This window comes from Xenopus tropicalis, chromosome 7 (genome assembly GCF_000004195.4).
Source record: "Xenopus tropicalis strain Nigerian chromosome 7, UCB_Xtro_10.0, whole genome shotgun sequence".
Lineage (NCBI taxonomy): Eukaryota > Metazoa > Chordata > Amphibia > Anura > Pipidae > Xenopus > Xenopus tropicalis.
Window position 1 is genome coordinate 29,308,388 of NC_030683.2, and position 72,089 is coordinate 29,380,476.

The following is a 72,089-nucleotide window of genomic DNA, read 5'->3' on the forward strand; positions in this document are numbered from 1 at the left end:
TATCCCACTGCTACTATAGGCACCATCTCTCCCTACTATACCTGCTATCCCACAGCCACAGTCCCTTCCCAGAGGCTATTATCCCCCCATTGCTACTATAGGCACCATCTCTCCCTACTACACCTGCTATCCCACAGCCACAGTCCCTTCCCAGAGGCTATTATCCCCCCACTGTTACTATAGGCACCATCTCTCCCTACTATACCTGCTATCCCACAGCCCCAGTCCCTTCCCAGAGGCTATTATCCCCCCACTGCTACTATAGGCACCATCTCTCCCTACTATACCTGCTATCCCACAGCCACAGTCCCTTCCCAGAGGCTATTATCCCCACTGCTACTATAGGCACCATCTCTCTCTACTACTCCGCAGTGCTCGGAGTCTAGAGCAGCAAGCCATGCTCGTTTGCAGCCCCAAAGACTCCGTGTTCCCAGCACATCCGGCATCTCCACACACTACCTGCCCCCACAATCCTAATTCCCGCCTCCCCCTTTCTCTGACAGACTGAGGATTGCGTATCACTACCACGTGACTATCCATTCTCCCTGGGTTGCACATGCGCAGAAGCGGATAGCGCCGGCCCGTCAGCTTCTGGAAGGAAGCCGCCATGGAGTCATACGATGTGATTGCAAACCAGCCCGTAGTGATTGACAATGTAAGTAACACGGCGTAGCTTGTGCATAACGAGTATTTATGTTATTCGCAGGCATTGCCTTGGTCTTGTGCCGAACGGTACTCCGTATCCTATTTTTCCCTTTGTCATAGCAACCGCACCCCTCTTGTCTGCTGCATTTTTCTGTCTCAGGGCAACATGCACCTCGTTGAGGCTGAGCTTGCGGGACTATTCAATAAACCCCCTATTCCACGACAAAATCATTATTTCTGTGATCTATTTTGAACATTTTGAATGTGTGGTGTCGGCTCAACCCAACCTGCTGTCGCGTCAGAGAATATTAGGGGATGAAAGGGTGTGGCAGATATTGCAATGAAGCATTCGGATTGGTGGAGATAGTTGTCGCTCAAACTAAGGGTGGCTGGCTGGTGTGAATGAGCTCAGCGGGCCGCTCCCTGCTCTGTGATTGGTACCCGGCGTGACGTGCACTTCATTTTCCAGTTGTGATTGGTGGAATTTTGTGGAGGGGTGGTACTTCATGGCCCGGGTGTGGAAGGATGGGGTTCACTATGATGTGCCTAAAGACTGCACGTTATGTATTTTATTTTAGCTTTCCTATTAACCCTTGATGGGATGATAGAAATAGTATTTTATAGCAGTGGCGTCAGTCAGATTCCTGGAGTAGTGCATCAGCAGTGCCAATGCTGAGCATTTCCTGTTTATAGGCCTGTGAGAGACGCTGCGGAGACTTCACATGAGCAAAGGACTGTAGGGTGTTTTTTTAAATTTACCTTTCTTATTCTGTGGGCCAGACTGCTGACACATTGTCCATTTAAAATAAAATTGCCCTGCAGATTAAATAGAAATTGTCATTTGATTGTCAAGCAGTCGATGCCCTGCTATTTGAAATGAGCTCATACACATTGAGATTCACTTGTTTGGTGAGGGCACCAAGGCAGATCTCTCCTGATGTGGTTACCCATGTGTTGGGCCAAATAGGGCTAATGAGAATATTGGGCCAAATAGGGCTAATGAGAATATTGGGCCAAATAGGGCTAATGAGAATATTGGGCCAAATAGGGCTAATGAGAATATTGGGCCAAATAGGGCTAATGAGAATATTGGGCCAGATAGGGCTAATGAGAATATTGGGCCAAATGGGGCTAATGAGAATATTGGGCCAAATAGGGCTAATGAGAATATTGGGCCAAATAGGGCTAATGAGAATATTGGGCCAAATAGGGCTAATAAGAATATTGGGCCAAATAGGGCTAATGAGAATATTGGGCCAAATGGGGCTAATGAGAATATTGGGCCAAATAGGGCTAATAAGAATATTGGCCCGTGGGTCATTGATCGTATGGTACAGGCCAGGCTACGGAGATACATCAGTAGAGTACCTCATCTTCGCACCAATGAAGTTGGCAGCTTCTATTGGCCTAACTGCTTGTCTTGTGCAAATAGTCCCTGCTTCAGAGACAGCCCCTGACAAAGGCAAATAAAACCCCACATGACGAGTAGTGGGCTGCTGAGCTGACATTGGCTTCATGGGCTACTGGGTAGTGTTGTGTAGTCATAACTAACTGTATGCCCTGCTTTAATGGCAAAATACAGTCAACACTTTAGTTATTTTGAGGGTCAGTACTGACACTGCAGCATTCTAATCAGTTGGCTGCTGGGTTGGTAACTGATGGAGTTCCGCATGTTGCTATTTCATGTTTTTGCTATAAACTATTTTTAAAGGGATTAGTAAATGCAACTGAAAGCAGGATTTGTTTATCCCTTTCTCTAGTTATGACTCCTAAACAACATAGCAGAAGTCAGTTCTTTTGCAGATTTGGCAGCTACATTTTTTCAGGAGGTGGTACCAGCAGTGCAGAGAATGTAAAATATCCAGACAGATACAGCATTTCATAGCATGTACATTTCCAAATGACTTTAGAAACATTTGGAACATTTCTAATAAATGGATGTCAGAAAATGCAGCTGCTTAGAATGATATTTTCATTCACTATGCAAGAAACAGTTGTGTGGTATAGGAATTAGTCAGTAAGTGAAACAGTGTACTTGTTTGGGTATAAATACATGTAGCTTGTTTGTGATTGTTGGAATTTATTTGCCAGCACAAGACCAACCCCCCTCCCTCACAGATCTTGAACAGTGTCAGTATAGTGGCCAGTTAGTAGACTCATCACCCTTGTTCCTTATAGCCTGTATAGTTTGTAGCCTTGTGTATGTACACTGTGTGGAGGGTATTCGAACACCTGCCTGTCCAACATCTCATTCCTAAACCAAGGGGATAAAGTTATGTTGGTCCTTGTTTTGCTGCTATACCCATCTCTGCTGAGACACATCGGAACATGGGTGAGCCTTGCTTCCAGTCAGCTATAAGAGTATCAGTGAGATTGGGCAGTGATGTTGGGGATCAGGCCTGGGACTCTGTTTCGCGTTTCATGCCACAGGTGTTCAGTTGGTTTTAGGTCAGGGTTCCGTGCAGGCCAATCAAATTGCTCCATTTTCATTTCAGGAAGCCCATTCTCTACAGACCTGGGCAAGGGGGCATTATTGTGCTGAAACGTGAAGCAACCTTCCCCAGACTATTACCACAATAAAGCATAGAATTGTCAAGAATATCATTGAATGCTATAGCTTTAAGTTTTGCTTCTACTGGAAACGGGCCCAAGCCATGCGAGACAACCCAGACCATGATTCTTCCTCCACTAAACTTTACCTGTGGTATTATGTGTTCATGCAAGAAGTGATCTCCTAGATCTGCCAAACCCATACTTTTCTGTCAGACTGCCAAAGGGTAAATGCAGTTTATCACTCCAGATGGCCAGCCTACTCTTGGCATTGCCCATGGTGACGTTAGGTGTGTTTGTCTATGATGGATCATAAAAACCCCACAATCCTTACAAATAGTTCTTGTGCTGATATTGTTTCCAGATACAGTAAGTAAGAGTGAGTATTCCAACTGATGTCATGTCATTTAGAAAGAGGGTGCATGTCATTTGCATAGCCTTTCGCTAAAATTAGTCTGGATACTATTGGCCATATAGTGTATATGGTCATGAAACTCCGTTTTAATATCTTATATGTTACATTTTTTTCAGCAAGGGGTTTGTTTTTTGCTCTAAGAGCCCCTAATTTTAATTTTTTTATTTTGTATACAGTTCTGTGCTTATATAGCAAAGTTACTCTGCCTGTCAGAACACAGTGCTGCCCGTTGGAACTATAAGGGCAGCGCCTATAAGAACCATGTCTTTGGATTGGAGTGCTACCTCATTGAGTAACTAAGGGAACTGGTTCATATACACAGACAGAGATAAAATAATGTGGTAGTAATAAAACTTACAGGTCAAAGGAACAGGCAGATAAAGACTGGCATTTTATCATGATTAAGCACAGTACATCATGCGTTGGAAAACCTCCTATTTGTTCTCCATGTGGTGCCCTAGATATTCTTGGAACTATTTCTGAATGTCTAATGCTCTGACTAAATGTTCTAACTAAAACTTGGACCTCTAAAGGGGGTTTGAACGAAAAAAGTCCAACAACTAAATTATATAGAATGGCTCAACTAAGTGTAACAGCATGGCAGCATACTGTACTGTTCTTGCTTGCGTGACTTTGTATGGGGTTTCCCCTTTGTATAACTGGTACTGTGGTCATATTTTATACAACAAATGTATTCTGTGTTATACATGTACCCTGGGGCCTTACTTAAATGTGCCGTTTTAATGGAATATATGAGACATTCTTTAATAACAAAACCTACTTCTATATAGGGGTCTGGAGTCATCAAAGCTGGTTTTGCAGGGGACCAAATCCCAAAGTATTGCTTTCCAAACTAGTGAGTATCCTATGCTGTTGGTGGTCTTTTTCTATTGCAAGGCCATTATGAAATAAATATAACCTTATTATGTTTTTTTGGTTTTTTTCAGTGTGGGAAGGCCCAAACATATCCGAGTCATGGCTGGTGCCCTGGAGGGAGATTTGTTTATCGGACCAAAGGCAGAGGTAAAGATTTAAGGTGGCCATACACTATAAGATCTCTCGTTTGGGGACACCGATATGCCCACGGTGCGCAATATTGGAGTAATCCAGCTGTTTTGCGCTCGGGCCAATCAAATTACAATGATGGGAATAGGACCTGTCAGAGCAAGGACCGCATCAGTGAGAAAATGCGGTTCCCGATCTGATGGGAAAATCAAATCTGCCCTATCGATATCTGCCCAATTTTAGGCCATATATAGCTAAGGTAGGGTGATGCCCATACACTTTCAGATAAACTGCAGAATCAATCTGAATCAGCAGCTTAAATCTGCCCATGTATGGCCACCTTTACTTGTGATCTCTTAAAACTTAGTAGTTTTATGTGGCACTCTGACTCTGTCGTAGGTAGGTAGCTGTCATATATTTATTTCATTATTTTATGCTCTTAGGAGCACAGGGGCCTTCTCTCAATCCGTTACCCCATGGAGCATGGAATAGTAAAGGACTGGAATGACATGGAACGTATCTGGCAATATGTCTATTCAAAAGACCAGCTGCAGACATTCTCTGAGGAGGTACAGTCTTGGATTCTAATATTCTTTCTGCCTGCCTTACTGTTGACATTAATTTAAGGATTAAGAGTTATTGGTTGGGGTGGTGATTCAAGGTGTGCAAGACCCAGGCTGCAGCATTCTCCCTGTATTCAGAATGCAGCTGGGGCCTGTGTTTAACAGGGTTTAGTTGTCTAGTTGAATCTACACATAAAGCATTTTAGCCATAAAAATACATTTCTGACAAGCATGTTCTTAATGTTGATGCTGTCATTAAGGTTGGGTAACAGTGGCCCAAAGTTCCTGATGCATATGTTTTTTGAAGGGATACTATACAGGTATGGGATCCATTATTTGGAAACTCATTATCCAGAAAGTTCCATATTATGGGAAGGCCATCTCCCATAGACTCCATTATTATAAGTACATCTAATTTTTCAAAATGATTTAATTTTTCTCTGCAATAATAAAACAGTACCTTGTACTTGATCCCAGCTAAGTTACAAACAATCCTTATTGGAGGCAAAACAATCTTATTGGGTTTGATGAATGTTTAAATGATCTTTTAAATAAGAGAAAGATCCCTTATCTTGGAAACCCCAGGTCCCAAGCATTCTGGATAACAGGTCCCATACCTCTACTCATCAGCTTAGTGTTTGAAAACAATAAATGTATGACTTTAAGCCTTTCCCTTTCTGACTGGTTCAGGGAAGCACACTTCCCATACCACAGAATAGAACCTTTATTCAGTGTAATGTATATCTTGTTTATGTAACTGCCCTCTCTGTACATTCCCTACAGCATCCTGTGCTACTGACAGAAGCTCCTTTGAACCCCCGTAAAAATCGCGAAAGAGCAGCAGAAGTTTTCTTTGAAACATTTAATGTTCCGGCACTGTTTATCTCCATGCAGGCTGTGCTGAGTCTGTGAGTACAAACTCTGTTTTAGAGTTATACCAATGTATATGTAACAGTTTCTCTTACCCTTGTTTTATGTTGCTGGATTTTAGCTACGCAACAGGGAGGACAACAGGGGTTGTTCTGGACTCTGGAGATGGCGTGACTCATGCAGTTCCCATTTATGAAGGATTTGCCATGCCTCATTCAATCATGAGGATCGACATTGCAGGCAGAGATGTTTCCCGTTTCCTGCGTCTTTACCTCCGGAAAGAAGGCTATGATTTCCACACCTCAGCGGAATTTGAAATTGTGAAAACCATCAAGGAGGTTCATAGTCTATATTTATATCAACATGTTATGACTTTTGTTATTCTCATGTGGTTTTATTACTGGCCCCAGCCTACAAAGCAATTGGCATCAGAAATCTAAACCAGGGCTCATTGGCTGAATTGTAGGGACACTGTATACCTATTTTTTTTTTTTTACCTTATTATGTGTCTAATGGTATATTAAGTTTAATTTGCTGTATTTTACCCTGCACTGGTATAAAAGTTTGGTACAGAGGCTTGAATATAGCCATGTTGGCAGCTATTCAAATTGAAATAGGGCACGTGTACATAGCAACATAACAATATATAAGCTCTGTGGAATACAAAGGTATTAGTACTTAACCACGGAGATAAACAGGGGTTAAACGGGTAGATTGCAATTTACTGTTAGTAGTGCATTTACTGTTAGTATGATGGAGGTTTTCATTTATTTAGCTTTTTGTTAAGAATCTCTAGAAATGCAGCAGCTAATTGCTAGAGTCCAACTGGTTTAAATTAAAGACTGGAATATAAATATAAGTGGGCCAAATAAAAAGATAAGTAATAAAAAGTAACAATAACAGTAACATTTTTGCCTTACAGAGCAATAGTATTTTGACTGCTGGGGTCTGTGGCCCCATTTGAATGCTGGAAATAGGCAGAAGAAGGCAAAAAATAAATACAAAAACATGGTTAAAAAAATTAAGATCAATTGAAAAGTTATTTAAAGTGTTATTCGTGGCTCTCTATAGAATTATAGAATAAATGGTCTCATTTAAGGAATTAAAACATATTTGTAGTTGCTGGTTGGACAGATACTAAACTTTGTACTTTATTGTTTCTTTAAGACAAGTATTTTGGGAGCATATTTGCACCATATATTGTAACTAAAAAGCTATTTTATAAAAACTAAATTATTTAAAATTGTTTCATTGTGATATATAAACAAGTTTCTCTTTTCCATTTCATATGCAGCGAGCATGTTACTTGTCAATAAATCCCCAGAAAGATGAGACACTGGAAACTGAAAAGGCTCAATACTACTTACCCGATGGCAGCACTATTGAGGTGGGTTTGCCTTTGTTATAACTGTGAGGCTGGCTGCTCTCTGCTAAAATTCATGCACTTTGTTTTATGAAAGACTTTTATACATTTATAAAAAAAAAAAAAAAAAAAAAAAAAAAAAAAGTATTTTTACCCTTGTTTCTTCATTAACATGACTTACACTGAAGTAAAAATGGGAGAGATGAATTTTAAAGTAAAGAAGGTAAAACATAACGCCCAATAGTATTTCATATTTGGCGGATACAGCTTTGGCAGCTTGTAGAGCTGTTATTAGCCGCTTGCATTGCTCTGGAGCAGCTTTGCATTATTATATTTTTTAGTATGATGTATTAAATAGCACATATCAGTTCTATAATGTTAAAAGGGAAAAGGCATAGAAATTGTAATGTTTCTTTAACTATTCATACTCATAAACGGCTCCATTTACAGTTATACTGCTGAATAAATTAGGCAAAGATTGTAGGGAATAGCTTAATACAGTCTGCTAATACTACTACTAAAAAAAAAAAACCATGTATTCTTTATTAGGGGGGTGCCATAGTGTTGGCTGTTAGTTTCAATATCAGCAGCTGCTGTCTCCCTTGTATTCATACTGTCTGCTTCACTTTCTTTTTCACCAACCAGATTGGCCCAGCCCGATTCAGAGCCCCAGAATTGCTTTTCCGACCAGATCTGATAGGGGAGGAGTGTGAGGGAATCCACGAGGTGTTAGTATTTGCCATTCAGAAATCGGACATGGACCTGAGGCGAACGCTGTTTTCCAACATAGTATTATCTGGCGGATCCACACTTTTTAAAGGTCTGTTATAGAAAATGGGTATTGTAATTGCTGGAAAATGTAAATTAAATATATCACCAAACTTGGCCAGTCTTAGGGGTATGTTCCTTATTTGGAGTCTGTTGAATACATCTGCCAAAACAAAGAAGCATGATAGCCTCTATAATGTATGGCTTTGCTGTAAAATATCAATGACTGTAAAATCACAAGACTTTGAATGGACTCTTTGTAATTAGAAGTGTAATGCTACACTTCCCACAGTTACATGTTACTCAGCAGATGGAACATTTTATAAAGAAGAGCTTCAGTTAGCTGGCCCTAATGATATAATGGTTAAATGGCAGATCAGAACATAGGAACATGTTCTGATATCCCCTTCACACTAAACCTGCCATTTCACCACTATATAAGTTTGTCACAAACTACTCCAGTACACAGACTATGAGCAGCACAGTATTTTCACATCTTGGTTAATAGCCCATTGGGGCAAAAATAAGAACTTCCATGTTGGTCTTTGGTAATTTATGCAAGTTAAAATATAGGACAACATATTAAATCTATGTATATTGCTGCTGACCCCTATAAATAAATATTTTTCTTTTCCAGGTTTTGGAGACAGACTTTTAAGTGAAGTGAAAAAATTAGCACCAAAAGATGTCAAAATAAGAGTAAGTGATTCCTCAAAGTCTCTCTGCCAGGCAGGATTTAAACCTTATTAAAGTCAAGGATCTGTTCCTTTTCTAGTACCCACAGCTCCCCTATACTGGGATCTTTGTTCTTTTACTTTGTTCTTATGGTCCTGAGAATTCCAGCTTGGGCTAGCTCTACCTGTCCAATTGGGAGGAGGTTCACATACACATGTAATGAAAGGCTGATCCTTACATGGTTTACTTGTTTTTCTTTTAGATATCAGCTCCTCAGGAGAGATTATATTCCACTTGGATTGGGTAAGTTTTCTTTACTTTAGTTTGTATCATTATACAGATGCATTAGACCTTAGTGTTATGATGTTTGGAGGCACTGCCCTAGACTGTTTACTCTTGCTCTGAATTGGCAGCCAGAATGCAGGCTCCCTAACGTGGGATTGCACCATTAAGGCCGTGACACATGGGGAGATTAGTCGCGCCGCAACAAATCTCCGTTGTCACAGGCGACTAATCTCCCCACAATGCCCTTGCCTGTGGGATGCATACATGGCGCCGCGATTTTCCGAAGTGCCGAGGTTTCCTCTCACGGCGACTTTGGCAAATCACGGCACCACGTATGCCATCCCACCGGCGATTTTCATTCTAGCCGGTGTGATGGCATTGCGAGGAGATTAGTCGCCCGCGACAACGGAGATTTGTCACAGCACGACTAATCTCCCCATGTATCCCTGCCCTTAGAGCAGGTCACAATTCACAATAAGCCCAGCATGTTGGCTTTAATTAGTGAGTCTGTATTTTTTAGGAAGTGTATAATGCAAATGGCAGTGTGCAGTACTGAGCCAGTTCCTTTTTATCATTTTCTCTTTCTAGTGGTTCTATTTTGGCATCACTGGATACCTTTAAGAAAATGTGGGTGTCAAAGAAGGAATATGAAGAAGACGGAGCCAGGGCGATCCATAGGAAAACCTTCTAACGTCCCGAAAGACCCAGTCTCTTTATCTGTCCACTAAGTTTAAAACTCGCTTTCCAGAGTATGAGAGTGTCCACGGGAGATGACTGTGGTGGGTGGGTGTGTATGTATGTGTCTGTATGCGCTCTCCAGCATGCCAAGAAATGGTCTCATGAGGGGGAAAAGATCTGATATTTATAAAGGCCAGCAGAGATCCAAGGAGAAGAAAGCCTTTATTCCATTCCTATTTATGTTTATTATGTTGCTGCAGGGTTTGTACTCTGCCTGTTGCATATTGGCGCAGCAGGGTGACATACCTGTAAGCTAGAACATGAAGGATCCCACTGTAGTCAGAGTATGCACAGTGGCTCGAGCCATGGTCACTTGCTGACCTGCACTTAAATCGCCTTCCTGGCTTCTAGATAATTAACATTGACTTGAGTCTACAAAGCAAAATTGTCCTGCCCAACTGGTTTGAGAAACACAATTTTAGGAAATATTTCTACTGCATGATAATAAATGAACGGAACAGTTCAATACTTAAAACTTGTTGTCTTGTTAACATGACCTCCAGGTACTGAATTCAAGGTTCTTTTCATCTTGGCCCTTCCCAGTCACAGGGGGTGATTTTATTTGTTATCACTTACTGGTATCTTCCATCACTTGTTCTCTTCCAGTTGTGCATATATCATTTAGAGCGTAGGTTTCTCAGTCAGTGTGTATGAATACCCTGGAAAGATTGGAGTGTAGATCACAAATCACAAAGCTGTGGCTCTCCAGCTTCTGTAGGATTCTGGGAACAACCTCTGGAAAGCCATGGGCTGGAGATCCATAATGTTGTAGAGACTATTGGCTTGTAGCTGCATATTAGCCCCCCCCTCACCTTGGCATGCATTCCCAGCATACCTCTTGGAAAGTCTGCGCTGGAGACATGTATATTTATTGTCAGCTTTACACTAACGTAACATTTATGAACTATAAGTGCTCTTGCCTTACATATCCAAAATAGATTTGGGCTTGTGGAGATTTGGTAGATTAGTACATCCATCCATTTGTAGACAGTGTTGTTTTATGACCCCCCTATCAATATATCGTATGTTGTAGGACGATAATGTATAAAGGGCCTTACTCGAAGAATGTGGGAATAGCAGCTATTTCCTTTGTGTACAGAAATCTATGGTAGAGAGTATGGGCCAAACTTCATCTTTGCCTGTGTGGCGTTTAATGTAAAAAGTCTAACTTTTCCTAAAATGAACCACCGAGATTTCCAAGACTGATTATTAAATACATAATGACTGAGGAACAAATCCTGAAATATTAAGTAAATCGTAGACTTTCTGCATGTAACCTTAAGCAGCAGCACCTCCACTTATTTATATATGTATATATTATCTAACCACTAAGCTAACGCTTATAACTGGCCATACCCACTGCTTGACTGAAGCCTACTGCAACAGGGGTGGCAGTTACCCTGGACTGCATGGACCACTTAATTATACTTAACCTTCTTGGTGGGCCAGCACATTTGTACAAGATAGGCCACGGCTTAGCACAACACCAGTATTCGTAAGCCGAATGTGATCTGCAGGCCATGTGTTAGGATTGGATAGCGCTATCAAATGGTTGCTGGCTAGTACAGCCGTAGATGATGTATGTGCCGCTGGCGTCAGTATTTATGCTCCTAGAAATGGTTAGGATTTTAATATATTACCCTTTTTAAATCACAATTTTATGAATCAGGTGCAGGGGAGAATAACATTCACCTCTAAGGCTTTGCTGCTGTTGGTAACGGCGGTTCCAGAGCAGTACGGACTGTGGGGATAATGGCCGCTGTGTTTGTATTGTTGCTTTGTACTGTCCACTTGTAATCTACATACCATGTGTATGACGATAAAAAAACTGGCATCCATTTTTACATTGCCCTTGATGATCTGTGCGTCGGATACCTTGGCTGGGAACATTGTGAGCAGCTTGTAAGCCCATGTACCAGGTTCTGACTTGTTTCTCTAGCCCTGTTCTGTGGCAGGAAAACTGGCATTTGTAGGTGCTGGGAAGGCTAGCACGGCTGGATTTCTTTTCTGAAAACCTTGCTCTTTAACAGATGTTAGTGCAGGATTGTAAGAGAGTCTTGGAGGCAATTGGTCACCTTTTGTGTTTTCCTTATACACAGTGCCAACATCTGCTGCTGCTTCTTGTGGTGCAACTTGTCAGAGAGGGGGAGCAGACTAAGTGATTAGCATCAGTCTGCCCTGCGGTACCCACCAAACAGCTGAAATATGGCCTCAATATGGTCCCTCTAGTTAAAGGGGTACTTCAACTTATAAATTGCCTACAAGCAACTTTCACTTGGTCTACATTTCTTTATATTACTAAATTATTTGGCTGAAGGTAGCCATACACAGAAAGATCCGCTCTTTTGCTGAGGTCGCCAAAAGAGAGGATCTTCCCCCAATATGAGAGTATAGCAGTCAAATCACATTGAGGGGATGTAGGCTATAGCATCATGAGCCAACAGCTCCTCACTTTGACAGGATTTTTAAACCTGTTTGATTGACATCTAGCCGATTTTCCGTCAGATATCAGCCCTGTAGGCCTGTCTGAGGGCCCCATAACATGGGCCGATAAGCTGCTGACTCTGTGGCCGTGTATGGCCACCCTTAGACATCTGCTGACAAGTTCTGCTTCTTATTTACATGTATTTATAAAGCACCAACATATTCTGCAGCGCTGTACAAAATAAGTGTTAAGAGGTAAAGAGGGCCCTGCCCAAAAGAGCTTACAGTCTTAAAGGCAAATGAATAATTTATCTTACTAATCAGACCCTCCCCTTATCATGTTTCCAGCCTGTCATTCAAACTGCTGCCTTGTTACTAGGATAAGTAAGACCCTAGAAACCAGACCCTATATACCTGGTGACATTTCAAACTAGAGCGCTACTAAGCATAAGCAAATTAACTTAATACAATTAAATAAAAAAAAAAAAACCTCAAAATGAAGACCAATTGCAAGCTGTCTTAGAATATAAATATTTAAAAGGTTATTTTAAAATGAATGACCCCTTTTAAGCCTCCTGCTGTACATTATCCCTGGGCATTTCAATTTCAGAGCTACAAATAAATGGGATTGAACCCACCAGTATTGGCCAGGAGGTGCGGAGCAGCAGTGGATCAGTGAGTCTCAGCTCCCAGCAGCATTGCTTATTGCCGACTAACTGCACTCACCTACCTCCCATATACAGTACCTGTACTTACCCCCCTTCCCCAGCATCCTATCTCTGATCTTGTTTGTGTATGTATTGGGCCGCAAGTGTCGCGTGGGTAAAGCAAGTCCCTAGAATTGTGTAATGGCAGCACTAGAACTAACACAGGCCTGACCTAGAATTGGCCAGAGTTTGTCCATCCAGATGTCTATTTCCAGGGTTTTTTTTTTTTATACTGTTAAGAAATGTATATGCAAAGTACTGGTAAAGAAGCTTCTGTAAGTACATGAAATGATAACGGGCCCTGCCTAAATATCTGCTAACCTGGGAAATATGTCATTATGGAACAAAATAAAAAGCTTAAATGTAGAATGGCTGCTTTATTTAATGGGATTTAATATGACCTCTGCCCTAAAGGAGTGTGCCGACTGCATGCTGTAGCCCTGGTTCTGCCGTTGTCTATCCAGTAGGGACGCCTATAAATGAGTATAATTGTAGCTCTAGTGGTTAGGGTGGCACCATGTACTGTTTGACTAACAGCCAGGCTCTCTGGTAGCCTCACACAAGCCTAGTTACAGAGATCATACCCTCTATATTTTACATTAATGCGGCTTTTATAAATAAGCTTGCCTGTACTGGAGGGTTATCCCTAAGCCGCTCAGGCACTAGAGATGAACTCTCGCGTGTTGGTGCTCTCAGTTCTAGAGTCGCCTTTGGAGAACACCCAGTAAGGGCTGTTACACGTATGTGCACCCAAAGCCATGCCCACGTGTACCCATGGGCATTTGGGTCTGCGCTTTTGTGTTTTAACAGCATTTGCCAATATCTGATTGCATGCAATAGACACACGTGTCTGTGAGCTCTACATAGTTACATAGTTACATAGTTACATAGGGTTGAAAAAAGACCTGTGTCCATCAAGTTCAACCCATCCAAGTAAACCCAGCACACCTAACCCACACCTACCAATCTATACTCACATACATAAACTATAAATACAACCACTAGTACTAACTGTAGATATTAGTATCACAATAGCCTTGGATATTCTGATTGATCAAGAACTCATCCAGGCCCCTCTTAAAGGCATTAACAGAATCTGCCATTACCACATCACTAGGAAGGGCATTCCATAACCTCACTGCCCTCACCGTGAAAAACCACCTACGCTGCTTCAAATGGAAGCTCCGTTCCTCTAATCTAAAGGGGTGACCTCTGGTGCGTTGATTGTTTTTATGGGAAAAAAGAACATCCCCCAACTGCCTATAATCCCCTCTAATGTACTTGTACAGAGTAATCATGTCCCCTCGCAAGCGCCTCTTTTCCAGAGAAAACAACCCCAACCTCGACAGTCTAACCTCATAGTTTAAATCTTCCATCCCCTTAACCAGTTTAGTTGCACGTCTCTGCACTCTCTCCAGCTCATTAATATCCTTCTTAAGGACTGGAGCCCAAAACTGCACTGCATACTCAAGGTGAGGCCTTACCAGGGACCTATAAAGGGGCAAAATTATGTTCTCATCCCTTGAGTCAATGCCCTTTTTTATACAAGACAGCACTTTATTTGCTTTAGTAGCCACAGAATGACACTGCCTGGAATTAGACAACTTGTTATCAACAAAAACCCCTAGATCCTTCTCCATTAAGGAAACCCCCAACACACTACCATTCAGTAGATAGTTTGCGTTTATATTATTTCTACCAAAGTGCATAACTTTGCACTTATCAACATTGAACCTCATTTTCCAGTTTGCTGCCCAGTTATCTAATTTTGTCAAATCGCTCTGCAAAGCGGCAGCATCCTGCATGGAACTTATAGTTTTGCACAATTTTGTGTCATCAGCAAAAATAGAAACAATACTGTCTATGCCCACCTCCAGGTCATTAATAAACAAGTTAAACAGCAAAGGCCCAAGGACTGACCCCTGCGGTACTCCACTAACCACACTGGTCCAATTAGAAAATGTTCCATTTACAACCACTCTTTGTACTCTATCCTTCAGCCAGTTCTCTATCCAATTACAAATATTATGTTCTAGGCCAATATTCCTTAATTTGATCATTAACCTTCTGTGAGGTACTGTATCAAACGCTTTAGCAAAGTCCAAGTAGATGACATCAACTGCCATTCCAGCATCAAGGTTCCTACTCACCTCCTCATAAAAGGCAACTAAATTAGTCTGGCAAGATCTGTTACGCATAAAACCATGCTGGCACAAACTAATAGTATTGTGAACTGCAATGTATTCAAGTACCCTATCCCTTATTACCCCTTCCAAAAGTTTTCCTACTACTGATGTCAGACTAACAGGCCTATAGTTTTCAGGCTGAGAACGGGATCCCTTTTTAAATAACGGCACCACATTAGCAATCCGCCAGTCTCTTGGCACCATGCCAGACCTCAATGAATCCTGAAAAATTAAGTGAAGAGGTTTGGCAATCACAGCGCTCAGCTCATTTAATACCCTGGGATGAATCCCATCCGGCCCTGGACCTTTGTTTACCTTTACATGTTCAAGTCTCTTTTGAATTTCCTCCTGAGTGACCCATGCGTCAGTAGCTAAATTACTAGAACTGGGCATATTACAAGGGAAGCCTTCATTATCTGGCTCCTCAGATGTATAGACAGATGAAAAATAAGAGTTCAAAATTTCAGCTTTTTCCCCGTTTTCATCAACCAACGTACCCCCCCGTGATAATAAAGTTCCCACCCCTTCTTGCTTCATTTTTTTACTATTCACATAATTAAAAAATAATTTTGGATTCTTTTTACTCCTAGCAGCAATATCCCTTTCCATCTCTATTTTAGCTTGCCTGATAGCTTTTTTGCATGCTTTATTTGCTTCCTTGTACCTGATGAAAGTTTCTGCTGTCCCAGCTAACTTGAATGCCCTAAAAGCACGTTTTTTCTTACCAACCTCGACAATAACACTTTTATTCAGCCATAAAGGTTTTGCTTTGCGATGCCTCTCCTTGCTTACTAGGGGGATATACTGTTGCGTATACCTACAAAGCAATGTTTTAAAGATGTTCCATTTTCCTTCTGTGTCTAACCCCATGAAAAGCCTTTCCCAGTTGACACATTGCAGAGATGCCCTTATACTGGCAAAGTCTGCACGTCTAAAATTGAGTGTTTTAGTTACTCCCTTATAGCGCTGTCTCTGCAGCATTATCTCAAAGGAGACCATGTTGTGATCACTGTTCCCCAAATGCTCACCCACACAAATGTTAGAGATAAGTTCATTATTATTAGAAATCACCAGGTCCAAAATAGCGTCATTCCTAGTGGGTTCTTGAACTGCCTGAAATAAAAAGTTGTCATTTAGCATATTTACAAACCTACTAGCTTTTTCTGACTTAGCCACCCCATTACTCCAGTCAATGTCCGGATAATTAAAGTCCCCCATAACAACAACTTGACCCAGTTTTGAAGCCTCCTCCATTTGCAACAATAGCTGGGCCTCATCCCCCTCATCTATACGGGGTGGTTTATAACATACACCAATGATCATTTTCTTTGTGACCTTCAGCCCTACTGAAATTTCTACCCAAAGAGATTCGACGTTTTCATTGGTAATGTCTTTATTACATGGCTTTAAGTCTGACTTTACGTAAAGACAAACCCCTCCACCCTTTTTAATCTCTCTGTCCCTCCTAAAAAGTGTATACCCATTTAAATTCACAGCCCAGTCGCATTTATCATCCCACCAGGTCTCAGTGATACCTATTAAATCATAATTTTCAATACATGCAATAGCTTGCAGCTCCCCTAATTTACCCGACAAGCTACGCGCATTAGCCAGCATGCAGCGGAGATTATTACTTCTCCCTCTGATGTTTACATTAGCTAAGGGAGAATTAGAGCTAAGGCAATTATGAGACTGCTTTCCTTGTAACGGAAGCTCCTTATCTGATAAACTATATGCCCCCCTCACTCCTCCCCCACAATCCTAGGCATTTATCTCCCTTTCTATATGAACTGAAGTACTGGGAAGGTCCCATGCACCCAGCAGGTTCTGTACTGATATGTTAAGTAAATGGAAGATCAGTTACACTGACTGACCTGCCAGTGGGCAGAACCCTAGGAAGGGCTTCAACTTCCAGTTCCCCCGATACCAGTGCAATTTTACTGGGCATTTTTGGCTTCCAAAATGAAACTCCGCCCCCGCATTTATTACAACTGATCTTCTCTGATTAATTATGAATTTCACATTACTGCAAGTCTTGCCCCCTTGTCTTTGCCATGTGTTTCCCTGTTAGGCCATTGTATGGAGAATCAGCTTAGCCATGCTTCTGGTCCCTTGTTTTGTATCTTGCACAAGCAAAAAGTGTTGCCTATGGTGCCCAGTCTACACTGAGACCCTTTAAATAAAAACTATTCATATACAAAACGCAGTGTGTGGCATTGTTTTATATTGCAATACCATTGTAATAAGGAACATTACTGTGAAAATGATAAGGGCAGTCAGTAGGGCCAGACCCACCTACTCCCAAACTGTGCCTGAGATAAAGGGAGGTTGTGACCCCCAATGTGTGGGAAGTCTTGATGCTCAGCACAAAGCAAGGTGCAGATATGCATGGAACCCATTGTGATATCAGCTCATATTGTATTCTAATGAAACCCTTCTGGCACTGCCCAGCAGCTTTATTAATAAGGAGCAATAAATAAAGCTCAGAAATATCATGTAGTACTTCAAAAATGAACTAAGCTAAAAATAAATACGATTAGAAATACTCTTTTATATTCTGAGCTTGCCCTTGGTTCAGCAGCCCTATAACAGTTATTATCAAAGTTGTGTACAGGTATGTGCCATATTGGCATTGCACATGCTCAGTGTGTTCTGGGCTAGGCTTAACATTAGCAGAAAGTGAGGTTACATCGTTTTCCAGACAGGGCTGTTTATTAATCATTTCTGAAGCAGAACTTGCTGGTTTCTGTTCTGTAATGTGAATCTGGATTAACTTTCCATCAGTCCCTAAAATCAGGTCACTAACAGCAGCACAGACTAACTGGCATGTTGTAGAAGTTAAATCTTTCTTAAGGGAATGGATGCAGAATAAAAGAACTAAAAAGACCTTAACATCCATTCATATAATGGGCAGACATTCCTATGAACTTCCAAAGCCTTGCACTACTGTACAGATAGGCAGTCTTGTAAAGTAAAGTAAATTCAGTGTATGGACCATGGGGTTTCTAAATCACAGAAGCCATATTATGAAGCCATTTAGAAAATAAAGTAGTTGACATGGGGAACTATTGGAAGGGCTCGCAGCAGTGACAAGAAGGGCTCAGCTGGAGGTGATCATTTGGGAGAACGCAAATTTGGTTTTCTGAAAGTCTAGCTTTGTTAGTGGTAGGGGTAAAACCTGTTGCCCTAGATATTCTTGGTGTTATATGGCTGATACCAGAACCAGACAAATTAGGCCCTGGCATTTTAAGTGCAGAGAGACCCAAAGAGCCCCCACCAGCCCAATAAAAAGTGACTATCTTACAGCAGCCCCTCTGGCATTTGCCGGAATCCACAGACTGCCAAAACATTTTATAACCACTGCCCTAGGGTTTCCAAAACACAGATGCATTAGTTAAAGAGTATTTGCTACCAATGTATATGTATTCCTTTGATTGACCATTAGATGGCAGTATTTTGCATGGCAAAGCAGACAGACACTGTGCTGCAACTCCCACTTATGCAAAGTCAAATGGAACTGAAAGGGGTTGGTTTACCTTGAGGGTAGCTTTAGTATGTTATAAAATGGTCTTGTTTTTTAGCAACTTTTGAATTAATATTGTACTTTTTATTACTTATCATTCTTCTTAGGCCTCTCCTATTCATTTTTCCAGTCTCTCTTTCAAATTAAATTGGTCCCTAGCACCCAGATATCTGCCAAAATCCCAAACTGAAGAGCTCCTGAACAATAAAGCTAAATAATTCAAAAACTGCAAATAAAAAATGAAGACCAACTGCAAACTGTATCAGAATAGCACTCTCTACATCATACTAAAAGTTAATTTCAATGTGAACAACCTGTTGAAGTTTTTGGGTCACACAATTTTTCCTAAACTTAACATAATGGGATTCTACCATGAAATGAAAGCATTATCACACAACAACAAGAGGCAAGACACAAGATATACAGTAAGATTTTTTATAGGTTCAGCACTGAAGCCCTACTAATTAGAAGAGCAGTGTAAACATTATTCCTATCAGACACAATACAGCTCTTAGGAAAACATCATGTTAAAGTGCTACTCACATTTTTACGATACAAAAGGTTAAAAATTGCACGCAATGGATTATCCTGGTTACAGACGGCAAAGCTCAGTTATGTACCAAATGTATATCTTTTATCAAATACATCTGTGTAATACAAATTAGGATGATTACAAACAAGGGACTGAAAACAGCATTTCCCCCTTACGTTAGCCTGCACTCTGCAGCAGAGGCCTCCCACAAGGTAACAATGCTGTAGTTCAACAAGAGAGAGAGCTGCACAGTGAAATACACAATGTATACAATAACAGTTTTAAGATGAAAAAAACTTTTAGAAAAAGTCATCCAACCACAAGCAAATATGGTTTTCATGTAAACAGGAAGGGGAGGGGGCAAAAGTTAGGCACCCCCAGTGCCCGATACCCCAGGCTGGTGCTCCTGTTAGCAGAAAGCTGCCCCACTTTTTGTACTTCCCAGTAAATTCAACCTTTCCTTCTCCTTTAAATAAAGGAGAACTCCTCCTTCCTTTTTTGCCATAAACTCACTGGGGATTTTGCTAATAAGGTGCATAAACTGAACTTGCAATATATATATATATAAATATATATATATTTTAATGACACATATATTCCTGATTCCTCAGTCTGATAGTCTGGCTCCCAGGGACCATTCCCCCCCTACCCCTTAAGCTGGAGAGTCATTATACCCCTCCCTTATCTTATTCCATGTTGAAAGTGATACATTCTGGGACTTAAAGTCCCTCTGCTTTCCAGAGAATCTGTGCTCTGCCAACCTTGGCAAGCAAATGGCCTTCACATCCCAGAATCCTTTACTTCAACATGGAGCAAGGTGAGGGAGGGTTTAAAGATCCCTAGGGAAATGTCCCTGAGTTTATCCGGAAACTCATTATCCAGAAAGTTCCGAATTACAGGAAGGCCGTCTCCCATAGACTCCATTTTAATAAAATAATTCACATTTTTAAAAATAATTTCATTTTTCTCTGTAATAATAAAACAGTACCTTGTACTTGACCCCAACTAAGATATAATTAATCCTTATTGGAGGCAAAACAATCCTATTGGGTTTAAATAATGTTTTTAGACTTTAGGTAGGAGATCCGAATTACAGAAAGACCCCTTATCCCAAAAACCCCAGGTCCCAAGCATTCTGGATAATGGGTCCCATACCTGTATTTCTTCCTCTGTAAAGGAGAAGGAATGGTCAAATTACCAGGGGTGCTAAAATGTTCACCACACCCCAGTGATTGTAATCACTTACCAGGCTGGGCCTGTTAGCAAAAAAACCACCCCAGTCTGGGGTACATGAAGACAAACCTGCCTGCCTGTACCCCGGGGTCTGGTGTGTTTCTGCCAATAGGAGCACCAGCCTCCTTTAAGGGCTATGGCACACCAGCTGTACTGATATAGTGGGCACTCCCTATTTACAATAATGGGAGCAGCAAGCCTAGACCTGTTATCATTCTAAACTAGTCGCAGGTCTGATTCCAGGCAACAAGTCCAGATCAGATCACATGCACTGCCAAAGCCCTCAATGTACATCACTTTTTCCCATAATGCTATGGGCTTTAAGACTAACATATCCCACCATCCTCCTAAATGTACATTACTTTTTCCCATAATGCTATGGGCTTTAAGACTAACATATCCCACCATCCTCCTAAATGTACATTACTTTTTCCCATAATGCTATGGGCTTTAGGACTAACGTGTCCCACCGTCCTCTCTTCGAGCTTAATAACAATTAAGACAAGTTGATGTGGAAATAATACAGCCCTGAATGATACAATTTTAGAAACATCTGAAGGCACCAATGAAAACTTTCTTTCCCGTCCTTTTTAGAGTGCACCAAATACTGAACCCTCTGCAAATAATTTGGTCCATTTACATAATACAAAAACAATAATCGTTTTCGGGTATTCCATGTTTTAAATTCACATCAATTTACAGGTTCAGATTCAGTCAAACCCGAATCCTGCAAACAGCGTTGAATAAAGCCTATTTCTGAGTTGGTGCATTACTAGTCCTGTTACAGAGCTCCACCCCACAGTCATGTGATTGCTTTACATTCAACAAAAAGCAGCCATAAATATTTACTGTGATGAAAAAAAAAAAAAAAGATAACATCCAGATTTCAGTTGCCATAACGTGAAGGGATCTCCGTGGCAATGGTTACAAGAGCCACTCACTGTCAGCACAGGAACAAGTCCCTATTGAGCAGCACAATGAGGGAATAGAAAGGACTTCCCTATGCACAATGTTGTTTCCAAGCGAATACTATTTGGGAAATACAATGCACAGTTGTTAAGCAGATACCATGTTCATGTTACAGGTGACTCTCATATGCCAACATACATAGGAATCCCAGCCATGCCTGCTGTCCCGGCAGCTACACAGGTACCCTGCTAGCAACCAGCCGCCAGTTGGGAGGTGGGAGTAGAAGGACATAAAACAGTAAGAAATCAGACTATGAAAGAAATCATTGAAAACCTCAAATAAGAATGCATCTGGAATTACACACACAAAAAAAAATACCATGTAATCTTCCCCAAATTAAACATCAGGGAAGGGCACCAGAGATACCCGCTCAGTTTCAGATATACAATTAGTTTCTGCAAAAAGGGTTATAAAAGCTATAATACAATTTACAATAAAGTACATTTATATATAATAGTTACATGTTAAAATTTTGCGTGTATGGGGGGGGGGGTTGGGGTTTGTTTATAGTAATAAAAAGGTGCAACATTCGCACCAGCTCTAGTAACCGATCAGAAGAACTCTATAAATAATGGGTTACCAGATCCAAAGCAAACATCTAATTGGTTGCTAGACACTATCCATTTGAATTTGCATTTCAGATGCAGCCTTTTGTGCTATACTTCAGTTAAGGAACAGTGACACCAAAAAATGAAAGTGTTTTAATGTTAATAAAATACAATGTACTGTTGTCCTGCACAGGTAAGCCTGGAGTCTGCTTCAGAAAGACCACTATTTTGCTAAACAAAGCTGCTTTGTATCCATGGGTGCAGCCATTTAAAGCTAAAAAAAAAAAAAAAAAAAAAAGTCACAGGTTACATAGCAGATTTACTCTGTATAATACAATGGAATTCTACAGAGCTTATCCGTTACCTGCTATTTAACCTGTGTCATTTAGGTTAAATGGCTACCCCCCATGGTAACACAGCAGCTTTACTGCAGGGTAACAGTACATTATCTTTTAATTACATTGAAACACTTACATTTTTTTGTGTTACTGTGCTTTTAAGGTTGCCACTTGGGAGCCAGTAAAAGCTGCCAAGTTGGTCCCTCAAGTTAAAACGGTCAGCATATTGGGCTGTGTATAGGGCCTCTGATGGCCTGCCTGACCAATAGCCGGACCATTATCAGGCATGATTTAAAATTCCAATGGATGGGGACCACAGTGGCACGCTGCTGTGGTCCTATCCCAACTGGTCTTCCTAGGCCTGATTGTTGGCCCAGGGGCCAAATGATTTCCTGATTTGGCCCTGAGCATTGGTGGCCTAACTAGGTAAACATCCAATTGGTTGACAACCTCACAGATCTTATGGTGTATGCCCAGCATACACTCTATCGGTATGTCACCAATCAGTATGTCATGTTCACTGTATGTGCTAATACATTATGATGATAATGAAAAAAGAATATATAAAACTGTTTTTGTTTCAGGCAACTGTGTTGCTGTATAAAACCTGAGTAGAAAAAGGTTGTCACATGACTGGGGAGGGGTGTCCTACACACCAATCATTGTACAGTATACTGAGGGTAGTAGTCAACTGTCCTAAACACTGTTACTTAATAGGGGTAGGAAACGAAAAGGTTCCTTGACACCTAAATACATGTGTCCGCATTTCATATATCAAAATTTCATTATTAAAAATATATTTTTAATTGTATACTATTTAGTACCGTGTCCTTTTTCATACAAGAGGAATGTACAGTATAATCAAGCCTATTGCTTTCCTATGTTGTGAGCCAATGCTCCCAGCATTCATAGCCAGTATTCTACTAGCCTTAAGGACAGTGAGAGATGTAATGCACAAGAGCTGGAGAACCATTTGTAGGCATTGCTACAGGAAGCGGAAGTGACATGGCAGTGTTCCAATAGCCCAGAGAATCAGAAGGGATCACAAGACCATTAGGTTAAGGTGGACAAAATGGACAGGATTCCAGTAGAACTCAGTCTGTACTGTTTGCTCTGCGTACAGCCTGGCCTTTGTGCCATAGGAGATACAGTGAGAGGAAAGATACAATGTGGTTTGTGTCTGTTCTGACACAAATACATGCTGGAGTTTATCTGTCAGGCAGGGATAGCAATTTTCAATTACTCTTAAATACTTTTTTTTTTTTTAAAGAACCGTAAAAAAATATACAAAAATACATCAAGGTCTGTTGTATATTCAGTACAAAAATGTTCATATAGCTTTGACATCTTGGGACGGTGTGTTGAGAGGCAAGGCCTGCCTGTAAGACTTGACGGCGAGCAGCCGCTTCCCTCGCAGAGTAAAATGAGACCAAGTGAAAAGCTGGAGCAGAGCACATGTGATTGGAACAAAGACAAGAAGATAAAAGCATCCCTGGCGCAGCGTTGCGGTCAGCACTGTGCTGGATTCCACCTGTGGTTCAGTGCTTATATTATTCATGGCGTCTCTCTGGAAGATGTCATACCCTAAGGGTAAGAGAAAGTCTGCAGTTACAAAATGTTACATTTAAAAGAGAATTTATACTCTTCTGAGCACTTTTGCAATGTATGTATTTTTTTAAAATTTTGTATTAGCGGTTTTACACTGCAATTATCATGAATGTGTAACCTGATCGCCTCCTGCTGTATAACCCCGCAAAGGCTAGTTAGAATGGCAAAAGCTTAATGTTCTGAAGCAGGAAGCATCTTCTTACACTTCCCAACTTAGTTCTCTCCTCTCACTGAGAAATCTAAATAAAGAAATCAACATATACCACAAATCTGTTCAGATGGGCACTCTGAGCAATTTTATATTAAAGGGGTTGCACATCTTTAAATACACTTTTACTATGATGTAGAGAGTGCTATTCTGAGACAATTTGCAATTGGTTTTCATTTTTACCCAATGGTTTAAAATGTATTGGTGAGCACAACCCCTCTTTTGCTATAGTTAATACAGGAGCCGTGGCCAGCTCCATGTTGTAGCTCCCATAATTCCCAGATACAGTCAGGTGATCCCAGTGGAGGCAATAAAAGGGCTTTTATTGGGGGTTTTAACCTTAAAAGCAAGCAAGCTGCAGGTAAACCTCTATCCCTTTGTTAAATGTATATTAAAGCAGCAGAATTCTTAATTAATCAGATGAAATTGAGTGTAGGACTGCCCAGTAGGGATGACCTTCATGGGGTGTAAGTATTATTTTCTTTTGTATTTTCATGTGTAAACACTAAAGTGAGCAGAAGTGTTAGAACCTCATTTTAGCCAATCATTTCCCTGAAAGTTTAACCAATAAAAACTGCACACATTTGTAACATCTAATCTATTTAGTTGTACATCACATCCACTGTGTCCCCTAACAAAGGCTTTGGGGCAATGTTATACAAAAGAAAAAAATAAAGAAAAAGTTAGCTTTTATAGAACATTTATAGGTCATGTATGTGGGTCATTATACTGCATGCATAATTGGCCATGGGTACTGTGGCATTACTCAAAGTTGGCACTTCCATGTTCTGGCTTTATAAGAATCATATGAATGTGTATTTTATATATTGCCATGGCTAGTGGTTTGTGTATATAAGCAATACTGTTGATATGCAGTATAGGGTGGGCATATTAAATGCAGAGTTAATAGAAGCCAGAGAATTCTGAGATGCTTTGCGGGATGCCAATTCAGCCTTCTCCTGCAACAAGCAGCTTGGCCCACTGCAATGGCCACTAGTATCTCAGATGACACTGGCAGCTTGAGGGGTCGGTGCCAAGTATTTTCAGTGTGTAACAGCTCTAAAACATCTGCAGATTATTTACCTGTGTAAACACAAAGCAACCAAGTGCCAATGAGAGGGGCGAAGGTCTGTCCGGGCTTAGTTACTAAAGCTACCATTCCAAACAAAAGGGCAGAGGCTGCATGCTTTCTGTGATTCAACACAAAATCTTCATCCACCAAGTCTGTGATAACCAAGTTCAGGAGTTTGCATGTCCCCTCTGTGAAAACACGATTGCTGGAACAAATGAAGAAAAGTTCACTATTTGGTGTTTTAATGTACAACGAGTTGTGATTATAGACCAGAGGGGGTACTGGTAAAGTTTTTCTACATTGCCACTCTCACTCCTCCAAAACTCGCCCCCCACCCTCCTCCCTGAGAGTTTTCAGCATAAATGGGACATGTGTGCCATTAGCTGTTACAGTAAGTTCTGAAGAACACTTCCAGCATGAATTAGAGGGCACTGACCTGGCAATAAATATACAAAGCAGTGAGATCTGGTCAGGTCCGGCGAGAAGCATCACCAAGCTGAGGAACAGCTTCAGTAGAAACAACCATCGAACAACACTGTAAACACCGTACTTTTGGCACAAGGATAGGAAATACATGTTGTTAAGATGTGGGGCTATATAAGAAATACCTGAGAAATTGGAGAAAACAGCTGTATTAGGAACTACTGTAAACTGGGAGATTTTCATAGAACATATTAAAGGCAAATAAATTTTGTGAAACATCAAAGTGGCATATCCTTAAGGTGGCCACACACAAATCAGAATGCACAGTATTCAACTGGAAGGGTTTCATTCCAGGGATTATACACAATATGGCTTCATGGTCCACAATTCATGGTCCATCAATTTTTGCCCAAAGATCAGTCGAGTAGGCCTATATCAGGGCCCCATACACGGGCCAATAAGCTGCCGACTTAGACAATTGCATCTATTAATGACCCATGTGTGGCCACAAGAGATCACCCTCATTTTTTTTTTTAAGCAAAGCTGTTATTTACTGTGGCTGTACATCAGAGAGATTATTCTCAAACATTCATGCACTGAGCACCTTTATACTTACCAAGGAGGAATGAACCTGTGGACAGTGAGATCCTATCAGAGAGTAAGTGCTCCAAGAAGAGGGGGAAGAAATTACTGTTGAAATGGCAGTGAAAAACCTGCAGGAACAAGAAAAAAAATAATGAAATTTGCAGCCCCCATTGCTACTAAGGAGATAGGATTGTGCTTACAAATGCTGTCTCTATACACAGACTTAATATAGTCTGCATGTACAGCTTGCTATGCACCTACTGATATAGTCTATGATACAGGAGTCTTTACAGATCATAAATCATTAAATGATATAATAAGCACCAAGGCAACCGCCACAGTCACTGACATCCAGATAGCTGGAATATGATATGGCTGTGACAGAAAGACACTGGGAGTTTCTCTGCCGGAGCAGGTTAGCCAAGTATGACCCAAGTCCTAAATAAATGGGAACTTAATGTGCAAAGCTCACAATATTAACAGCATAGCCTATCAGTGTAATAACAGCTGAATAGCCAGTGCTAAATAACACCCATGTGAGCCATTAACACACACTAAGCAGCAACCATATTTACTAGTAAGGACTTCTTTCAGTATGTGCAACCCCCAAGTAAGCAGTTGCATATTCTAATGCAGTGGTCATTGGACTTTAAGTTCTAGTCCTTTTACCTCATAGCTAAGGCATGTGTTGGCATCACCAAACCTACTTGCAACATTACAATTTGTGCAAATGCAGAAAACAAACAACTTCATGGCAAGATGTGGGAAACCCAAGAGCCCTCTGACAGGCAATGCAAATAACAGAGCTCACATACCTGTACCAAGTTCATGCTGACAAACCACAGAAAATTCCGGTGCTTAGACAGTTGTTTAAGGTATTCCATGAGAGTGATCCTCTTCTCTGGAGAAGCTGATGGTTCATCAACATATAGTCTAGGGGGAAAAAACCCAGCTTTGTAATAACATATTGGAATGTTAACTAAAGATGACAAACAACCGAAACTGTTATATTTTTCATTCTGCAGTTTGACGCAGACAAGCTTCATTATTTCCTTCCTTTTACAGTTCTATAGCAGGACAAATTTTCCTAAACCATAAAATAGTGATTGCCAGACTTTTTGTAGCTCAAGCCCCTTGTAGTTCAAGTTTTCTGTGTTTAAAATCCAGTTTTATATATTCATACACACATTTGTGCTTTATCATTTAAAAAATATTTTTTTTAAAAATCATTTTACCTTCTTTAGGACAAATGGGAAGAAAAAAATGACAGCATCACAAACAAACCTTTGCTTGGTTTCAATTTCAACTATTTGGGAAGAGTTGTTATGGAAATGAATGCAAACACAGCAAGACCAGGATTAACTTTGCTCTATAAACCTGTTGCTACATCTTTGATCTCTTACTGAAATCCACTCTATGGTCCATAGCTGTCTAAACAATATTACCCATGCACAACCTTCTCAAACAAGAAATATCACCAAGCATGAAGTGTCAAGTGTATGATCTACACCTCTGTATAGAATGCTCTGCTAGAAATATGAGCACTCCACACCATCACCTATGTGCTTTGCCACTCAACCATTATTATTTACTATCTATACCAAACAAAGGAGGTGAGTCTCTGTTTGACACTACAGGCAAGTAACAAAATGTATCCTTTTAGTTTGTACCCAGTGGATTAAGTTGGAAGCCTGATATGACCCAAGAGTGTGATGTTAGCAACATAAAAACATACATTGCACAACTGTTGTACACAACACACTCAGAGAGCGGTTTCAGATTTTCATAAGCGTATCTTTTATACAATGAGCTTTAGTATTTCTGGAACACGTACTCTTTCAAAATGGAATCCTGGTCAAGGCTGGCCCTCGTTCCAACCCTGAATCTTTGTCGGAGCAGCCATGTTGACACTGAAAATCCAACAGCAGAGATGGCTGCCAGGAGCACACAAAATATCCGAAAGGAGAAGAAATCTTCTTTGTTCCATACGGTGTAGGATGCAAACACTGAGAGGGATCCAATAGCGCTGAACAGTGAGCAGTGGAAGTTTAGGCTAGTCCTCTCTTTTGCAGACACAGCCAGGTCTGCTAGCAAGGCATTGTGATTGAGGTCCACCATGGTGAGGAAGCTGTCGTACAGGCACAGGCAGATAAGGAATTGTAAACCAGGATGAGCCCAGGCAACCCAAAAGGCCAAAAAGGAAAGAGCAAACAAGGGTCCATTTTGGCTCAAAGCCTTTAGTCTTTTTAGCACCACTTCTGGTGTGGAGATATCTACACTGGACCTGCAAAAAGAACAAATGGTACAAAGTTGGCTCCTTTGGTTTTCATAACCACGACGAAATGTGTGCAATAATCAGGCCATATAAAACAGGTCTCTGTTAGGATCTTTAATCTTAAAACTAGTGACGCACATGTTTCCTGCCTCAAATAATTATCTGCACTGCTGTGCTGCATATATTTTCTATTAATTATACTTGAAATCAAACCACAATAAAATATATTATGTATTATATTTTCCTTGATCTAAAGCTTTTTATCAGTACACATAATTAGACCATTCAATAATAAAGATGAACAATTTGTACATACTGTGCTCTTCACGTGTGCCATAATAAGACACTTAATTGCAGCAATAATAATGTGCACATAGTTCAGAAGGTATTTGTTTTTTTATTACCCTTTAGGGCTGTGACACACGGGGAGATTAGTCGCCGTGCGACAAATCACTCTAGACGCAGGCGACTAATCTCCCTGAAATGCCATCCCACTGGCTAGAATGTAAATCGCCCATGGGCCCATGGGCATACGCGGCGCCGCGATTTGCCAAAGTCACAGAAGTCTCCACCGGCAACTCATCTCCCCATTTGTCACAGCCCTTAGGACTTCCCAACTGGCAAAGGACTGAATTTAAGTATGGGCCTGAGACAGGGTTGCCCTGTCAGATTGCAGTCCACTGGACAAGCTGGGCTGTACTTATCTATGAGTAACTTTTGCCTGCCTAGCACAAGTAATGAGCATTGGTTTTCTGAAGTGAAATTTTCAAGCAAAACATAGTTTTATATTGTGAAAATTATTTAAACTAGAGTCTCTGTGACTTTGCTCTTCTAATAATCAAAGTAACTAGAACACAGCAGCCCTTGGGCTTTTGAGATAAAGTATTCTCCATCATCATCATCATCATTTATTTATATAGCACCAGGAAATTACACAGTGCTTCAAGTTTCCTATTCTATTATGTGTTGAAATGGCATGGTATCCTCACTATATGAAAATGCAGAAATGTAGGTCACAAACAGTAGGATACAGTGTCTTCAGCTTCCTGACACTCAACACAATAAAAACAAGCAATGACAGATTGTTTTTATGTGTGATCAGAAGACTTTTTTGTTTTCTCTGTCAATTCATTACGATTTGTTTCAGAATGTATGAGTTTAACTAACAATACCTAATTTATAAAACAGCCAAATGCAAATGTTTAAACATATACAAAATAGATATATCGGTTTTATTTCAGGGCAAAATAACTCACTTTTTTGTGTTGAGGAAGATACGATCACTAATCCATCCAAACAGAGGATCGTTTAGACTGTTCCAGATTAAAAAGATTGTCTGGAACGAAAAAAGGGAGTAAAACAGAATAACAACATTATAGGAAGGAAATTCATTAAATAGGGCAAAACCATGAGGGGCTGAGCTTAATAACATAAATATTAGGTTACACTACCCCTATGAAGGCATAATAACAGAGACAAACACTGCAAATCACCCCGTGTCAAATAATAATGAATTCATTAGTAAATAACCACTCAATTATGGTGGAGAGGCCATGGAGTTTATTCTGGGTTTAAGCATCAACATCCCATAAAGCATCAAACATAACTTTTATTCCAGCAACCAAGGTTGTATCACAGACCAACCCTTTCCTTGCAGTCCCTAACCAATGCTTTTGGCAACTTATAGGTTATAATTTTATCACCATATCCCAAGTGGCTGGGACAAATTAGCCAATGCTTGTACTGCTGTTAACCCCAGGGCTGGAATAACACAACATAAGTCCATTATCCCTAATGATATATCTGTTCAGGGAAAAAAATGTACCTACCTCCCCAATCCAGAAGGACAGTTTGTCAATTTTGTAAACGGATACAAAAGTGTCTACATAGTAAAGCAGGAAAACATTGTGCAGGACGGAAATAAAGAATGACAGTGAGCCGTAGAGAACAGCCGTGGAGAGGTGCAGAGCACCGCAACTTGGTCTTAAGCCCATGGTTCAGGTCTTGAGCATCACACAGGGGTCATCTCTGCATTTCCACGTTGCTTGTGGGTATACAGAGATCCAAGCCTCCATCCAGCTGCAATACAAAGTTAATGTAATTGAATACAACCCAAAAAAACAGATTATTCCATCTCATCAATATTTAAGTACAAAACATACTAGTAACATTGTGGGAATTAAAGTAATGTTAAATAGAGGGCCTTATTTTGTTCCATATTTGGATTTCTTCATATGGTTGGCTTTCTCATACTTCTCATTTTGCCAGTGTTCTTTCTCACACTGCCAATCTGTTCTAACCTTTAATATGGCCACCAGTAATGTCACACAAAGTCAAAAGGGGGGCAGGTCAGACCGGAGGATTACTAGACACAATAATTGCTGGGCAAAGGGATTCTATAATGGGTTTGCCTCCCATCTCCCCCCTCGCTGTGATTTATAAAGATATTAGAAGTCACCACAGTCCCCTTTACTATAATTTATAAAGTCATTAGATGTCACCTAGGAGTGTTTTATATGGTTATGGAGCTTATTGCCTTTAAATGGTTGCAGGACATTTGACATCCTAAATTTTTTAAAAAAGGGGGTTAAATATTTACTATATAACTATATCTCTTGATATATTTTAGGTGATGGTTCCATGCTCAGTTTGGTGTTGAAGGAAGAAAATGTAACAGGAGACATATAGACCTAAGGTGGAAACAAGAAAGGGTTCATGAAAACTGTCTAAGGCTTGGGACCACAGAGAGATGCATTAGAGCTCTGGCAGGCCAGTCCAACCTGTATATCTGAAAGTTTCCTTTCTAGTACAGTGACTCTAAGATCCTCAATTCTATGGCAAAGTCATGAACCCTCCACAATCGTGGTTTTTGATTTCTCCAGTTAAAATGGATGTCACATTAGGCAAAAAGAAGTGGTAAGGTCGCCAAGCGAGCAGATCTTCTGGGGCCAAACAATCGAATTAGAAAGGCAGGTATAGGAGCCAATGCGGTCCCCGATCTGATGGAAAAATCAAACCTGCCTGATCAAAATCTGGCTGATTTCAGGCCAGCTGTCCGTCAGACAGGCCCTTCATTTGTGCCCATACACGGGCAGATAAGCTGCCGAAACGGTCCGATGGACCGAATCGCCAACTTAAAGCTAGAATCGGCCCCTGTATGGCCACCTTTAGGCTACTGCCACATGGAATGGTTTCTCGGCCTGAGTATAAGTGCTGGCCATGTAACATTCGCTCCACTCCGATCTGCAGAATGGTGTCTGCAACCAGAAAGGCTGCTGCGGCCGCACATAAAGCAGATTGTTATTATGCATTTTCACAACAAAATCTGTTGCATGTGTCTGCGCCCAGGCCAAAGCAGCATTTCTGGGTGTAGGCACGTATAAGGGGCGTATAAGTGCAGGCCCAGAAACCACCCCATGCAGTAAGTAATTACCACACCCCTGTGACAGTAATTAGCTTTGTTTACAAATCTCTTGATAACAGGAACACAAAGGTAAGGCTAGCAGCAAAGCCTCAATGGTATGTTTGTATACATTCATTTTTTGTTGTTGTTTTTTAAAACATGACAGATAAGACTAATTACTATCATTCTAGGTCAGTGCTGTCCAACTGGCGGCCCGCGGGCCGCATGCGGCCCTCGACCCCCCTCTGTGTGGCCCCCCACCTGTCTGGCTGCTTTGATGGCTTAATTTTGTGTTAGCTTTAAATGGTATCAGTACTGAGATTAACTGCCCCCCTGCATGGTTCTCACCTCAGATTCAGGCTGTAATCCCCCTGTATTGTTTAAAAATGTAATCCCCTGTGTTGTTCACACCTTTTAATCTCTGCATTGTTCACCCCCTGCAGTGTTCACACATCAGGCTCAGGCTGTAATCACCCCCATTGTTCACCTCTTCACACCTCAGACATTGTATGTACTGCCTATTACTGTATTAATATAATTCTTTAACATATGAATGATGGTTGATATCCCTGCAGCGACCATTGTGATAAAATGGGTGTGGTTTAAAATGGGGGAGTGGCCAACACTGGCTTCCATTAGCGGCCCTCCACCATGTATGCACAAGAAATTCCGGCCCTCGGCACCGCAGAAGTTGGACAGCACTGTTCTAGGTCAATGAAGTGACAGCCCCTGGACCACGCAACAAAGGTAACCTTAACCAAACAGAAGGAATCCTTGTGCAAAAATAGCGGTGATAAATCTACAGAAATATAAGAATCAAGTTTCCTGTTCAAGGGGAACACACCAACACATAAATAAGCCTTTCATCAACAAAGCAAGCATAATGTCCAGGTTGTATTAAAGCTTTTTTTATCCAATCCTAGAGCCATAGCAGGGGCAACTCCCAGCACCCCCAGTAAAGTCACATGGTGTCATGCGGTTTGCAGACCAATAGAGATACAAAGCACAAGGCAAAGGGGACAGACTTGGCTCTATGCTCAGCACACCTGCTGATATCTACGCCACAGGTCAAAATGGTCTCTCTAATTACGCCTGCCACTTTATGAGTTTGCATGCTCCAAACTAGTGTGAATACCTGACACATATATGCCTCTGACGTGTACTCAAGATACAATGTTACATTTTAACTTCATCCATTATGTGTCTCAGGACACGTTTACAAAAAAATTGTAAATAAATGCAATTCATCTGGCCAGTCCTACTTTTCTCTAGTCATTTCTTATGGATTTAAAATAACTTACTTTTATCCCACTCATACTCTATCCTGTCTTTTCTAGTTTTATTTTTTATTTTGCTCTTTTTGCTTTTTATTTTTTTTTCGCATTTCCTTCAACACAATAGATAATTAAACAAAAACTTATGGAGCCAATAAGACACAAAATAAATGCAGGTTGAGAATCAGCCCCTCCGCTGGCATCAGCCTTCTGCTGTGACTGTGCTCGGAGTCGTGCAGACACTGGAGCAGATTTGGGGGCACCAAAAAAATAAAAATGCTGATGTTAGCATAGAATTTGATTCTGTCAGGGTCTGCATTTATACCCAGACCAAAAATTAGCACCATGTGTCAGTAGCCAAATATAAATATTGTATGTAAACAGAGCTGTGGGGCTGAAGTCATGGAGTTGGAAGCCATTTTGGATAAGTCGGCAAAAATGTGCCGACTCCAACTCCTAATATATTTAATTTGTAATCAACTTTGACTCCGACTCCTCTATTTTTAATATACTAATTAATTTTCCACATTGATTAAAAGAACACAACACACAAAGCATTTCATCACTGCCAAAGCTCAGCAATTTAAAGCTATATGAAGATGGTGTCTGCTTTTGGGAACAAACCAAAGAACTACTAGCTAGGAAGCTGGCACACTACCCTATTGGCCATCCAAGCCTGGCACTGCCAACATGATTGAGGATACTGATCAAGTTTGGGTCTCAATCTATAACTAAGCCTGTGTCATTGTGGCTTTTTATTTTATTAAAGAAGCAGAAAACATTCCTTAAACCTAAAGTTTAAACAAAAGATCAAAAATGAATAAAATAAGGTTCTAATAGCTCAGTGGACTTCACACAACTACACACTGGGCTTTATTCTTACAGTAGATAAGTACTTTATTATGACTTATCTGGGAAAAAGGACATATAGTTACATATAGTTACATAGGGTTGAAAAAAAGACCAGTGTCCATCAAGTTCAACCCATCCAAGTAAACCCAGCACACCTAACCCACACCTACCAATCTATACACTCACATACATAAACTATAAATACAACCACTAGTACTAACTGTAGATATTAGTATCACAATAGCCTTGGATATTTTGATTGTTCAAGAGCTCATCTAGGCCCCTCTTAAAGGCATTAACAGAATCTGCCATTACCACATCTCTAGGAAGGGCATTCCACAGCCTCACTGCCCTCACCGTGAAAAACCACCTACGCTGCTTCAAATGGAAGCTCCGTTCCTCTAATCTAAAGGGGGGGCCTCTGGTGCGTTGATTGTTTTTATGAGAAACATCCCCCATCTGCCTATAATCCCCTCTAATGTACTTGTACAGAGTAATCATGTCCCCTCGCAAGCGCCTCTTTACCAGAGAAAACAACCTCAACCTCGACAGTCTAACCTCATAGTTTAAATCTTCCATCCCCTTTACCAGTTTAGTTGCATGTCTCTGCACTCTCTCCAGCTCATTAATATCCTTCTTAAGGACTGGAGCCCAAAACTGCACTGCATACTCACGGTGAGGCCTTACCAGGGACCTATAAAAGGGGCATTTTTTTTTTCATTACAATTTAAAATTTATTAGGTGTCAGAAAATTTTTGAGGACTCTGACTCCAGCTACCCAAGATTGATTCTGAGTCTGACTCTACAGCTCTGCTGTCTATTACTGAAAACATGTATGTTTATTTAATTTGTTTTTATTATAAAGGGTTAATGGATATTCATTTTTACAAACCTGTAAAATGGAGCACAGATTATGAGCTCTCTATGATGAGTAACTCACTTTCCCTAATCCTGTTTTTAATTTAAAAAAAATCTATTATCTAAATACTGCTTCATTACACTTGACCCCGTCTCTTTTTAAATGCAATTACCGTAAGAGTAAAAGTTATTTATTCAGATTTCCCTCAGATAGGCGTTATGTGTTCCAGTAATTGCATTTCAAAAGAGGTGGGGTCAAGTGTAATGAAGCAATTTTTAGATAATATATTTTTTAATTAAAAACAGAATGTACACACAACATAAACCTATTTTTGGATTCATGTTGTATACAGGTATGTATATATATTGCCACATTAAGCAGTCACAAACAGGAGTAAAAAAAAAAAATGCAAGATAGGAAACAATATTCCATTAATTGTATGAAAATTGTGGGTACACGCATTTGTAAGGCAACCTTGACTCCAAAACACAGCTGTTACTCACCAAAGTATTTAGCTTCTTAGATAAGAGTGAGTTACAATCATTATTAACACATATTTATAAAGTAGCAACATATTATGCAGGGCTGTATCGTGGCGCTGATATAAAGCAGGCTGGTGAATACCCCTCTCTTTCAATAAACTATGTATATTCTTCTCAAAATAAAAGCAGTATTTGTCTGAAAACAATGTCCTCTAAATGGCAGCCAAACATTCAAAAACCCCCCAAACAAAATGTAAGAAGTAACCGCAGGCTAAGTTCCTTGTTCACATTCCACGTGTACATGTTGTATCAAGCATGGCGTGCAGCTGGGCTTCAAAATAGAAACCTCTAAGTGCTACGTTTCTCCTAAGTTAAAAATAATAGTGAAAAATTATGTACAGGGGGAATTCCACCCCACATTTGTTTACCCAGTGAAAATACAAAAGGGTTTTAACTGCAATTACATTTATAACCAGTGAATGTATAATTATTGTATATTGGAACATTGCTTAGAATTATATATTTCATAATTAGTGCAGTATTAGAGGAGAACAAACTCAGCTTAATACTTCTGACCCCCCCAGAACTGGACCACTGGGGACTAACATGTTTTCTGTACCTGGTTCTAAAAAGTAGCACAGTGGGCCTAGCAGTTACTATCTCATGCTGCTTTGTGTCCTGTTTTTTGCAATTATCGGTATGGGAAGTCCCTGAGAAAAGGACCTGAAGTAGCAGATGTCACCCTTGTAGAACAAGGTACACAATGGGGGAGATTTAGGGGGTCCCCAGTGGTGCATTCAAACAGCTTCCCAATATACATTAAATTTTAAATGTTCATTGTTTCCTTTATGTTGATGAAATGTACTGACTGTACCACAGAGGTTGTGCCTGTTTTCTTCAGCTTAAAGGAGAACTAAAGGCATAATCACTGGGGGGGGGGGGGGGGGGGGGGCGGGCAAAATGTTAAGCAGCCCCTGGATAAACAACCCAGAGTTTCTCCAAGCCCATATTACGACCATTCCCAAGCCAGGCATAACTACAGATAGCTGTCAAAATTTTAGACCTATAGCTCTGTTAAACACGGATCTTAAACTATACTCTAAAATATTAAGCACAAAGACTAAACAGAGTGCTGCCATCACTAATAGACAACGACCGGTTTTATTACACAATGCCAAGCACCTGACAACACACGAAAATTACACAATCTTTTATACATCATTAAGAAACAAAAACACCCATCCTTTCTGGTATCACTAGACGCAGAAAAGGCATTCGACAGGGTCCACTAGGACTATATGGAACAAACATTAAAGAAATTCCAACTGGAAAATACATACAATAAAGCATTACTAGCACTGTACTCATCTCCTACAGCTAGAGTAAATGCATCAGGGATCCTGTCGAGTGCCTTTAACATTACAAATGGGACAAGACAAGGCTGCCCACTTTCTCCCCTTATCTCTGCACTAATGGTAGTCACTAGCCTGCAAAATCAGACAAAACATAAACATAGAAGGAATCCCAACACCAGAAGGACCTCAAACAATAGGGCTATTTGCTGATGGCATAATACTCTCCCTCACTAAAGCTGGCCATACACGCACCGATAATATCGTACAAAACCCCGTTTTGTACGATATTCGGTGCGTGTATGGCAAGTCAGCGAGTCGACTGATATCGCAGGAGGCTGCTGATATCAGATGACTTGCCGATTGGCCAGGTTAAAAGATTTTGATCGGGCGCCATAGAAGGCGCCTGATCAAAATCTGCCTTCAGGGCTGAATCGGCAGAAGGAGGTAGAAATCCTATTGTTTCTACCTCCTTATCTGCCGTTTCAGCCCTGAACGGTTAGTGGCCGATTATACAATCTTTCGTGCGACCGATGGTCGCACGAAAGATCGGAAATCGCCACATGTATGGCCACCTTAACCCTCAGATTTCATGAACCAACCTAACTAAAGAACTAACAGCATTCTATCAACTCTCATGGTATAAAAATAATTCTAACAAAACCCAAGCTTTGCCCATCAACATACCACATGGAGATCTACAAAGATTGCGACAAGAGTACACATTTGACCGGAGAGAAACTTTCATTTTTACCTAGGAATTAAACCACTAAAAGATCCAGAAAACCTTTACAAATTTAACTATCTCCCAATACAAAAAACACTTCAATCAGAATACCAAAAGTGGAAGACACAAAACATATATCTTGGCTAGGTAGAATTGTAGCTGCCATTACGGAGAATACTATACCTATTTTGAACAGTTCAAATACCACTCGCGCCGCGATACATCAAACTTTTGCAAACGCAATTGGATAACTTTATATGGAAAGGCAAGAAACCCCGAATAGCCTTTAAGGTCCTACAACAATCCAAAACAAAAGGGGGTTTGGGAATCCCCAATCTACTATTCTATTATAGAGCCTCTCTACTAGAAACGGCCATCAGAATGCATAGCCCTATTTCTCACAAAAAATGGCTACTAATAGAGACAAGCTCCATACAAAATATGACTTTACCACAGCTTTTTTGGCTGCCGCCCAAAAACAGACCTAAAGACCTTCCATTGCTGCCTGCAACTAAATTGATCCTCACAACCTGGGATAAACTGAACAGAAAAGGTGACAAATTCCCTACACACACACACACACACACACACACACACACACACACACACACTAGTACAGCAGTAATCCATGCACTTTCATTTTATTTAAATGGAACTGGAAGCTAAAGTCACAAAGAAGTTATTTGTGAACATTCACAACAACTGCAACTGAAGAAGAAGCGAGAGAGTGTAGTCAGCTAAACAATTCTGAACACAAATAGTTGCTGGGTTTTTTTTCCTTTGCAATGAAATATCTGAACTTTCAACAAAACTGAAGAACTAAAAGCTGATTATTGCCTACTTTATCTTGTCCTGAGTCAATATCATACTTGTGAAAGTGGAAGTGAGGCAGAAAACCAAAGAGGTATTTAATTTTCCTTCTGCCATACAGACTGAATCTCTGTCCTATAGTTACAGAAGCCACACTCAAACACATGTAAGCCATGTACAGATCCAGCAACCTGTATTGGGTGCTTTGCAAACTTATAGCACAGAAGGCATTTAGAATGCCACAGCCATCCAAGGATCTTTACAGGCGTTCAAACTTTGTTTGATGTTTTCCTGTTATAACCACCTACCATATGGCCAACACATATTTGCATAAAAACGCACAACCCTGTAGTGCATTAAACTGATCATGTGTACAAGACTAACAAAGAATAAAATATATATATTTCCCTGACGAAAGTCCCAGGTGGGGACTGAAACGTTGGAAATAAACACTCACCGTTTGCATTACAAAAGCCCTGGTGACTTTTTTGTCCTTCTATGAAAATCCTAAGAGTGCTGACACTTTTCCTGTTTAAAGTTTTGTTTTGCTCTAGCACCAAGGTATAGTAACATTATATGGTGTGCTTCCCAATCTGGACTCTATATATATATATATATATATATTAGAGAATGATAATACATACAAGACAAGACAACAGTTCCATTTATTTACGCAGACACAAGAGAGAGTTTCTAATAACAGCAGTGACAACAACCTGTGCAAATAGGCCCTTGACGTCAGACACTCATATCTACAACATACATTTTAATTTAAGCAAAGAAACATCTACTCAGCCATTTGTAGGTAAAGTCTCCAGGTAAAGCTCTCACTCTTATATAATGATATCCAGGGTTACCATCAGTAATCATAGGGCCCCATGCAAACAAGTTAGCAGGGCCCTCCCCCAGGGGGGCAATAATGAGCCCCTGGACTGCCCTGATAGGGGTCCCTAGCCTGCTAAAAAGTAAAATGGGGCCCATTTAAAATAAATAAAACCTTCACTTGTGCACATCTGCTGGGACCATGACCCAGTTATGGCAAAACTCTACCCATGATGCACTCTACCCTGCCCACTCTGCCACAAGCCACACATCTGGACTTCACCTTTTGGGGCCCTGACTGCATTGCATTGTATATATACATTCACCCATAAAGCACCCTACAGAATGCATTGCTGGTACATGGATGCCATATGGAGGAAGGGAAGGAGGGGGCAGTGGGACAACAGGTGAAACCATTTTTAAAACGGGGGAAACCAAACAGCTCACTAAATTAACACTTAAGTTCCGGATCAGACAGCTCCCGTTTCCCAAAACTCCGATGGTCTCCAGCTGTTCCTATAACCCGCAGCCTACCGACCAACCGAAAAGCTTCCCGTAAATACCGTACGCTGTATTCCGCCCACAAGCCAACAGCCCCATTCTCCAGTTTACTCACCCCCATGTTTAGGTGCGGGACTCGGAGTCCTCCTCAGGCCGTGAGCCCCCCGCTTCCCCGCTACCGCCTGTGATACCGCTCACTTCCTCCCCCCCCAGCTGGGCTCTGAGAGCAGATGGATAACAACCCGGATGTGATAATTTGCGCGTCAGGGCTGCTGTAGTGCTGCACGTAGGGGAGAGGCAGATATGTGGGGCAGGGTGCGGGCCATGGAGCGGGCCATGGAGCTCCTTCTGGGTCCCTTTGCCTGTTCGACACCGGCACAGCGAACCCCGAACCCCCGCTGGATGTGCTACTGTCGTTGCGACGCGTTCACGCCCTATGATAGGATAGAGATGGGCCCAGTTATGAGAAGGGGCAGGGTCCCCGCAACTTGTTAGATTGTATAGACATAAACTGAACAAATGATGGTATTTTACTTTAATATTTTTGTAGTTCTAGAAGTCTTATGTATTATATCGCAAATCAGAGTAGGTCTAAACTGGATGATATCTGGGGTGCTAGAATGTGGATGGGCAGCATTTTTTCCAAATACAAAGAAATACCATATTCTCTAATGGCTATGGGCAGGGACTATAACCATGCTTTTGCATAGGGCTGCTTGGATTTCTATTATAGTGTTGTCTTGTTGATGTATACACTGTTGCCACAACTCTCATTTAATACCCCCAAGTGTCAGACTGGCCCACAGGGATACCAGGAAAATCCCCCAGTGAGCCCAGGCATCAGTGGGCCCTCCTGCTTCTAGCCATTTGGCCTAATTCATGGTCATTGCTTATTTTCTGTAGGAACAAAGCAACTAAATATGTAGAAGATTATAGTATAGTATATAAAGATAAAAAAACTAGGATAATATAGAGACTGAGTAAGAAGTCCCTGGCATCCCAGTCCGACACTGATACCCCCAGATCTCTAATTTGAGCTCTGTGATGAGAGTAAGGGGGTCTGTAGAAACAGAGCTGCTTTATGGCTGTCACTTATCATCATTCTTGGCTACTTTAGTGAAAGTCGAAGTAGGCATGGCCACACGTGGGCCTTTATGACAATTTTTCCACGGCTGCCAGGGCCCAGTTAGGGGACATATTGAATTATACTCATCTAAATGTAGAAGGAATATGTTTTAAACAGGCTGATCTATTGAAAATTTCTCCTAAAATCCCACTAGTCCTCCCTGTCGTTCCACTTCCTGCTGCTTCCTGTCCCAGGTAGTGCAGGGGGGTGGTGGCTCTTAAAGGACATGTAAAGCCTATCTTTGCCTACAACATATATCCGTTAGGCATGTCTCCCCCACCCAAATGGTATCATTTGTACTGCATATATCCCCTCCGCTTGCCAGCACCATCACATTTTCCTAAAGCAAATAGCAGCTTTCACCTGGCCATTTTTCCTCTGATACATAATCAGATACATTTAAATCTGCAAACAGCGTGCGCACACACACACCCACCCCCCCACCTTATTCAGCATATATTTAATCAAGAATACAGGCTCATACAGGCAGAACTGTCTGTAATGAAAGTTCTGCTCTGTTTGAGCTCAGGAGAGCAGGTTAGGAGAAAAAAAATTGCAGACAACTAGAGCTGAATTTCTATGGGAACCAGCAATGCCATCTCTTTACTGGCTGCTAGACTGGAGGGCGTGTTTAGTAATCTGAGCGGAGAACAACTGAGCATGTCTGGTAAGCCAGGAATCAAAGGAAATTCCCAAGGGGAGGGCCGAGTGGGTTACAGGAGAAGGAAATCTAAAGCTGGCCATACACGCACTGATACTATTTTATACGATATTCGGTGCGTGTATGGCATGTCGGCGAGTCGACCGATATCGCAGGAAGCTGCTGATATCTGACGACTCGCCGATCGGCCAGGTTAGAAAATTTTGATCGGGCGCCATAGAAGGTGCCTGACCAAAATCTGCCGTCAGGGCTGAATCAGCAGAAGGAGGTAGAAATCCTATTGTTTCTACCTCCTTATCTGCTGTTTCAGCCCTGACTGTGTGTGGCGGATCTGACGATGTTTTGTGCGACCGATGGTCGCACGAAACATCGTCAGATCGCCACGTGTATGGCCAGCTTAAGTGATTAAGGAGATGTTGCAACCTTACTAAATAGGCTGTTCACTGATTAAATTTTTGTGTGTGGGGTTTACATGTCCTTTAAGGTGGCCATACATGCACCGATATCACACAAAACTAGGTTGTGGCAATCTAGTTTCGTACGATATGTGATGCATGTATGGCGAATCAGTGAGATGACCAATATTGCAGGAGTGTTGGATATCGGTCATTCGGGCAAGACAAATTGAATACTTTTATTCCTCTACAGTGCTAGATTGTGTATCAAATGTTCACTCTGCAGGTTTCAGTGTATGTTTTGTCCAGTCACACACATGCAATAAGTGATTTAAATCCAGGTCCTTAGCACTAGCAAGTTACTTGCTGCTTTACAATTTTATTGTTAATAAGAGACTTAAAATATAGTAACAAATAAAGGTTACAGAATGACATATTAGGATTTGCTGGCCCCATTCATAAGTGCTTACAGTATAAAGCACTGGTTGCTTAGAGCAGTGGAATATGAGGCCTAACCAGAAAGCCAGTTAGGGTGACCATTAGGGGAAAATGGTCATGTGCTCACCTAGATATCTTAAAACCAAGCTTAAAGGTGCAGTAAGTTAGGTTGAGATTTGGAGTGAATATGTACTTACTGTCCTAGATTTTCTTGGAACTATGACTAACTGAGTGATAACACCAATATTTTCCTATATCTCTACCTGTTTCATGAACTAAAGAGGCTCTGACCAAAGGTTGGACCTTCAAGGGACCCGAAAGAGTTTTACTGATATAAATAGATGGAGACCAATGGGGTATATTTATAAAAGAGTGAAACTGAAGCTCACAGTATTTCAGCTCTACCTGTCTGTACTGAGTTGTATGGGATTATTTGGGACATATTTATGAAACGGTGAAAGTGAGGGTTTACCTAATGATAAATATGCCTTATGTCCCATACAAGTGAATGAAGAATGTCAGAATTTAATTTTTTTGAATTGTGGTGAGCTTCAGTTCAGCCTTTGATTAGTATTCCCTATAAGAGTCATTTGCTTTTAAATACAAGTTGACTATAGGTGGCAATAAAACTGCTCACATAAACATAACACTGTATTTGTGTAATGCACATTGTATTTTAATTACTGCTTTAAAGGGAGGCCAAGCTAGCATTTATGTATATTTGCTCAAGAATAAAATGTACATATTATAGCTGTTGACGTTGGAAGCAGGTCCTGGCTATTCAATCTTGTGCTTCCTTTGTGGCTGTTACACACCTGTTAGAAAGGTAAACAGAATGACAGCCTAAATTATAAACCTGTTGCCAGTTTGTATGCGTATTATACTTAAGACTGTGTGATGCCAAGAATCTGTTTAAAGAATATTTCTAAAAGATACAGTAGTTCATGTATTCCAAGGATAATTAACCATAAGAAGAAAAAGCATAAGACACCCTTTGAAGCAATTAGGGGTAATTTACAAATACCCTGAACAGAAGTGCAAGACTGTGCCCCTCAGTTAACACGTAGTTAACAACTCTGTTGACTTTCTTATGCTCTTTTGGTACAGTACTATTTTTCTGCCATATATTACTGCCCAGCGCTGGATTGGGCAGGGTGGTAGCATCACAGGGAAGGACAAGTTGTTGGAGGGAGTAGCAGTGCAGGGAGGTGAACAGGCAATTACTAAATTCAAATACATTGCTGGTAAATTTATTTACTAGCCAGGCCTATAAAATACTGGCTGGGTAACAACCCTACCCCTTGCACCCGACAGAATATCCACTAGGACACTTCTTGATGAACACAGCAGATTTCATCTATTAAAGGGGTGCAAAATGCACATGGCATGTCATGAAGCACCATTTTTTTGCCCACAATGGACGCTGCATCCTGTACTTGCACCTGTGAATGGTGGGCAAATTGTGCCTGCCATGTAAGGGGGAATGTGAGTGGTTCATGGACTCCACATGCAATATTGTCAACGCAAGATGAATTAGATCTCCCCTGCAACTCTAACCCCAAAGGCTTGTATCAATAGGTACATATCCAAAAGATCAGGTGCCCCTTGCAAGAGGATACTGTTAGCCCAACCTTGAGAAACTCTTATTGCCCCTTACTTAAAGGACATGTAAAGCCTACATTTTACTACAACATATACAGTATATGTTGGGCACATCACCCCCACCCAAATGGCATTGTGTGCAGGGCCGCCATCAGGGGGGCACAGGGGGTATGATCGTCCCGGGCCCGAGCTTTAAAGGGGGCCCGGCCACGCTAGAGTTTCCTTAGCTCGGGCCCCCTTTCCTCAAGCCCGGGCCCCGTCTTTAGTTTTATCCTCCTCTTTGTGCCGCGGCTCGCTGCCGCATCTTTGCTTTTATAGGGTTGCGCCCGTGCGTACTGACGTCATACGCACGGGCCGCAACCTTATAAAAGCACGGAAGTAGCAGAGAGCCGCGGCACATAGAGGAGGACATCGCCGAGCTGGGTGGCAGGAAATGTTAGGTGCTTGGGGCCCTGGGGGTAAACTGAAGGTTACTTGGGGGCCCTGGGGGAAGCTGAAGGATACTTGGGGGGCCCTGGGGGTAAGCTGAAGGATACTTGGGGGGCCCTGGGGGTAAGCTGAAGGATACTTGGGGGGCCCTGGGGGTAAGCTGAAGGATACTTGGGGGGCCCTGGGGGTAAGCTGAAGGATACTTTGGGGCCCTGGGGGTAAGCTGAAGGATGCTGGGGGAAGCCGGAGGATGCTGGGGGAAGCCAGAGGATGCTGGGGGAAGCAGGAGGATGCTTTGAGGGGCCCTGGGGGAAGCAGGAGGATGCTGGGGGGAGCCAGAGGATGCTGGGGGTGCCCTGGGGGGAAGCCGGAGCATGCTTGGGGGGAGCAGGAGGATGCTTTGAGGGGCCTGGAGGGAAGCAGGAGGATGCTGGGGGGGGGGGCAGGAGAATGCTTGGGTGGCCTTGGAAGAAACAGGAGGACGCTGGGGGGGAGCCGAAGGATGCGGAAGGAAGCAGCAGAGGGCAGGCCATAGTATGAGTAATTTGGGGGGAGCACCAATGTTTTAGGGGGCCCTGGGCTGGCCAGCATTGATTTAGGGGGTACCTGCCCTGGCACCAATGTAAAACGTAACCGCTGGCCACCAATGTTTTAGGGGGGCCCTGGCTACCAATGTCTGTATGTCCTTTGTATTGATGGGAGGGGTCACTGGGGGAGGGGCCATTGGGAGTGTGGGAGGAGGGGGGGCCCAGAAAATCTTGTTGTGAGGGGCCCCGTGATTTCTGATGGCGGCCCTGATTGTGTGTACTGCATATATCCCCTCTGTTTGCCAGCAGCATCACATTTTCCTCTAACCAATAGCAGCTTTCACCCGGTGACCATATTCCCTCTGACACATCAGTTACATTTAAATCTGCAAACAGCATACCTGCACAAAAAACACCTAGTTAGGGTACATTTTATCAAGAATGCATGCTCACACAGGCAGAACTTACTTTGATAAAAAGTTCTGCTTGGATTGATCACTGTAACAATTAGGCTGAGCTCAGGAGATGAGGTTAGGAGAAAAAAAAATAGGAGCAGACATCTAGAGCAGAGTTTCTATGGGAACCAGCAATGCCATCTCTTCACTGGCTGCTAGACTGGTGGATGTGTTTAGTAATCTGACCAGAGAAGAACTGAGCATTCCCAGGAGGGATTCCTGAGGGAGGGGGTTGAGTGGGTTACAGGAGGAGAAGGAAATCTAAGTGATTAAGGGGATGCTGCTGCCTTGCTATTAACCTTTGAACAACCAGAGTGTCGGTATTTAAAGATTTCAAAGAGGTCAGCTGTTCACTGATTACATTTTTGTGTGTGGGGTTTACATGTCCTTTAAGAGCAGCCTCTAGACAGTCCTAAAAGATTGTTTCCCTAGATATTGTTGAACTTGCAAATTATACGTCTTTTTTTACCACAAGTTGTCAACTTGCCCAAAACCTTTCCATTTACCATTACTAGTTTGAACTTTCCCTGATCTGATCATAAGATGCAAAAAATCAAGTGGCTGAAAACTGGCTGCAGCTGTGGTGGAAAGGTTGGTTTCCATGAAAATCTATGGGAGGAGGCATGAGCAAATTCAGGCTGTAATTAGATGATGTACCTGCTATTTATTTCCTGTGTTTACTTTTTACATGACCACCCTCCTGCTTATTGATTTGGCTTCTGGTTACTGTTTCATCTCTTCAGACATGTGGCAGCTCAGTTTCACCCTCCTCAGTTTTAGAGACTCACTACCTGCTTCTTACAGTTCTAGGCAACCCCAGAGACTCTCTCACAGCTTGATGCCTATATTTCCCAGCAAACCCAGAGACTTGCTTGCTTCCCAGTAGTTACAGAGACTCATGAACACACCTGGGTCTGCTGCCAACAGAGGCTCCAGATCCATTATCACCATCCCTTTCCCCCACCTGGATTTTGGATTTTGCTCCTTCAGACCACCGGGAGCAACAAATTCCTGGATGTAAATAGGAAATTCCTGGATGTCCCCTTCCAGAAATCCATGGCAAAGGCCTAGACTCTTCCTAGGACTGAGACTGCTTTTGTCCAATTGTCAAGTTTTTCATCAGGACATTTGGCCAGTGGACTGGGGGGGTGATTTTGGTTGTATCGTGTAAAGGTGGCCATACACGGGCCGATTGTACCTGCCGATATCGGTCCCTTAGACCGATTCGGCAGCTTATCGGCCCATGTAGGCCAGCGACGGGCCTGCCCGACCGATATCTGGACTGAAATTGGCCAGATATTGATCAGGCAGGTTAAAAGATTTAGTCGGATCGGGGACCGCATCGGCTCGTTGATGTGGTCCCCGAACAGACTGTGCCCATTGCCATCATTATAATTGGGGCTAAACAATCGAATTAGCCTAAATTTGCCCGATATCCAAAGGTGGGGATATAGGGAGAAGATCCGCTCGCTTGGCGACCTCGCCACCTTAAGTTCAAACTATTGGCTGGCATGTCAGTCTGAGTTATGTTAATCTTTTCTTGTGAAGTTTTTAATAAAAAAAAACATAAAAACCCTGTGAAAATTTGGTAACACTAAAAAAAAAAAAAAAAGAAGAGCAATACAGATTGCAAGAATTTAAATTCAGTCAGTGGTGCCATGCAACCTGCAATTATTACACATGTTGCTGAACTGATCTATTATCTGCACAAAGACATTTGGTCAGTGATAATAAAGCTCTGCTATGCTGCAAGGCTTCTGACTGGGGAAGCAACCTTTATACCAAATAAACTTGATTTCTTGCACTAAAACAGGCATTCCTACCCTGCCTGTCAAATGGGATTGGTACAGAAAAGTGAAATTTTTTACATTCTGTAGAAAAAGAAGTAGGTTATAAAAGTGCTAAGGGCAGTGTATTTACCTTAGATTCATGTAAGGATTTATAGATCACAAATGACCACGTTTGCAAGGGAATATTTTGCCCGTTACCATTTGTGACATATGTTATATGGAGTGTCACCAGAAAAGGGGTTAAAGAACAGAAGCGGCAATAATATTGCTAAATATTTGTGCAAGGGAATAGTTTATCTTCACCTGTCAGTGTGCTGTAAATATTTAACTAGGCCTATGACCTGAATGGTGAGTTGTTATACAAGCCGAGGTTCCAGAGGCTGAGACAGATGCCTGCTTATTAAAGAGCTACTATAAAATAACACTTTATGAGTTTATAGTGCATAGATGGCTTGCAAAGAGCCAGCAACAAAACTGGCACATTTAGAAAGGGAGTTGGCATGGGGTATATCATACATATGCCATAGCTCCCCACAAGCCAAGCTAAGGAAAGGGTTAGCTTTGAAGCAGTATGCTCCTGTGGTGTAATTTTACAAATATGGCTATGTGTACCTGCACAGTGGTTCAGCTACTACATGATAAAGAGGTTGTCCTTGTCACTTTTTATAGTGTTAGTCCCAAAATCTCTCAAACACAGTCACTAAGCAATATGGTTACCACCCAGCCTGTATTTGGCCATCCTAGCCAGTAAATCATCAGCTAGGGCCGGGGCCAGAATTACTGGTACATTTGTAATACCCTATGAATTTCTTTTTTCTCTGACCCTCTCTGCTGATGGATTACTCCTTATAAGGCCAGGGCCGCCTATACTCTGCCCATTTCCCTGCCCCTTGTGACACCCCTGCCTGTTCTCCCGACCCAAAGGCCGGTATAATAGTAAATAAAAGTTGGCAACCCTATTGAGCAAATATGGTAGTGCTGAGTGCACAATAAGCATGGGTGTTTTCCAGACATGGTGTGAGGGCTAGCAAGGAACCAAGGGACTGAAGCCCTGAGGACAACTTAAAGGAGAAGGAAAGGCTAAGTCACTTGGGGGTGCCAAAATGTTAGGCACCCCAAGTGACTTAAATCACTTACCTTGTACTCCGGGCTGGTGCCCCTGTTAGGAGAGAACCGCACCAGCCCGGGGGGTCTGCGAGCGCTTCCTTCTTCTGTGTTGGCGTGCTGCACATGCGCATTAGAGTGAAAAGCCGAACTTTAACAACAAAGTCGCTTTTCACTCTAATGCGCAAGCGCCGGCCCAGGGATTTCGACGCGGAAGAAGGAAGCGCTCGCTGCAGGTACCCTGGGCTGGTGCGGTTTTCTCCTAACAGGGGCACCAGCCCGGGGTACAAGGTAAGCGATTAAAGTCACTTGGGGGTGCCTAACATTTTGGCACCCCCAAGTGACTTAGCCCTTCTTTCTCCTTTAACAAGGAGAGATCTTCAATCTGATTGTGCTTCCGTACCTCTTGACTGGTTCAACACTTCTGTGACTTATGTACAGGATCTATTATCTGGAAAGTTCGGACACCCATTCAGAAAGGTTCAAAATACAAAATTGATAATTCCCATAAAATCCTAATTAAACTAGCAATTCTTCATTTTACAGCTTTGTTCTTTCTTTAATTAGACTGCACACTATATTTAAGGGTATTCATCGTACATAAATCTATATGCATAACAATACAATCCTGTCTTTTTATATCATTTCAGGTTTAAGGCATGGTGCTCCAAGTTATGATAAATAATATGTTTCACAAAACCCCAGGTCCCACATATTCTGGATAACAATACAGGTATGGACCTGTAGTAACATTTCAGCTTTCAAAGTAGATTTGCCGTTATCCCTGCTATAAACTCTGCATATTTTCATATCTATTCTCTGTATAGACAGAAGAAAGTTAGTTGATTTGGCAAGAAAATTAAAATCAAAGCAGTTAAAATATCAGTATTCCTGTCTTTTATTTTTATCCTTCCCCACAGGCCTTTTTACCCAAGGCCTCATATGATTATCATAACGAACTCCCAGGCTTCTCCTATTTCGAACATCACATTGGAAACCACATATATTATTGTTTGATAAATATTTACTTTGTCACAGAAAATAAAAGTGCCAGATTGTCAATATTTTATCTTTAATTCACAAAAGGAAATCTTTTGGACTAAACATTCTATTTTACTATATTAAAGCAGAAGGCATTTGGTGCAGCTGAAGAGGACACTGGCATATGGTTTGTGTGAGTATATGAGGAGCAAGAAATTATCCTAGCCAGAGGTCTATAGGCTGCGTTACAAAATGTTTTGCATACCCCCCCTCCATTTCCCTAAGCACTATTATGCCCACCCGCTCTGGGGTTAAAGGACCATTATGTCTGCATTGTTTATTTGCCATTTGGTTTATATAATGGTAATAGTTGATTGTTATATTAGTGTATTTAAAGTTATAATGGACTTTCAAGCTGGCAAAATATTGGGAAATCTTCTTGTTTGCCAAATATTTTTTGTAGTTTTACTACCCAGGTGCTGGGCCAGAGTCTGAGGTTTTGATCCCCAGCTCTCACGCAGGATCTGTATAAAGCTATTGGTACAGCAGGATATCATCCATGTCCCAATGTGTTTCTTATCCAATGTCATTTTCTAGCCTTACCAGTATTTGTGAGGGAGGTCCTGGGTTTGGCCCCATACACAGGCCAGTAAGCTGCCGACTCCACAAAGAGCGGTCAAATTAGCAGCCAGTATAAGCCTTATATGGCTACCTAGAAATGAAATGGTCTAGTGCAAATGACAAAGCTGAACTCAGAATTTGCGCAAAAAAGGTGATATACAGTGGCTTGCAAAAGTATTCGGCCCCCTTGAACTTTTCCACATTTTGTCACATTACAGCCACAAACATGAATCAATTTTATTGGAATTCCACGTGAAAGACCAATACAAAGTGGTGTACACGTGAGAAGTGGAACGAAAATCATACATGATTCCAAACATTTTTTACAAATAAATAACTGCAAAGTGGGGTGTACGTAATTATTCAGCCCCCTGAGTCAATACTTTGTAGAACCACCTTTTGCTGCAATTCCAGCTGCCAGTCTTTTAGGGTATGTCTCTACCAGCTTTGCACATCTACAGACTGAAATCCTTGCCCATTCTTCTTTGCAAAACAGCTCCAGCTCAGTCAGATTAGATGGACAGCATTTGGGAACAGCAGTTTTCAGATCTTGCCACAGATTCTCCATTGGATTTAGATCTGGACTTTGACTGGGCCATTCTAACACATGGATGTGTTTTGTTTTAAACCATTCCATTGTTGCCCTAGCTTTATGTTTAGGGTCGTTGTCCTGCTGGAAGGTGAACCTCCGCCCCAGTCTCAAGTCTTTTGCAGACTCCAAGAGGTTTTCTTCCAAGATTGCCCTGTTTTTGGCTCCATCCATCTTCCCATCAACTCTGACCAGCTTCCCTGTCCCTGCTGAAGAGAGGCACCCCCAGAGCATGATGCTGCCACCACCATATTTGACAGTGGGGATGGTGTGTTCAGAGTGATGTGCAGTGTTAGTTTTCCGCCACACATAGCGTTTTGCATTTTGGCCAAAAAGTTCCATTTTGGTCTCATCTGACCAGAGCACCTTCTTCCACATGTTTGCTGTGTCCCCCACATGGCTTGTGGCAAACCGCAAACGGGACTTCTTATGGTTTTCTGTTAACAATGGCTTTCTTCTTGCCACTCTTCCATAAAGGCCAACTTTGTGCAGAGCACGACTAATAGTTGTCCTATGGACAGTTTCCCCCACCTGAGCTGTAGATCTCTGCAGCTCCCCCAGAGTCACCATGGGCCTCTTGGCTGCATTTCTGATCAGCGCTCTCCTTGTTCGGCCTGTGAGTTTAGGTGGACGGCCTTGTCTTGGTGGGTTTACAGTTGTGCCATACTCCTTCCATTTCTGAATGATCGCTTGAACAGTGCTCCATGGGATGTTCAAGGCTTTGGAAATCTTTTTGTAGCCTAAGCCTGCTTTAAATTTCTCAATAACTTTATCCCTGATCTGTCTGGTGTGTTGTTTGGACTTCATGGTGTTGTTGCTCCCAATATTCTCTTAGACAACCTCTGAGGCCGTCACAGAGCAGCTGTATTTGTACTGACATTAGATTACACACAGGTGCACTCTATTTAGTCATTAGCACTCATCAGGCAATGTCTATGGGCAACTGACTGCACTCAGACCAAAGGGGGCTGAATAATTACGCACACCCTACTTTGCAGTTATTTATTTGTAAAAAATGTTTGGAATCATGTATGATTTTCCTTCCACTTCTCACGTGTACACCACTTTGTATTAGTCTTTCATGTGGAATTCCAATAAAATTGATTCATGTTTGTGGCTGTAATGTGACAAAATGTGGAAAAGTTCAAGGGGGCCGAATACTTTTGCAAGCCACTGTATTAGTGCCACAAAATAAGCAACTAGACTTCACAACTAGCCTAAAGACCTATAACAATTAACTTAAAGAAATGAGTGGGGGGGTTGGTCAACAAAGAAAAGAGCAATCCAACCAAGTCCAAGTGGAACACTTGTGTGAAAATTTCAAAATAAAGGTTTTCTGGATAAGGGATGTTTCCATGGTTTGGATCTCCGTACCTACTAAAAACTTAAACCCAGTAAGATTGTATTGAAGCCAATAAGCATTAATTATATCTTAAATGGGATCAAGAACAAAGCCTGTCTGTCTATACTGTCTTAGATTATTATAGAGAAAAGGGAAATTATTTTTAAAAATGTTAATTATTTGAAAGGTGAAATCTATAATGAATTCAACTCTGTTCCCAGTTTATACCCACAACCCTCGCTAAAATTGCATGAAAAATTGCGCGCTTACCCTCTCGTGTAACCAAAGAAATACTTGTAAGATAATGCAAGATGATCCGAGCATGAATCACTTTACAGTATGTATTTACTGGCATGTCCTAACTCTCTTAACCAAACATGAGACCAAAACTCCTAGGTTAAGATAGACAAGCCCAGTTTATCTTGTAGATTGTTTTCAGCATCAGTTTTCAAGTTTCCTAGCAATACTTTGCTCAGTGGACTACTGCCCCCTAATATTGTTTACTATTGAGCAACTGATTGCAGAAGGTAGTATCTTTCAGAGATATTTATGGCTATTAAACCCTCTGAAGAATAACAAATAGCAATTCAGTAACACTTTACTTAGTGTCAACATCATAACAACATCAAACTATAAAAAAAAAAAAAACTTTCTAACTTCACATTCCGGGTGTGGCAGAAGTTGTGAATGCATGTGTTCTTATAGTTTGGGGATCATCTTTCAGGTCACATTTTGTGAAAATGAGCATAATAGGTTATGTAAGACCTCTGTGCAACTATCTACAGTACAGTAACAGTGGTAGCATGGCTTCCATTAGAGCAGGAATCCCCAACCTTTTATACCACAGCCAGTCACATTGAAAAAGTGTTGGGGGAGCAACACAAACATGGAAAAAGAGCTATAATTGGCTATTTCGTAGCCCTTATGTGGACTGGCAGCCTATAGAAGGTTCTGTTTGGCTTAACACTTGCCACAAAGCCAGAAATTTAAAAATGAACACCTAATTTGAGGCCACTGGGAGCAACATCCAAGGGGTTGGTGAACATGTGGCCCCTGAACCACTGGTTGGGGATCACTGCATTAGAGACACACCTGGTACACTGGGCTGAATAACTGCTCTACAGTTGGTATCCCCTATCTAGAGCTAAATACTAGATATAAGTGGTGGGGCCACCGTATGCCTCCCATCTCCTCCCAGATAACGGTCAAGACTGCATCAGTGTACAGAGCTATCTTTAAAGGGGTAGTTTACATTGAAGTTAAGGTTTAGTATTTTATAGAATGGTCAATTCCTAACAACTTTTCAATTGGTCTTATTTTTTTTTTCACAGTTTTTGAATTATTTGGTTTCTTCTTCTGACTTTTTCAAGCATTCAAATGGGGGTCACTGACCCCAGCAGCCCATAATAAACTATTGATTCAATCCCTCACCTATTCATATTCCAGCAACTCAGTCAAAGCACTGCCTTATTGCTAGGGCAATTTGGACCCTAGCAACCAGATAGCTGCTGAAAATAAGCTAAACAATTCAAAAACCACAAATAATAAAAAATGAAGACCGATGCAAATTGTCCCTGAATATCACGCTCATCATACTAAAAGTTAACTAAAAGGTAAACAACCCCTTTAACAGAAAACTCAGTAAAGGGAAAGGGAGTACATATCCAGAACTGCACTGCAGAAGGCAGACTTTCTTTATATGCCCTTCCCCACTGCCATAATCAAAACTGGCATATGGGCTATAATATACATCAGTGGGGCTGACCACCTTGGGGAGCCTAAATAGTGGCTGGGGGCTCAGCCTGAAGGGAAATTAGAGTAAGGTTTGGAAGACATGCTATTCTAAAAGCTTAGCATGAAGGACAAATGGAGTGGGATATGTTTTACCATTTGATAAATATGCCCCGTGGACTATGGAACTGCAGAACGTTTTAATATTTTTCTGTAGATCCAAAGTATCCACTATGCAGCTAATGCAGAGTAGCTCCATAAAACTGATTACATGTGGACACTTTGCATGGCCTTAGTGGACACCTTGCATGGCCTTATATGATTACTATTATTCATGTTGGTATAAGAAATAATTGGTGCATTCAGTGCCTGGCTAGTGCTATGAGGAAGTCTGAACACTTGCAGGTGGGGTGTTGCTAGCTGAGCTGTTTGGGTGCTTGGTTACCGTTTGGCTGGTGTCAGGCGGAGCTGCAGCTCTGTAGGTGGAGTGCACTGGATTTACTGGGAGATTTACACAGCAAGCAAGTTCCTAGCCTAGATCACAAGAGAGGATGCTTAGTATTCCTTCTGCTGATGTCTAGCAGAGACCATTCTAGTGGCGGTGGAACTTACCATCCAGTTTTGGCATTGGGGGGCTTCATTTTTCATACAGGTAGGTTCCTGGTTGTGCACCCAAACTTTTTCCATTATCTGTTATTGATTTACAGGTATATAGTAAATCTATGGAACAATTTCAATTCACTGTTAATTCACTGAAACTATGTCAATGTTTATTTTGTGAAAGATTAATGGGCACTTTGCTGAAGTTCATAATGCAGAGATCAATATTAAGTATTAGATCAACCTGTTATTGTTCTGCCAGCAGTAAGTAAAATTTCTGTGGCTTTCCTTGCTCAGTACAACCAGGGTACCACCACCATCTAAGTCACTGTACCCACAGGCTTATCTTTTGTGTGTTTTTATGCGTTTTGCCACACAGTCTTGAGTGTCCATTCCTGTAGGTAAGGGTGGGAAATATAAAAATGCTGCCTACAGCATATACAAGCTGAAACCCATGTTAGTATAAAATCTAAGGCAGTGGATAACTAACATACATCAGACCCCACAGCCAAAGGGGGGCCCAGGGGACAGAGCCATAGGGTCAATTGTATGGCCATCCCCCTCAGAAGAGAAGTAAAATTAATTTGCTGTCTGCTGCAAGTAAGTGTGCAGCAGGCGGGTAAGTGGCTGGTGGTGGGGTTGATGTACATGCACAGCTTATAATGCACATTGACCCCCCAGAAGATTTTTGGTAGGGGGGACCTGGTCAGTCATAGTTATGCCATTGAACTAAGTTTAGTGTTACACGTGAGAGATTAACTACCAAAAGATACTACAATGAGAAGTATTGCTTTTCAACCTGAAATTGTGCTGTTCAGCGTTTCTAGGCAGAAAAATCGGAAACAGCACCACCGTGTGCTTCCTGTTGAAGTCAATGGAAATCAGTCATGGGCTTATAAACGACTCACTCTAGCCTAAAGCTGGCCCCTCCAGACTGAATCAACAGCTTTTTGGCCAGTGTATGCGCAACTCCCGACACCTGGCCTGATCAATATATGGCGGAAAACAGGGCAGGTGTTTTATCAAGTTTAAAAATCCTGCCAGACAAAAATCACATTAGTGTGTTCATTTGGTCCTAGTTCATCTGATCTCCTTAGGCCCCACCCCGGAAACCAATGGTTTGATCATTGGATCTCAATTAAGGAGAATCCCTGATTAAATATAATTAGTCTGTAAAGCGTAATAAAACATTGTACTATTTACAGCTTACCTGGACAGAGCAAGCAATTAGGAATAGATAAACACATGCAGAAGAATAATTCTCTGTGCAGAGTAACCTAGGGATACATATCTATCTTAATATTTACAGAAAAACAGTGAACATAAAACGCCTAATTACTGATGGTCTTTATACATTTCTTTGTGTGTTGGAACCTGCCATGATTTCTATGCAAACCAGCTGGCTCCTTCTAGTCTACTGTAGGCCTTTTAATACCACTTACCTGTAATTACACCTTTTACCACAATGAAGCTGTAAATCATGAAAGACATAAATAGGTGGGGAAATTTAATGTTTATGTTGCACGTCGCTAGACATTCTTTCTAGGAATATGTGTGGAAGGCACAATGGAAAATGGCTTCATCTGTTACTTATGGATGCGTACACGTGCACAGATCTCATTCAGGGTCAAATAGGTCAAATATATTTATCTTTGGTTATAAAAGGGCCTTACATATATCATAATGCTATGCCATAAATCACCAGATATTCTGCCTATTGGCAGTTTTGTTGACATCACAGGCACTACCACCTACACTTGAACAAAAGCTGGAACGCTTGTGTGGACACAGTATAGAATGTCATTCTTTTGTGCTGATTGGGGTTGAAAAAGGACAATAGTAGCTCAACCCTCCAAATGACTCCCATTGCACACGCACACACATTTATATATATATAATGCAAAAAATAGCTGCACTCACTTATTGGAGAGAATGCCTGGGTGCACACCACCAAAAAGTATTACAAAGCAGGGCACTCACAATATGGTGAAAAAGAAATAAAGTTCATTTGTTATTCCAACATTTCAGTCTCCTTTGATAAAGATCTCAAGGAGGACCGAAATGTTGGAATAACAAAATGTATTTCTTTTTCACCATACTTTAAAGTCCTGTGAGTGCCCTGCTTTATATGACAATATTATATATATATATATATATATATATATATATATATATATACACATACATACATACATACACACACAGCATGTAAAACCAAGCTATGTAAAACCTGTCACGGTCATGTAGAAGTCAATAGGCAACTGTCCTGTTTCCAATTGGAAGATCTTTTCTAATATGTCTGACCATTTGTTGAAAAACACAAAAAACATTCTCGTTTTTTTCTACGTTCTTTTAATTATTGCTTTTTTAAAAGGCAGTTTTAATAAATCACCTAACATGAATAGTTTGAGAAAGTAAGTTTAATCGTGTTTTTAAGAACCACTAAAACTACAAAAATGCGTGTTTTAAAATTTTTTTTGAAATAGGCCTCCCTACAGAGGGTTCACTTTTGTACCCAAGCAGACATGGGAAGAACATACAAACTCGCAGACAAACTTGCAGATAGCCGCCCCCCCTCCCTTTCAAGCCTGACAGATTTAATAGTGTGCTGCTTTAAATTTATGGTTTGTGTAGCTTTCTATTAAAATTAATTCTCTTCAGAAATATGTTGCAGTTGTACTTCATTAGGCATTACACTAATGACTTTGGTCAAAACCAAGCAAAGTCTGGTTGTATAACATTTCTAACTGAACCTATGGGGCTATTCAGGCTCATTTGTCCCTAATATAAATGGCATTAAATCTTTGTACGAGTCTCATTGTGCACTGACTCTATGCACACGTGATACTGCTTGTAACTCTGCTGCCAATGAAGTACCTTGTTACTAAGGTGCTTGTTCAGGGTGCATATACTGTATAGGCAGCTGTTTGTGTGTTAGAATAGGGTGTAGCACCAGGTACATAAACCAACAACAGATTGCAGTATTGCTTATACTGTATTAACTACATTTGCTTTATATTTTCAGAATATTAACCCTTACCCACTGGAACAAATGAAGTCCAATCTAGTTGTCAAGGAACTGCAATGTCCCCATTATCTGGCTGTAGGTCTGGCACACCAAGTTTTACCATAACATGTATCATTATGGTTTTAGTCCACCGTTCTATCGTACAATGATGTTTATGCACCCAAACGCCTACATGCCTTACACCATGGGAAGGTTCCAAGATGCACCTGCTGGCTTTGTTCTACCTCCAATACAGATGCACAATTTCAGCAGCCGACCTTCTCCACTCTTCGGTGGGCAAATGTACTATCCCCAGGAATTTACAAATGGACAAAGAGAATATCACCATTTTTATGGTGTAAACCCTTATTATTCTCTTCCAAACTGGTATTACCCTAGAGTCAGTGCAGTGCCACCATATAACCATAACTATAACAATAAACAGACTCATATTAAACTGAATGGATGGCCAGAAGGTTTTACCATGAAAGGAGAGCTTCACTGGGGAAAACTAGAGAGAGTGTTTGGAATGAAACGGGAACTACCAGAATTTGTTAAAGATGACCTACGTAGAGTGTATGGTACTTACCCAAGGACATTTGTCACTATAACTTATCAGAATGGCGAGTTTCTTGTTAAAGGCGATCCCAAGGTTGGGGAACAGGAGTACACTGTTGAAAAGAAAGTTGTGCGAAAGGCACCAACTCCCACAGATTCTGAGGATGACATAAGTGAAGTAAAGCAGAGCAAGAAGAAAAGGAAAGGAAAGCGCTGATTTGAATATTATATTGCGGACTTATTATAACTTCATATTTATAGAAGAGGAAGCATCCCTATTGTACCAAGAGCCAAGAATAAGAGCCAAGAATAACCAATAAAATAGTGCTTAGGGATGAAATCGGTTATAATCAATGCTTTGTGCTAACACTGAAATGTGTATTATGGAAAATAATACCATCCCTGTTATAAAATATTAAGGTATATATAGGTTACCTTGGAGCTCCAAAACCTGTATAAAAGCACTCGGCCTGCAGCACTGTACCATAATGTGGTCATGGATCTCCAAAGTAACTTTTAATATTGGTATATCTTGCAAAACAGGGTATATTATTCTCATATAGTGGTTGTCCACTTATGTACATAGCTGGTTTATCATGTCTGGGAGATTTCGAGTTATTGCAGTTCAAAAAATGACAATGACTATAGATTAAAGATTGACTATAAATAGCAAAAGAACAGCTTACTGCTTGAAAATGTGGCCTCTGTGCTTTAGCCACTTGGCACATAAGCAGCAGGATATAGGCATCTGTAGTCAAACAACTGAGGAGGCAGCTTATATTAGTAAAACGTTTCTAGCCATTATGACTGTTGTGGAACACTGAAACTTATAAAAAGACCACTCTTGATGCATTGTACAACTATACTTTACGTACTTTAATATATTTATTATGTGCACTGACAGGCGCAGCCTTTGGCTGAGTGCAGCTATACAGAGCAGAAATCAACCAGAAAGACGCAAAAGCAGTCATTTTTGGACCAATTTCCATGTAGCTGTACACAGCCCAAAGCTGTGCCACTGTGCAGCTCTACAGAACTGCTGATGAGAGCGGATCCACTTCTCTCCGACTGACTAAAAACACTTTAGTAGCCAGTAACCTCACTAAACTAGGAAGTCTTACTATGTATGGCCAACTATAGGCTTCATCAGGATGCAATCTGCTCCACTCTATTATTACTGCTGTAGAGGGGAGTAATGAGAATGCTGAGAGAGATGATTTTGTTGTAGTGTGGCACCTTTGATCCCGTATGTGGACCTCTGTATAAACGTATTTATGCAAAACTTTATTTAAAAATTTATAAGGGTATTGTGTTGCAGTTCAACTAACACTTAAAGATACACATTGATCACTTAATTGTAACACATGAGTGTCTACTTAGCTCCACTGCTGTTTTATACATTGTTGTAATATAGGAACATCTCCACTAGAGGGTGCACAGGGGATAAAAGGTGCTGTGTGTAATTGCCAATTAGCTTGATAAAAGGTCTTGCGACCTGAAACGTTGCTGCTGCTATTGTTGTTTGCCCCAAAAAAAATGTTGCAATAAAGGCATTTTAATCTACAAAGACAAGAGGTGCTGTTCCTGTTCTTCTGTACCAGGATATGCCGATGGAAAGTGGCCATTGGGGAACCTGCACTACTTCTAACTAATCACAAGGCTTGGTGCGGACTACTACTCTGCAAAACTTTATTTATACAGGTATGGGACCTGTTATCCAGAATGCTCGAGACCTGAGGTTTTCTGGATAAGGGATTTTTCCGTAATTTGGAACACCATACCTTAAGTCTGCTAAAAAATAATTTAAACATTAAATAAACCCAACAGAATTGTTTGCCAATAAGGATTAATTATATCTTAGTTGGCATCAAGTACAAGGTATTGTTTTATTATTACAGAGAAAGGGAAATAATTTACAAAAATTACAATTATTTGATTAAAATTGAGTCTATGGGAGATGGCCACGGATCCCATATCTGTGTAGTGAAAGTAGGATACTCAGTGCTGTACACTTTTACAATACAGAAAAGTACACATAGCGAGGACAAACATTGTCGTAAAAAAGTACAAATATTCATTATGCCATGTGGTAACAAACAAAGCAGTAAGGATGTCCCTGCCCTTTGGAGCTTACATTCAAATCCAAGCTATATAAGTGCCTTTATGCTGCAGTACTAAAGTGCACAGAACTGCATAAAGTCATTGGTGCCAGTCAACCTTACTTTTCTGCCCCCACAAAAATAAGACTTACACTGAACACAGACAAAATGAAGATAAATCACAAATAAATGAAGCACTGAATTCAGCACTAGTCTCCATGTCAATGGGTACTGAATGGAATCAATTACTGCAGGTGCCTGAGCTCCAAGAATACACAGCTCTAAAGGCCTGAGGGTATGCACGTGTATGTTTGCAGAGCTAAGCTTTGACTTTTTCTTTTCTTCCTCTGTTCATTTTAAATAGGTTGTTCATTTGGTGTCACAGCACAAAGATAAAAAAAAAAAGTAAAGGAATGCTTATACATTACCCTGACTCAAACCCTAATATACAGTGAGTTTGACAACAGTATTACTTGAGGGTACTTAATGCAAAATTATCATTTATCTGTAACCATGAATTTAAACTACATTTTCATTTATGTGTGCTTTGGCAAGCTTTGTATTTTTAAACAATAAACTGGTATCCTTATTTCCAACATGTGGGGAAGATTTCTCAATGTTTGAGTGTGGGTTTTTCATGATTCAAGTGCTCTAGCACTAAAACTCACATAATTTGAGTTATGGTTCAAAAACATAAATGTCTGGTATTTCTTAAATGTAATAAACCTGAAAGCTTGAATGTAAAACTTTGCCATCTAAAAGCTTGTGAGTTTCTATAGAAGTCAATGGGAGTTGTCCTAGGCAAAGTCTACCCATATTTTCTATTCGAGATATATGAGTTTTGTTAGTTTGCAAACCCAAAATTGGAGGTACCTTATTTTATCAAGTTTTCCCACATTAATAAATAAGCAAGCATTCGAGATTTTTTAAAATGCAAGTTTATTCGAATTAGAAAAACAAACTCAAATTTACAAATTTGAAAACTGATAAATACGATCAGGGGTGTCTTTGTTGTCAGGATTTTTGTATTTATGTTTTTGCACTTAACCAGAATATATGGTTGCCTGGGTAGAGGGCAGGACCACCAGGGTGGAGATCTATTATTTAGTTAAAGGAGATCTATCCAACCTTTACAGTAGGGATCCCCAACCTTTTTCACCCGTAAACCACAAGCATGAAAAAAGTTCTTTGGGGTGCCAAATAAGGGCTGTGATTGGCTATTTAGTAGCCCCATGTGGACTGTTGGCCTCCAGGAGGCTCTGCTTGGAGTAAAACTGTGTCTCTGTGCTTTCAAAACTTCTTTCCAAGCCAGAAATTTAAAAATGGCACCTACTTTGAGGTCTGTGGGAGCAACATCAAAGGGGGTGGCGAGCAACTTGTTGCTCACAAGCCATGGGTTGGGGGATCACAGCTTAACACGCTTGCTGCAAAAAAAAGTTGGTGACCCATTCACCCATCTGGTCAAACCTGCTGTGTGAGCAGTAGAAACCCAGCCCCTTTTACATTAAGCCCCACCCATTTTGCACCAATCTGGGCCCGTTAGAGGACTCCTGCCTGAATATGATTTAGGACTCAAGTTTGTCTTCGTCAATGGATGCCCTGGTCCTGCTTCAGCTATTGGAGTTCCAGATCAACAGATAAAAGGCATCAGGTTGAGAAACAGAGATAAAAATGGTTTCCAACTTGCCCTAAAACTGTCCTGCACATTTCCAATCTACAGCTACCTTTCTGTGGAGCACTATGCTCACAAATCTATGTAGCTTTCAGTAGTAATTAGAATGCAATGCACCCACGCTATACTGATTCCTGAATAGCGAATATCAAATATAGCTGGATTGAAAGAGTAAGGCAAAACAATAGTGCAAAGTAAAGTGGCCACTGCTGTGAATACGATAGCTCCTACTAGATTACATGTCTGGTAGACTTCTGGAACACAAAAAAAGACAGACCAGTACTATGGTTGCAACATTCCAGTTACTACTACAATCGTACTGGTGAAACATTTACTTTCAAAGTCAATCACTGTTGACAGGACATCAGCTTTGCTTGTTTCACAGTTCTGTAAACACTGAGCATATGACAGGCGCACAAAACGTGTCAGGTCGATTTCCTGTTTAGTGGAATTACGCCACCCACGTTGAAGGTCCAGGGCACCTGGACACAGGCCCAAAATTTCACTTTGTGAGCGAAACTGGCAAGCCCAGCCTTTTTCTTTCAGTATTCTGCAATATACACCTGCAGAGTCCATTTCTGTTTATTTAAAAAACGTCCGAGTATGGAGAATGACAGACGATGTTGACACAAGCTTCTCTATGGCTTATGGAATTAAGGTGGCTAAACACAGGCAGATTTCAGCTGTCGATTCGGGTCCTCAAGATCGACTCAGCAGCTTATCTGCTCGTGTATTGGGCCCTCTGACAGGCCTCCCTGACTGTTATCTGGCTAAAAAATGTTGATCGGACAGGGCTGATTTTTAGTTGGATTGCGGACCATATCAGCTCATTGATGCAGTCCTCGCTCCGACTTTTCCTATCCCCCTCATTGCAGTGCGATTGTTTGGCCCAAGGGCCAGGACCACTCTCACCTTGCCTCAGGTGGCAGGGAGTGGTCAGTTACCAGGGGTGGCAAAAAGCGGTGGTAACTTTAAGAGCTGATTTTTCACTTTTTACAGTGACAATTCAGCTCTGCTAGTGAAGAGGGTGCTATTGCGGCTAGCGATGCAGCCCCCTCTAGACCTGCTCCGCCACTAAAATTGTAAGCATGGAGCGGGGGCAAATTCCTCAGGAGGCAGCAGACCCAGGATCAGCACTGCCTAGGGCCAAGAGATTGTATTTGCTCTATATCGCCCACCCAAGGTGAGCATATCGGGGAAAAATATTTGCTTGCTTGTCCAACTTGCCAAACGAGCAAATCTTACCGTGTATGGCCACCTTTAAGGGCTCTGGCACACGGGGAGATTAGTTGCACGTGACACCGGCGACTTACAATTTCGCCGGTGGAATGGCACACGCTGCACAGGCGATTTCGGCAAATCGCCGAAAATGCCTCGCGAGGCAGCTTTGGCAATTTGCCGAAATCGTGTGTGCCATCCCACCGGCGACTTACATTTTCGCTGGTGGGATGGTAGTTCGGGGAGGTTAGTCGCCCGTGACAAGGGAGCTTTGTTGCAGGCGACTAATCTCCCCGTGTGCCAGAGCCCTAAAGGAGATTACTAGTGGTGAATGATTTTTTTCGGCAGGCATGGATTTAGCATTTTGCCATTGGTGAATTTTTTGCGAACTTCTGCAAAATTTTTCTATATAAAATTTGCAGTTGCATCAAAAAAGGCACAGTTGCTTACAAAAAGGGCGAGGTCATGTAAAAAAAAAAAATCAAGCGCGTGTCAAAAAGGTCAGGGACGTAAAAAAAAAAATAGCGCAGTACCCACATTTCGCAATTTTTTGGGCAAAACAGGACAGATTTGCTCATTGCTGGAGATTACATTCTGTCATTTTAGAGAATGAAATTTCCATATAATCATGACAAGATTGATAGCCTTTTTATAAAAAGAAATAATATAAATAAAAAATAAAAATTGTGTACCAGTACAAGGTGTTTGTATACCCAGAAGATAGTATTTATGTATTTATACCTAACAGTGGTTACGTCAACAGCAAATATAAAGATCAAAAAAACAATATTTATTTTGAAGTCTCAAATCTCATTTACCCACTCATTTACAGCAGTGAAGCTGATGGTGCTGTTGAGAGGGTTAGATTGTCAGCAGGTTACCGTAAACCTAAGAGCTGCACTCCAAAACAGGGCAAGGCGAGTACACAAAGTGAGTCAAGGGACTGTTGTTAGGTGATTTCAACAGAGCAGATATAATCCGGTTTGCCATGGAGCTACACCATGACTACAAATGTGCCAACAATTACCAATCTTATATAAGAATTTATTAAATCTTAAACATGAAATCCAGCAGGGCCCCAGCAAACATTATTGCCTCCTGTTGCAGTGCTTCTATTAGTCAATTATGTTTGTTAGTGTCAGGGAAATTCAATATACAAATACAGGAGACAACTCAAGATGAAAGGCAAAGTGGGGGCTTTTTAAGTGCCACATTTGCCAGCCAGAAAAAGAGGCACTTAAATCTTCTGCACTGCAGCAGACCTGTAGGCTTCAAGGCAAGTTGACAGGGATCATGTCAAGGGTTAAAATGCCACCAGTGCCCTGTGTGCCATTGTCCTTATAGCTCATTACTCCTCTATGAAAGAGGACAGAAAGGATTTAGAACATGGATTTACTAGTAGTAACCAATCATACAACAGTCTAAAAAATCATCCCCTGTAATCATTGTATAAAACAAACCCAAGTTTTTGACAGTGGCTGGAAGTGGGGTTTAGAAATCTCACTTAAATCTTACCTTTATTACCAACGTATTTCTTCTTATTAATAAGAACAAAGTTTGTCTTACTACTTTCTTCAAATAAATGTATAGCATACAGAGCCTCATCCAGTGAGGCAAACTTTTTCACTAGAGATTTTTCACACACCTAGGGAGTGAGATAGAGTTGACTAGTGTTTCTAGTACAACAAATCATGCAAGCATTTGATATTCCATGAAGGAAAGTGCTTTTAAAAAAAAAAAAAAAAAAAAAATAGATTTGTTTGGGGCTGATTTATTGAAAAATTCACCAAAAACCCAACCAGCCCTGCCCATCTGTTTCACTTGCTGCCCACTTAATACTCTGGCTGGTGACACTCAGCACACTGCACTGTAGGATAGGAACCAATCAACAGCTAGGCTTACCTGATAGGGAACTGCAGCCTGTCTGCCTGTGTGATTGCAGGGTCCCCCTCCTACTGTGCTTCTGGCAGGGACTGTTAGGACACACCCACCCCTCATATGAAACACGGACAGTGACTGTAATAGATATATAGTGAGCACCAATAAAGGGGTTTCTTTTTTACATATGAATAGGTCTCTCCTTTAATAATAGTTTTTAAATGTTCTTTCCTGAAGACCTCATAAAGGTGAGACAAAAAATTGCTCACTTCAAGTGTTGAAAATGAACATAGTAATACAGTAGCAGTAATCACTCAATCTGCATACCTGAATAAAACAAATTTGTAGCATAAAGGTGTACTTGAGCGTAAAAGAGAGATTACTTCCAAAGTTTTATCCATTTTATAAACCATCATCTTTTCTTACCATCTCTTGATCCTGGTTGAATTTATTCTCTGCCTCACTATGTATGTATGTATGTATGTATGTATAACTTTATTTATAAAGCGCCACAAGGGTACGCAGCGCTGTACAATCTTACAAAATACAAAATTACACACAGGGAGGACAAGTGATATAATAAATATAAATAATATATATATATATATATATATATATATATATATATATGCACAGGGAATAAGTGCCGTGAGGTATGACACAGTAGAAAGGAGGTCCCTGCCCCGTAGAGCTTACAAACTATCATGTTTTCTATTAAAATATATGCCAAAGATTAAATACTCAGTTGACATTGACAATTTAATATCCAATTATGCATACATTTTTAAATGGCTAAGTATTATAAAGGTTAATTCACATAAGTAAACGTAAAGGGATTCTGTCATGTTTTTTATGGTAATTTTTTTATTTTATTTCTGAATTACATGGTGTACATTGCATAATATAAAAACATATCAGAAACAATTTATTTTTATGGGTATTTCTCACGTGTATAGGTCAAAAACTATAAGCAGTACAGTACCAAATTTCTAAAGCACCACTCTACAAAACTGCATACTTCTGATTTCAAGGCTACACATTCCAGTAACAGTAGGTTTACCCTAGAAAACTACACATTATTGGAAAGAACAGATTCTCATAAATCCAAAATGGGTAAATAAGTCTTTATAATCCAAACTAAAATTCTTTCCTAAGGTTATAATTTTTATATGTGTAAAATTTTTAAAAAATTACCTCAACAGCATCTTTTCTCCAACAAACTATAAGGTACCAAGATAAAACACCCTAAATTTGAATGCCTGGAGTCCACTGAACGGTTTGATGTCCAATTTGTATAGGTTTACCTAAGTATGTGGCATATAGGGGTTCCAAAATATAGAAACTCCATTCAAGCTATCAGTTCTGTAATTCTAGATGTATGGGACCAGTTATCCAGAGTGCTCTGGGGTTTTCCCGATAAGGGGTCTTTCCGTAATTTGAATATCCATACCTTATGTCTACTAAAAAATATTTTAAACATTAAATAAACCCAACAGGATTGTATTGCATCCAATAAGAATTAGTTATATCTTAGTTGGGATCAAGGTGGGCTACTGTTTCATTTTTATAGAGAAAAAGCAAACCATTCTTAAAAATTTAAATTATTTGATTAAAACTCTATAGGAGGTGACCTTCCCGTAATTCGGAACTTTCTGGATAACGAGTTTCCGTATAAGGGATCCCATACCTGTACTGCAAAAACAACACATTTACAGCATTTTGTTGAGGGACAAAGGTAGAAAAAAAAAGTATGTTCACCCCAGAAAACTATATATTTTTGGAAAGTACACATTCCCCCGAATCCAAATCGGGTACACGTCTTTCTACTCCGAAGTACCAAGCAGCAAACCTTTCCTAAATTTGATGATTTTGGTTACATTTCAGAAAATCATCTCACTTCCATTTTGCAGCTCCTAATGTTCCACATAGCCTTAGGTACCAAGATAAAACACCCTAAATATGAAGGCCTAGGGTCCGCTGAACAGTTACCTAATGTAGATAGGTTTATCAAAGTATATAGCATGTAAAGACCCCCAAATCTACCGTGTGCATACTTTTTTGATGGCTTACATTAACTCCTATTTATAAGCACTGCCAGTATTGTGTGGGGTAAAAAAAAAAAAAAAATTATGGTGACCCCTAAATAACCATACATTTTTGGAATACACAAATTCTATTGAATCCAAAATGGGTAATTTTGTCTTTCTGTTCCAAAATACCAAGCTGCAAAGCTGCGCTTAAGCAACTGTTTTTATGACATTTCTGAAAATTGCCTACAAATATTCCCATGTCGCATTTATCGCACCAATTTCTACATAAAATTGGAAGCCACCCTAAAGGGCCAATGGTCTACTGAACAGTTTAATGCCCAATATGCAGATATACCATAGAAGGTGGCATGTACGGACCCCAAATGAAAATAGTACATGTATGAATTTTTCTTACCTGCCAATTCGCCTTCTGTGAACAAAGCCACCTGATTGTGTATTATGAGCCTTACAGTACCAAAACTCCCCAAAAACCATATATATTTGGAAGTACATATTCTGACGAATCCAAAATGGTTGTGGGCCCATACAATTTGCTGTATGGTGGCAAAAGCCGTTATTGCAGTGAGGAAGCACTTTAATATGAAACAAGTAAGCACTATGCGCTTGGCAGGTAAAGGGTTAAAACATTGTACCCATAAAGAAACACATACCTTGGAGGCACACACAGACTGACCCAACCTATCCCCCATTCCTGACAAATAGAAGGTCTAGACCCCTCACTGCCCTAACCTGACTCCCAAAGACACAAACATACCTAGGGGTGACATATGCTGCCTCACTTTCCCACAGTCAGGTATACAACTATGGACACAAATACTGCAAGGCATACACATACCTAAGATACATAAATAATGCCTTACTTATACACCTCCAACCCCCCATCCATAACTAGCGACCTCACCTGCTGCCACAACCCAATCAATGTTTGATAGATATGTCTAGTTTCCCAACACACTGATCATCTAATCTCACCACACACTGTACCTTCCACACTAGGACATCTAAATACTTATGCCCCGTAAGATTAACCCAATCTCCCCTCTAAATTCTGGTTTAAAAAAATCCTAAAATTTCTGGGTAAAAAAAAAAGGAAAGGCATTTTACTGGCAATAGATTAGCCACCTAGAACGCAATATTTATTCTGCAGAAAGCATTACCATACCTGAGTAAAGAGCACTAGAAGCTCCCTCTGTTTAAGATAGCAGCTGACATTTTTGCTTGGTTTTCATAGCTTCCTGCTGTATAGGTAGGTCTAGCTGTCATAACTCAGATCACACATTCTTATGGGAGGGGGAGAGGAGAGAGCTGCACAGACTCGTGCCCCAACCCTGAAGAAGCCCTAAGGGCTGTGACACATGGGGAGATTAGTCACCGCACAACAAATCTTCATTGGTGCAGGCGACTAATCTCCCCACAATGCCATGCCACCAGCTAGAATGTAAATCGCCGGTGGGATGGCATACGCAATGCCGCGTTTTGGCCCAAAGTTTCCTCTCGCAGCGCCGCGTATGCCATACCACCGGCGATTTAAATTCTTGCCGATGGGGTGGCATTGCGGGGAGATTAGTCGCCCGCGACAACGAAGATTTGTTGCGGCGCGACTAATCTCCCCGTGTAGCCCTGCCTTAAGGGCTCTGGCACACGGGGAAATTAGTCGCCCACGCCAAATCTCCCTTGTCACGGGTGACTAATCTCCCCGAACTACCATCCCACCGGCGAAAATGTAAGTCACCGGTGGGATGGCACACGCTGAGCATGCGATTTTGACAAATTGCCAAAGTTGCCCCACGAGGCATTTTCGGCGATTTGCCAAAATCGCCTGTGCAGCGTGTGCCATCCCATCGGCGACTTACATTTTCACTGGTGGGATGGTAGTTCGGGGAGATTTGTCGCGGGCGACTAATCTCCCCGTGTGCCAGAGCCCTAAAGGAGAGGACCTCTGATACCAAAGAACATGTTTACACAAAACAAGACAAGAAATCCTTTCTTTTGATAGGGATCTCAGTGCAGCGTTTCTGTGAGCGCTTGTGGCTGTATTTACATAGTTACATAGTTACATAGGGTTGAAAAAAGACCTGTGTCCATCAAGTTCAACCCATCCAAGTAAACCCAGCACACCTAACCCACACCTACCAATCTATACTCACATACATAAACTATAAATACAACCACTAGTACTAACTGTAGATATTAGTATCACAATAGCCTTGGATATTCTGATTGATCAAGAACTCATCCAGGCCCCTCTTAAAGGCATTAACAGAATCTGCCATTACCACATCACTAGGAAGGGCATTCCATAACCTCACTGCCCTCACCGTGAAAAACCACCTACGCTGCTTCAAATGGAAGCTCCGTTCCTCTAATCTAAAGGGGTGACCTCTGGTGCGTTGATTGTTTTTATGGGAAAAAAGAACATCCCCCAACTGCCTATAATCCCCTCTAATGTACTTGTACAGAGTAATCATGTCCCCTCGCAAGCGCCTCTTTTCCAGAGAAAACAACCCCAACCTCGACAGTCTAACCTCATAGTTTAAATCTTCCATCCCCTTAACCAGTTTAGTTGCACGTCTCTGCACTCTCTCCAGCTCATTAATATCCTTCTTAAGGACTGGAGCCCAAAACTGCACTGCATACTCAAGGTGAGGCCTTACCAGGGACCTATAAAGGGGCAAAATTATGTTCTCATCCCTTGAGTCAATGCCCTTTTTTATACAAGACAGCACTTTATTTGCTTTAGTAGCCACAGAATGACACTGCCTGGAATTAGACAACTTGTTATCAACAAAAACCCCTAGATCCTTCTCCATTAAGGAAACCCCCAACACACTACCATTCAGTAGATAGTTTGCGTTTATATTATTTCTACCAAAGTGCATAACTTTGCACTTATCAACATTGAACCTCATTTTCCAGTTTGCTGCCCAGTTATCTAATTTTGTCAAATCGCTCTGCAAAGCGGCAGCATCCTGCATGGAACTTATAGTTTTGCACAATTTAGTGTCATCAGCAAAAATAGAAACAATACTGTCTATGCCCACCTCCAGGTCATTAATAAACAAGTTAAACAGCAAAGGCCCAAGGACTGACCCCTGCGGTACTCCACTAACCACACTGGTCCAATTAGAAAATGTTCCATTTACAACCACTCTTTGTACTCTATCCTTCAGCCAGTTCTCTATCCAATTACAAATATTATGTTCTAGGCCAATATTCCTTAATTTGATCATTAACCTTCTGTGAGGTACTGTATCAAACGCTTTAGCAAAGTCCAAGTAGATGACATCAACTGCCTTTCCAGCATCAAGGTTCCTACTCACCTCCTCATAAAAGGCAACTAAATTAGTCTGGCAAGATCTGTTACGCATAAAACCATGCTGGCACAAACTAATAGTATTGTGAACTGCAATGTATTCAAGTACCCTATCCCTTATTAACCCTTCCAAAAGTTTTCCTACTACTGATGTCAGACTAACAGGCCTATAGTTTTCAGGCTGAGAACGGGATCCCTTTTTAAATAACGGCACCACATTAGCAATCCGCCAGTCTCTTGGCACCATGCCAGACCTCAATGAATCCTGAAAAATTAAGTGAAGAGGTTTGGCAATCACAGCGCTCAGCTCATTTAATACCCTGGGATGAATCCCATCCGGCCCTGGACCTTTGTTTACCTTTACATGTTCAAGTCTCTTTTGAATTTCCTCCCGAGTGACCCATGCGTCAGTAGCTAAATTACTAGAACTGGGCATATTACAAGGGAAGCCTTCATTATCTGGCTCCTCAGATGTATAGACAGATGAAAAATAAGAGTTCAAAATTTCAGCTTTTTCCCCGTTTTCATCAACCAACGTACCCCCCCGTGATAATAAAGTTCCCACCCCTTCTTGCTTCATTTTTTTACTATACACATAATTAAAAAATAATTTTGGATTCTTTTTACTCCTAGCAGCAATATCCCTTTCCATCTCTATTTTAGCTTGCCTGATAGCTTTTTTGCATGCTTTATTTGCTTCCTTGTACCTGATGAAAGTTTCTGCTGTCCCAGCTAACTTGAATGCCCTAAAAGCACGTTTTTTCTTACCAACCTCGACAATAACACTTTTATTCAGCCATAAAGGTTTTGCTTTGCGATGCCTCTCCTTGCTTACTAGGGGGATATACTGTTGCGTATACCTACAAAGCAATGTTTTAAAGATGTTCCATTTTCCTTCTGTGTCTAACCCCATGAAAAGCCTTTCCCAGTTGACACATTGCAGAGATGCCCTTATACTGGCAAAGTCTGCACGTCTAAAATTGAGTGTTTTAGTTACTCCCTTATAGCGCTGTCTCTGCAGCATTATCTCAAAGGAGACCATGTTGTGATCACTGTTCCCCAAATGCTCACCCACACAAATGTTAGAGATAAGTTCATTATTATTAGAAATCACCAGGTCCAAAATAGCGTCATTCCTAGTGGGTTCTTGAACTGCCTGAAATAAAAAGTTGTCATTTAGCATATTTACAAACCTACTAGCTTTTTCTGACTTAGCCACCCCATTACTCCAGTCAATGTCCGGATAATTAAAGTCCCCCATAACAACAACTTGACCCAGTTTTGAAGCCTCCTCCATTTGCAACAATAGCTGGGCCTCATCCCCCTCATCTATACGGGGTGGTTTATAACATACACCAATGATCATTTTCTTTGTGACCTTCAGCCCTACTGAAATTTCTACCCAAAGAGATTCGACGTTTTCATTGGTAATGTCTTTATTACATGGCTTTAAGTCTGACTTTACGTAAAGACAAACCCCTCCACCCTTTTTAATCTCTCTGTCCCTACTAAAAAGTGTATACCCATTTAAATTCACAGCCCAGTCGCATTTATCATCCCACCAGGTCTCAGTGATACCTATTAAATCATAATTTTCAATACATGCAATAGCTTGCAGCTCCCCTAATTTACCCGACAAGCTACGCGCATTAGCCAGCATGCAGCGGAGATTATTACTTCTCCCTCTGATGTTTACATTAGCTAAGGGAGAATTAGAGCTAAGGCAATTATGAGACTGCTTTCCTTGTAACGGAAGCTCCTTATCTGATAAACTATATGCCCCCCTCACTCCTCCCCCACAACCCTTTGCTAGTCCCCCTACCCCGTCTACACTAATTTTCCCATGGAATTCTAGCTCACCCACCCCCCCCTTGTCTAGTTTAAACACTCCTCCAACCTCTTAACCATTCTCTCCCCTAGCACAGCAGACCCCCTTCCATTGAGGTGCAATCCGTCAGGGCTGTATAGATTGTACCCCAAGGAAAAGTCAGCCCAGTGCTCTAGGAACCCAAACCCTTCCTTCCTACACCAAGACTTTAGCCACGCATTTAGCTCCCTAAGCTCCCGCTGTCTCCCTAAACTTGCACGCGGCACCGGCAAAATTTCCGAAAAAATGACATTGGAGGACCTTTGCCTAATCTTAGAGCCTAGATCCCTGAACTCACTCTTTAAAGTCCCCCACCTACCGTTCATTTTGTCGTTAGTACCGATATGTACCAAGACAGCCGGGTCTTGCCCAGCCCCTCCCAATAATGTGTCAACCCGATCAACCACATGCCGAACCCTGGCACCAGGAAGACAGCAAACTGTCC

General features: G+C 41.1%; 3 protein-coding genes across 4 annotated transcripts; 2 read left to right on the forward strand and 1 right to left on the reverse strand.

The window, feature by feature from the left end:
- Nucleotides 1-574: 574 nt before the first annotated feature.
- On the forward strand, nucleotides 575-10,352 carry actr1a (ARP1 actin related protein 1 homolog A). Its single transcript, NM_001170502.1, has 11 exons — nucleotides 575-655; nucleotides 4,402-4,466; nucleotides 4,558-4,633; nucleotides 5,059-5,184; nucleotides 5,962-6,086; nucleotides 6,170-6,386; nucleotides 7,343-7,435; nucleotides 8,057-8,231; nucleotides 8,817-8,878; nucleotides 9,117-9,157; nucleotides 9,728-10,352. Exons 1-11 carry the CDS (start codon nucleotides 608-610, stop codon nucleotides 9,828-9,830), a joined length of 1,131 nt encoding a protein of 376 aa, NP_001163973.1. The 5' UTR covers nucleotides 575-607; the 3' UTR covers nucleotides 9,831-10,352.
- A 10,350-nt stretch (nucleotides 10,353-20,702) lies between these two features.
- On the reverse strand, nucleotides 20,703-39,737 carry mfsd13a (major facilitator superfamily domain containing 13A). 2 transcript variants are annotated; one of them, XM_012966067.3, is made up of 9 exons: nucleotides 39,537-39,620; nucleotides 30,338-30,587; nucleotides 29,765-29,844; nucleotides 28,068-28,517; nucleotides 27,049-27,166; nucleotides 26,265-26,361; nucleotides 25,662-25,833; nucleotides 25,237-25,430; nucleotides 20,703-23,921 (listed from the first exon to the last, which is right to left on the reverse strand). In XM_012966067.3, exons 2-9 carry the CDS (start codon nucleotides 30,500-30,502, stop codon nucleotides 23,668-23,670), a joined length of 1,530 nt encoding a protein of 509 aa, XP_012821521.2. In that variant the 5' UTR covers nucleotides 30,503-30,587; nucleotides 39,537-39,620; the 3' UTR covers nucleotides 20,703-23,667.
- Nucleotides 39,738-53,803: 14,066 nt separating this feature from the next.
- On the forward strand, nucleotides 53,804-57,953 carry c7h10orf95 (chromosome 7 C10orf95 homolog). The gene is made up of 2 exons (XM_012967771.3): nucleotides 53,804-54,033; nucleotides 57,007-57,953. The coding sequence occupies exon 2, from the start codon at nucleotides 57,116-57,118 to the stop codon at nucleotides 57,761-57,763; it is 648 nt and encodes a 215-aa protein (XP_012823225.1). The 5' UTR covers nucleotides 53,804-54,033; nucleotides 57,007-57,115; the 3' UTR covers nucleotides 57,764-57,953.
- The last annotated feature ends 14,136 nt before the right edge of the window (nucleotides 57,954-72,089 follow it).

Coding starts and splice junctions, on each gene's coding strand:
- actr1a (NM_001170502.1), top strand. CDS start 608: ATGGAGTCATACGATGTGATTGCAAACCAGCCCGTAGTGATTGACAAT. Junction 4,467..4,557: donor AAGTATTGCTTTCCAAACTA/GTGAGTATCCTA, acceptor GGTTTTTTTCAG/TGTGGGAAGGCCCAAACATA. Junction 7,436..8,056: donor CCGATGGCAGCACTATTGAG/GTGGGTTTGCCT, acceptor TTCACCAACCAG/ATTGGCCCAGCCCGATTCAG.
- mfsd13a (XM_012966067.3), bottom strand. CDS start 30,502: ATGGGCTTAAGACCAAGTTGCGGTGCTCTGCACCTCTCCACGGCTGTT. Junction 29,845..30,337: donor TGTCCTTCTGGATTGGGGAG/GTAGGTACATTT, acceptor TTTTCGTTCCAG/ACAATCTTTTTAATCTGGAA. Junction 28,518..29,764: donor ATCTTCCTCAACACAAAAAA/GTGAGTTATTTT, acceptor TTCTTTTTGCAG/GTCCAGTGTAGATATCTCCA.
- c7h10orf95 (XM_012967771.3), top strand. CDS start 57,116: ATGTATCATTATGGTTTTAGTCCACCGTTCTATCGTACAATGATGTTT.